The sequence below is a fragment of the Chenopodium album genome, chromosome 16 (genome assembly GCF_948465745.1).
Source record: "Chenopodium album chromosome 16, dcCheAlbu1.1, whole genome shotgun sequence".
Classification (NCBI taxonomy): Eukaryota; Viridiplantae; Streptophyta; class Magnoliopsida; order Caryophyllales; family Amaranthaceae; genus Chenopodium; species Chenopodium album.
Window position 1 is genome coordinate 44,065,780 of NC_137849.1, and position 62,592 is coordinate 44,128,371.

The window sequence follows — 62,592 nt, forward strand, 5'->3', positions numbered from 1 at the left end:
TTGAGGTAAAGCTAAACATCAAATAATTAGGTAAGCAACAACAAAAGCTTAGACAAAGCAACATGATTAAGGTCGCTAATATGATCAATATATAATATAAAAATCTTAAGATTCCAAATTACATCATCAATATCATCATCCCCATTGATTGCCCTAGCCTAAAGCTATAACGGAGATCAATTCTTACATCACAACGTTTTACTCATGTAAACCTCGTCAAAAAGGCTTCCAAGGTAAAATTTACATTCAACAACTTAAATACATCATTCTAGAACTCCATAGAGCCGTCATTTGCACGTGAATATCCTTTTAAACAACAAATTCTTCCATCATGAAATGGACCACCTACCCCTTGTAGTGTCACTTGATGATATATTGATGATACTAATTAAAAAGATTTAAAAGAAAAAATAGAATTAGCCCTCCATTTAATTATATCATAATTAGTCATCCAACCTTGACGGAACTTGATTTGCAATAATAAACCCGCGTAATTTTCACCTTGAACAAATACTAAAAAAAATCTAAAAATAATGAGAGAGCCTTTTTTTTTTTTAGAGTTTTTTCAGTATTGGAGGACATCGGCAGAAGCCATGATAGGTTGGTTGAGATAACCCAAGTTCCAAGGATTATTAGCACCAATTACATTGTTAGTATTATGAGTGAAATTACCATAATACCCATTGATAAAACCAAAATCACCCAAATCATCATGGCTAAAAATGTCCAAAGAATCATCCTCGAAGGCGGTGTTTCCGTTACCGTTAACCCCAGTAGTAAGGGAATTCATGTAATTGAGGATATCATTGAGGGATTGAAGCCTTTGGTTAAGCTCATTCATTTGAGCTTTTAAAACAGAGTTTTCAGCCTCAACATTAACAAACTGTTGAGTTGTGAGATTTGTAGTTTGAAGAATCTGATTATTTTCTCTCTTTAATTGATCAACTTGGACCATCAGATCTTCAATATGCTTCTGTTTTCTCATTCTTGATCTTCTTGCTGATTCTCTGTTTGATGCCATTCTCTTCCTTTTCCTCTCATCCATCATTTGCTGTAAATCTCCTTCAGATCCTGAGTTCTGAATCTGACTGCTCGTCGCCGAATTGTTGCTCGAACTTGCCATTTTTTAATCACAATTAAAAGATGGGATTTTTTTTTTTTTTTTTGGTAATCTATGAATCTATACAATTTAGCAGGACGCAGGACCCAGATGAAGAAATTTTGAAAAAAAAATAAAAATAAAAAAAGGATTTTTTTTTTTTTTTTTTGTTTGATTTTATGAAATTAAAATTAAATATAAAGATTAAAATCAAGCTAATTGAGAGGCTAATTTATGAGAAAACATAGAACCAGTAAAGAAATACAACAGAGAAAGATTGAACTAAGTGGGTCCTGCGCCTTAAAGAGGAATTTATCATAAACCCAGAACGAAGAATTTCACTAAGAACTGGAGACATTAATATCATACATTAAAAACCCAGATTTTTCTATAGCATGAACTGCAAATTAGAGGAAATAAAACAGAGTTTCAGATCTCAAGAACAATAAAGATTGGATCTTTATGCAAATAACAAGAAAAGATTGGATTTTATGAGATGGGTTTTCTCTTTCAAGAGAAAAAGGCTCGGATTTTTGGGACTTTAATTAAGCCAAAAACAGAGCAGAAACAGGGGAACAGAAACTAGGGGCTTTAGGAAGAATCTAGAGAGAGAAAGAAGAGAGAGAAAATGTAGAAAGAAAACCAGAAATCTAGAAGTAGGAGGAAGAAGAAAGGAGGAAGAGGTTTTTGAGATTATTGAGGGGAGAATATATAGAACAGAGGTAGGCTTGAAATTCAGAGAAATGACAAGAAAAATAAAGCTAAAATATAAAGTTTAGATTTTTTTATTTGGGGTTTTTGAAGAAAAAAATAAAAAATAATTAGTGGCATGTGATTTTTTTTAAGGGAAATTTCCACAACCGTTCCCAAATCCAGCTGGTTTGCAAAAGGGAACAGAAAATGTTTAATAGTAAAACAGCAAATAATAATGGTAACTTTTTCATTTTTAGTTAAAATTCTTATGTCAGACATGTGTACTAGTAGTAATATAATGTTGTTTATATTTAAATTTATTTATGTTAAAAAAAAAAAAAAATTACCAGTATTGAATTTTTAAGAGTATATTGTTCTGTAAAAGTAATGAATAAATTAAAGAATTATAGTTGGGACAACAATTTAAAGAATAATGAAAATTTACTTCGTTGAATTATACTCCGTATTGTATATTCACCAAACTCATTATAATAACATAAATAAGTGTATCCGTACATTTGTATTTGGGGTGTTAACATTAATAATTTGAGATCAACTGACATCCCATGTGGTTTCAAATCTTTGCAAAGTATTCATTGTTAAAAAAATTGATTAGTTAATTAAATAAGAGGTTTTATGTGATCTGAAATATTTAAATGCAATATGTAATTTTGAATTCAAGGAAATTGGCAATGCAAGAGTTTATATTATCTTCATGTCGACGACAATGGCCTATGGCCGTATACATAAATCTATTGTTTGTAAAGTTTCCTTTAAATGAAGAAAAGTTTACTACGGAGTATTACATGTATCTTGATTAACTTATAAATTCAGAATATGATAGGTAAACCCTGAGGTAATAGATATTTATATATCTCTATTAATTTCTAACTAAGGAAAATTCACATGTAGGTCGTTATATGATAATCAATCTATACCTTCAAAAAAAAGAAAAAAAAAATTGTTAACAATCAAAATCATATATGATTAATGAAAATCAATATTAATTTATACTTAGTATGAAGTAAATAAATTTTACTTTAGTAAGTAGCTTTAAACTCGATTTAGATCGATAAAATACTTGAATCCACAAATATGATAGAAAGTCTATTAAATAAATTAGGTTAAATGAATAAATATTAAGCTCATATACAATCAAATAATTTTTAGAAGCAGCGGACTCATTTGAGGGTGAATCTAAGAAAAAATCACCAAATGAGTCCAATGAAATTTGGTTCCTAAATCTCAAAGACATGAGATGAAAAGCAATGACACTACTCCATCGTATTAGTCACATCACACATGCATTCAAACAATATACGTCCACATAAATTTACATAAACTCTAAATAAGTAATTGCTAAAAAAAAAAAAAATCTCTGCAAGAACAAATGAATAATAAACCTTTGGCACTAGGTACTTGTAGCCTTTAATGGCTATAAATAATTTTTTCCTCAAAAAATTATTGGTATTGGCGTTTAGCCTTTGACACCCAAAAAAAAAAAGAGAAAAAAAGAAAACGGTCATGAATGTGTGATTTTTAACAGTGTGAAAGATTCAGTGTCAATCACCTGAATTTCACCGCCCCAAATAAAATTGTTTGGTTAATTTTACCGTTACGATTCAGTTGGGTCCGCCTCGCTACTTGTTCTGACACTTTTGACACACTTGCCACTTTTTGATCGCTGGTTGGTGGAGCCTAACCCATGTTTTTTCAGGGACTCCGCTGCTATTTCACCAATTTACAAGGCTATTTTTGTCTTTCCATAAATTAATGACTAACCAATAACCATTAATTGCCAAAAAATAAGCAAATGTCATGTACTTTTTCATACATTTCAACATTAATAGTACTCGTATTAATAATGAGAAAATACAGGTTGATCACCTCGATAAACAAAAATGATTTATCAAATGGCAAATAAATCAACAACTTTTAATAAAGAAAAATAAAATAAGCCCACAATTAATGATATAGTTACTGAAATGACATACTAATTGGAATTTTTTATTACAAAAATATCATGGTGAAAATGAGGGCTTCCTCATTAATAATGCATTTTTCTTTTCCGGAATGGATTGTAGCGGCAATTTCTTATCATAAGCGGTCTAAAGACTATGTTAGTCTGGTGTCGTTTGTTTCCTTCCTTTGGGCTATTTGGATAACGAGGAATCATTGTGTCTTTAGGTAGGCGGTGTGGTCTCCTTTCTTACTCCGTCAGCTCGCCCAGGAGTGGACTACTCGGGCAATTCAAACTCGTGAATTCCAACAACATCTCATGTCTAGAGTTGGCCGCTTTTCTTCTCCTGGTTATGACCGACGTCGGTGTCTCTAAAGGGGGGTGCCTCCGCTCGTCTAGATTATTGCTTGATCTTCGACGGTGCTTGGCTTTCCAAGATAATCGTGCAGGCACAGGCTGGGTTTTTCAAGAGAGTTAGTTATTGGAGGGGGTGCGAAAGCTACTCGGGTCGCGTCCGCTCTACAAGCGGAGTTGCAGGCTTGTTTTTGGGCTCTTCAGGCGGCCGTTCGTCAGGGTTATCTTTCCTTCCTTATTTACACGGATTGCGCTGCCATCATCTCTTTTTTGAAGAAATCAAGTACTGTCGATATTTCCTGTCTTTGGTTGCTTCAGGAGATTACGGAGCTTCTCCCTAGCTTTTCAGCCCGTTGTCCTTGTAAAGTTCCACGAGGATGGGTGACTCCTGCACATTGGTTGGCAGTTCGGGCTCGTGATCGTTGCTTCCTTTGTTGGTCGTTTTAGTTAGGGCTTGTTGTTTGTAGGTTTTTTTGTTAGTGTACTTTGTCAAAAAAAAAAAAATAATAAAAAAACATTTCTGGGATGAGAAATGTTGTCGTATAACTGTGGTTATAAAGTATTTCTGATTTACTTACAAGTTACTCCGTATAAGGCATGCAAACAAAACAAAAAGTTTGATTGTTCCATAGTTGTATGTGTCATATGATGCACAATAAATATCATGTTAAACCGTAAAAAGTGCCCTTATATCAATAATACGGAGTACTAAATAATAATCAACAAGATTTTGGCTTGATCGTTAAGAATGAGGCTTGTGTATGATAGGTTGCAGGCTTGCCGCCTCGCAATAGTCACAACTTCTAGTTTTTCTACCCCATATGGTCATATGTAATGCGAAGTATATATATATTTCCTTTATAGCTCATTTGAACCAAAAAAAAAAAAAACAATAAATCTGCACAATAATATTTGAGCAAGATTGCTCATTCCCCCTACAAAATAAGTTTATAAAGAAAAGAAGCAAGTTCATCTGTTCATGTGCTCCTTTCCAACATTGCCCATGCCCTCAATCTACCAAAATCAATGAGCCATACATCAAAATGTTCATTCCTACTTTTGGCCATGTTGGTTGTCCAAGCTATATACAAAATTGACAAAAATTGATGCACATTTTGAAGCTCCGTAAAGGCCGCAATTACCAACTTCGATTTACTTTTCTGACTTACCATTCCCTCTCAACAAAATAATAATTGCGTCCACTCATTTTTGGTGATATTCTAACATGTTTTGGTCTTTTTAATACGGAGTAAGAAATTATTTATGGTGAGATTTTTCAAACTTCGAAGTCCTCCAATAAAATGCAAGTATGAAAAAAATGAAAGCTACGTACGGAGTGCAAAATGGTGATCAACATAACATAATTCTTAATTTCTTATAAATGTACGTAATAAAATGGATTATCATCAAAATAAAAGTTAAATAATTCAGCTGGAAAATACAATTAGTAACCAACAAAAAGTCAACACTAATTCATAGTCTACTCTCATAGCCATGTTCTTCTTATATCATTTAAACGCGGTACAATAAATTAGATATTACCCATGTTCATTCAATCAAAAAACTAATAAGTTCTTTAATTTGTTTGAAAATTCAAACATGACAACGCAATTTTCTATCTTCATTTTGTATGTATCATATTTGCATAGCCAAATGCATATTACTCCGTATTATTTTATGCTAAAATTTGCCGCTTTGCAGGCCCTATATTATAATGCACCTTATTTTCACATATATATATTCAATAAATAAAATAAAGTTAAAGTAATATATTATATAATGAGTTCATATTAGGTAAAATAAGTTAACTAAAACAAGTATGCAATGTAAATTTATAATATCCCGCTTGTATTTAAAAAAAAAAATAAACAAATAAAAAAAAAATTAAGTATGGTAAAAACTAAAAAATATTCCCATCCCTTATTGATAGTCGCTTATGCTCTAATTTAAGTCATAAAATGATAGTCCCATTTGCTTTTTTCAACTATAAGTAATATAAATTTTTTACCAAAATTTCTTTCAATTTGTAATAATATTTGTGTAAATTTAGCTTCCCTATGTAAATTTTGCATTTCCATATACTTTTACTACTTTCTCTCTCTATTTTTTGCATACTCCATGTAAATTTACCTTTCCAATGTAATTTTATTACTCCGTACTACTTATTTAAGTTATTTAAGTTTCTTAATTCCCGTGAAATTTCACCATAAGGGACTATCAATAAGGAACGGAAATACTCTACTATTCCGTACTCCGTATGCAACAATTTACGTTTAAAGTAATGGAAGCACCGTACACATGAACGTGCATTAGATGCATGCTGCTTGCACGTGGCCTATGTAAGGTGCTCCATCTGATTAATTATTGTATTTGCTGCTGTTTTACCTTTTTTTTTTAATTAAAGAGTTGTCTACTCTGAAATTAGGGTTAGTTGAAGACTTGGAAGTACTCAACATTCCAAGTTAATTTCTACTCATTTTCTTATAAAATTACATATATGTGGCACTTAGAATTAAAAGTAAACATTTAATATTAATTTAGTAAAACAAGATAAAATTAGGTATCAATCACTCTGATTATTAATGTTGTATTTTATTTATTATTTCTAATTTTATCTCATTATATGTATAGTATAATGATGTATAATGTATTGCATTCCACATAGCTTTATATACAATACGGAGTATATAATTTTACATATGGAGTACATTTATCATTGCTATTACGTACCACTTATTATTGGGAGTAAAAAATAACTCAAGTGGTTAGAATTTTTCTCTTGTGTGCGGCCTCTAAGCTAAGGAGTAATCACACAAGCAAGAATTATAGATTAGCCTCTTCTATTAAATATAGGTTCGTCTTGCACATCTGCGGCAAGGATTTTCAACGTGCACCTTTGATTAGAAAAAAACGATCTACTTTATGTTCCTAATTTTCCAAATCGCAAAAAAAGGTTTTAAGCTAATTTAGATTTTATTTTTTTAATTTTCTTTTTCTCCATTACTTTTTATTTTTTGGGGGGCATGTGGAAACTTCAGCTAAAATTAACAGTAAACTAGGCTAGCCTAGCCCTAAATCAAGCACTTTAGCTTGTAATACGTACTGTTAGAGATGCCTTAAATTAGCACTTTAGTCTTTACCAATATGAGAAAGGCTATGTAACACTGTAAAGAGATGCCTAAATCAAGCACTATACTGTAGATCGATCTGCCATGAATTACGGAGTAGCATTCTATTCAATTTTGTCAAACTTTTGCTCAAACGAGCTTAATTATTCTTTATTTTACAAAATTTTATTTAATGTTGTTGAACTTATTTTATTTTATTTTTGAAAAAACCCCCTGAAAGGAGTACTTATATTAATGCATCAGCTAGAGCAATATCAGAAACATCACTAGGTACATCAAACTCCCACACTCTTTGACCCAAATCCCATGGCTGAAAATGAGCTAAGTAGTGAGCTACTTGATTACCGCTACGCTTAACGAAAGACCACACAACTTTATCAAAACTAGAACATAAAAGCATAATATCATCAATGATTAAATGGAATTCACTTCTTCCTTCAGAGATCCCACGCAGAGCTTGAACAACAAGTAGGCTATCACTCTCAACCACAACCCTTCTGCAGTTCCTTTCCTTAGCAATGTTAAGCCCATGCCAGATTGCTTTAGCCTCGGCTATTTTCACATCCCATTGCTCCCTGCACTGCTGAACAGCACACCAAGCAACCTCTCCCCTGCAGTCCCTCGCTACTGCCCCCAGCCCCATGCCTACTTCCCCCAACACGCCCGCATCAACATTGATCTTTATCCAACCTTCCTCCGATTTAGCCCATGTAGTTGCATACTGCTGCCCAGGCTGCACATCACTCTTAGCACCATCATGCTTGACCTCTCGCACCTCCCCGCAGATTTTCATAGCATATGCTACTATGTTTGCAGGAATCGGTTGAACACCTTCAATTACTGTAGAATTGTAGAATGGTTGTATGTCACATGATAGACATGTGACTGTTTTGTCTTATTTGCAGTGGCTCTATTTCATTGGTGACAGTTGTTAGCTTGGTGTATTTTCTCTAGAATGATCTGTATTCCTAGGTTAGAATGTATCTAGGGATTGTAAGGAGCAGTGATAGAAATATCCTTGTAAGGCTGCGCAACCAAGTGAGAAAAACCTGAGAGTAATTGTATACTCACAAAAGTAGTATACGCTTAAACCTGAATAAAAAAAAAGAAAACAACAAGTTTTGCTGATAAAATTATCTCTGATTACTTTCTTTTCATGGTATCAGAGTAGAAAACGCCCAAAATCAAGTAAAATCATCATAACAATCCGAAAGTTTCAATCTTTGAAGTTCAAAGATGCCAGAAACAAATGAATCTAGTGCAAATGAGACTGGAAATGCTTACGCAGATCCCTACTATATGGCCAACTCTGACCATAATAGTTCTAATCAGCAATTGGGAATCATCATTTTTAATGGTGAGAACTACCTAAATTGGACCAGGAGCATAAGAATGGCTTTGGGTTTGAGGAACAAGCTGGGATACATTGATGGTAAGTTGAAGAGGCCAAACCCAGGTCATGCAGATTATGGGAAGTGGTACAGGAACGATAATGCAGTAAGAGGATGGATCTTAGCTTCAATGACTACAAACTTGGTTGAAAGTCTCATTTACTTGGAAACTTCCAAGGAGTTATGGGATGAAGTCAAGGAAAGATATGGCCAGACTAATGCACCTCTGCTCTATCAACTTAAGAAAGAGCTGAGTGATTTGAAGCAAGAGAATCAAGCAGTTGGCAATTTTTATTGCAAGCTCAAGAATTTATGGGATCATATTTCTTCTATTGAAGGAATACCAGAGTGTACATGTGGAGCAATGAGCAAATGCATATGCAACATGATGAAGAAGTTGGCTGATGCAGAGTCACTGAACAAACTCATTCAGTTCTTGATGGCATTGAATGAAGGCTTCGAGAACATAAGAGGAAGCATTCTTGCAATGGAGCCATTACCACCTGTGAACAGAGCCTTTCATCTTGTTCAACAACAAGAAAAACAGAAAGAAATCACTGGAAACATGAGCACAAATACTGAAGTCAGTGCAATGAATGTGAAAAGACAACCAACAAACAATTGGCAGAGAAGAGAATCCAAGGAAGCTAAAATGAAGAAGAAATGTGACCATTGCTTGATGAAAGGTCACACGAAGGAAGAATGCTTCGAGCTCCTAGGGTATCCAGATTGGTTCAAGAACCCACCAAAAGGAAAGAGCAAAAAGGTGGCTGCAAATGTCAACAAACAGAATGCTGAGTCTGCAAGTGAAACCCCTCTCGACAAGAATTTTGAACATGGTGAATGCAGTGGAACAAAACCAGATCCCAGCCTGATATCAACCGTGGTGCAGGAAGTCATGAAGGCAATGAGTGAGAAGCAACATTTGGCTAACTTTGCAGGTAATCTCTTAGCCACTAATGTAGGACATTACTTTCAAGTTTTTGATCCTGGTAGCTGGATAGTTGATTCTGGTGCTTCAGATCACATGGTCGGAAATAGAGGTTTGCTCACTGAAATAAGAAGTTTTGAAATTTCCTATAAAAGTAGGACTTCTCGATGGGCAAATCAAGAATGTGAAGGAGATAGGATCAGTAAAGTTGACAGATAATATTGTGCTGAAAAATGTTCTGTTACTGCCTGATTTCAAGCATAATTTAATGTCAGTTAGCAAGTTAATAGAAGATGGAATATGTATGGTGAATTTTGATAAAAATGGGTGCTTGATACAGGACCCTACCAGTAAGAGAGTGATTGCTGAAGGAAGAAGTGAAGAAGGAATCTATAGGTTGAATTTTGGACAGAATGAAGAGAAGAGTAGATCTAATGGAAAATGTTCTGTGAATAATGTAAGTAGGAAGGAAAATTTGAGCATTTTGCATGCTAGATTGGGACATGTGTCTTTATCAAAAATGAAACATTTAAGCTTTTTTGGTTGTAAGAATTTAAGTGAATATTTTTGTGATACTTGTTGTGTGGCAAAGCATCATAGAATGCCTTTAAAACCAAGCAATACTATTGCTAGCAGAATTTTTGAGTTAATCCATATCGATTTGTGGGGACCTTATAAGGTCAAAAATGTTACAGGTGCAAGCTATTTCTTAACTATAGTCGATGACTATAGTAGAGCAACATGGACACAGTTGTTGTCCAATAAAGAACAGGTGAAAGGAATTCTCAACAATTTCTTGAATTTTGTTGAGAACCAATATGAATGCAAGGTGAAAACCTTGAGAAGTGATAATGGGACTGAAATTTTTCAGTCAGAATGTGGTAAAATTCTAGCAGAAAGAGGAATTTTACATCAGAGAAGTATACCAGGAGTGCCTCAGCAGAACGGAAGAGTGGAAAGAAAACACAGATTCCTCCTCGAAACCGCAAGAGCAATTAGGTTGCATGCAGGGTTACCTAGATATTTCTGGGGTGAATGTATACTATCTGCAACTTATTTGATTAATTTGTTACCAAGTTCAGTCTTAGGGTGGAAGACACCTTTTGAGAGATTGAATAAAAGGAAACCAGAATATGATCACCTAAGAATCATAGGGTGTTTATGTTATGGTTTACCTACTGTGAAAAAGAGTGATAAATTTGGTGAAAAAGGAATAAGATCTGTGTTAATAGGGTATCCATATGGTCAAAAGGGTTATAAACTCTTTGACTTAGAAAAAAGAAAGGTCTATATGTGCAGGGATGTAAAATTTGAGGAAAGAATATTTCCTTTTCTTAATAAAAAAGAACCCGTTTTGCAAAATTTGTATAAACAGGTGTTTCTTCCAGATATCAATTCAGAAGATCAAGAAAGAAATGATGAAGGTGGTGGCGATAACTCTCTTATTGAAGAAAGTTTAGAAACTCTAGAGTTGTTTGATGCTAGTGAATCTGTGCATATGGATTCTGAAACTTCTGAACAAATATTTCACAATAATGAAAGTGCAGTAGTTGAACAAGAAGTTGCAACACAAAGTATGCCTATTCAGGAAGAAAATGCAGAACCTAAGGAGACAAGAAGATCAGAAAGAGAAAGAACCGTCTCTAAGAAGCTCAAGGATTACATCTATAAGATTCCTGGTATGAGAGGTCAATCAGATGAATCTGAAGCATTTACAGTCCATACTGTAAAAGGAATGAAAAATCACTCTCCTGATTATATTGCTTGTATGAGCAAAATAATCAAAGTGACTGAGCCAGACAGATATGAACAAGCTGAAGGGCATCCTGGATGGGAAGCAGCAATGCAAGAGGAGTTCCAGGCAATGGAGAAAAATGGAACCTGGGAAATGGTGACTCTTCCCGAGGGTAAAAGAGCCATTGATTGTAAATGGGTGTATAAGGTGAAGTATGATAGAGAAGGAAATGTTGTTAGATTAAAGGCAAGAATAGTAGCTAGAGGTGACAAGCAGATAAAGGGAAAGGATTATAAAAATACATTTTCCCCAACAGCAAAATTGAGTACAGTAAGGATTTTGATAGCTCTTGCTACTATCAAAGGATGGAAGTTGCAGCACCTGGATGTAAATAATGCCTTTTTGCACGGGTATCTTGAGGAAGAAATATACATGAAGCCTCCAAAAGGATATAAGAAAGCTGATGAAGGAAAGGTTTGCAGATTGGTGAGAAGCATTTATGGTCTGAAACAGGCTTCAAGAGCTTGGAATTGTGCTTTAAAGGGATTTTTGATACAGCTTGGATACATTCAATCCAAGAAAGATTATTCCCTTTTTACGAAAGAAGAGAATGGAAAGCAAGCAATCATTCTAGCTTATGTAGATGATTTGCTAATAACAGGTGATAACTTGGAAGAAATAGAAAGGGTGAAGAAGAATTTGGACAAAGAATTCACCATTAAGGATCTTGGTGAACTGAGATTCTTTGTCGGGATTGAGATTGATAGGAATGAGAATGGAATTATCTTGAACCAGAGAAAATATATTCTCGATATCTTGAAGAATAATGGTATTCAAGACTGTAAAGTTGCTAAATTCCCTTTCCCTAAGGGGATGAAACTATCAACTAACAGTGGTGAAGTTCTTCAAGAACCTGAAATTTACAGAAGAATCATTGGAAAACTGTTGTATCTGAATATCACAAGACCCGACATTTCATACTCAGTGCAACAACTGTCTCAATTTATGCAATGTCCTAGAAAACCTCATCTTCAAGCTGCTATTCATGTCATGAAATATTTGAAAGGAACAATGGACTGGGGATTGTTTTATCCCAGTGAATCTGAATTGAAAATTCAGGGATACTCTGATGCTGATTGGGGAAGCTGTGCTTTCAGCGCTAGATCCTTGACAGGATACTGCATTTTTATTGGGAAACGTCTAGTATCCTAGAAAACTAAGAAGCAAAAGACCATTTCTAAGTCATCCACAGAGGCTGAATATAGGAGTATGTCACATACCACTAGCGAATTGGTATGGGTTGATGATATTCTTCAGAATTTGAAGGTGCAGGTCGAGAAGCCTATTCCGCTACATTGTGACAACAAGTCAGCTGAGCATATAGCTCAAAATCCTATCTTTCATGAGAGGACTAAACACCTCAACATTGATTGTCACTATGTGAGAGATCACATTGAAGAAGGATTCCTCACAACTGTCCATGTTCAGTCAGCCCATCAATTGGCTGACATCTTGACAAAATCCCTCACTCAGCAATAACATAATTTTCTTTCTTTCAAGTTGGGTCTTGTTTCTCACCCCAAGCTCCAACTTGAGGGGGGGATGTAGAATTGTAGAATGGTTGTATGTCACATGATAGACATGTGACTGTTTTGTCTTATTTGCAGTGGCTCTATTTCATTGGTGACAGTTGTTAGCTTGGTGTATTTTCTCTAGAATGATCTGTATTCCTAGGTTAGAATGTATCTAGGGATTGTAAGGAGCAGTGATAGAAATATCCTTGTAAGGCTGCGCAGCCAAGTGAGAAAAACCTGAGAGTAATTGTATACTCACAAAAGTAGTATACGCTTAAACCTGAATCAAAAAAAAAAAAACAGCAAGTTTTGCTGATAAAATTATCTCTGATTACTTTCTTTTCAATTACAAAGGAGTTACGAGCTCCCCAAATTGCCCAACAAATAGACATAATATTCTCAAAATCAACCACATCAACTTCTTTGAGTAAATACTCCCACCAGTCCACCACTGTTCTAAAATTTCGAGACGTAACAAAACTGAAATTGCTCCTCTCCCATACATCACGCGCAAGAGTGCAGTCTTTCAAGGCGTGAAGGACATCCTCAACCTCCTGGTGGCACACATAGCAGGTAGCATCATAGTCAGATATACGAGAACTAATGTCTTTCCTTGTGGGTAGAGCGTTTTGGCACGCTCTCCACATAAATATCTTCACTCTCGGAAGGACATCAAGGTGCCAAATTTTCTTCCAAATCCACTTGGGATTTGAAGTCGTCTCTTCTTCTTTCTTCCACTCATCATTGAATAGAGCCCTGTATGCAGACCGAACAGAATACATTCCATCCTTTTCCAAATCCCAGCAAAGAGAGTCCTCGGGCAAACGATCACTAATAGGAATACTCATAATTCGTCCATGCTCTAAGGGGAGAAAATGAGAAGATATTGCCGTAGCATCCTAGCATTTCTTGACAGGATCAATAAGGTCATTCACCACAAGATTTAGATTATTTGTGCCTCTAGGTGACAAAACCCGAAGGGTCTGCGTGTTAGGAATCCAAGGATCCTCCCACACACGAATTTTTTCCCCATTACCAACTCTCCACCGAAGCCCTCTCCTTACCACCCATCGAGCTTCCCATATCCCCCTCCAAGTGTAACTTGGACAATTACCCAACTCCGCTTCCATAAAAGAAGTAGATGGATAATACTTTCCCTTTAGCACCTGTTCAACAAGGCTACCCGGCTTCATCATTAATCTCCACGCTTGCTTTCCTAGTAGAGCCCAATTGAACAATTTGAAATCTCTAAATCCTAATCCTAATCCTAAATCCTAATCCTCTTTCCTAGTAGAGCCCAATTGAACTTATTTAATTATGGGTAAGACTATATGTAGCCCTTTAGGCTCTGAATAAACATTTAAGATTTTTCCTAATTTGGAATCAATTATTTCATGACAAAATCGCGCACAAATAGTGTAATTAATATATTTTTTTCCTTCATAATTTTTAGCTCATTATATGTTATACTATTATGTAGCGCTAAACACTATGTATAACATTAATTATATATATATATATATATATATATATATATATATATATATATATATATATATATATATATATATATATATATGCATAAAATTTTTACTGAATGTGCATATTTTTTGTGCATAGTGTACCTAAGTTCTTGTTTTTCTAGAAATTGCAAAAAAAAGTATCAGGTCCAAAATCAAATATGCACATTTTGTAAAAAATATATGCACACTTAGTTCAAAGTAAATGCACATTTCATCCTTCTCATTTTTCTCATTATAAGATCCTTCTCATTGGATCTCAACCCTATATATATCTAGGGTCAAATGAGAAGCAATTTCTTAAAATGAGAAGGATTTAATGTGCATAATTTTTCCACTAAACGTACATATTTTTTGAATGAAATGTGCAAAAAATGTGCATATTTTTTGTGCATAATTTGCATAAATTTTAGTTTTCCCAAAAACTTGAAAAAAAGTAGCAAGTCAAAAATAAATTATGCACATTTAGTATAAAATTTATGCATATTTAGTTCAAAACATATGCATATTTAACCCTTCTCATTCTTCTCTTTTTAAGAAACTTCTCATTTATGCACATTTAGTTCAATATATATATATATATATATATATATATATTTTGCACGTACTCGTAGTTGACATCATATTATGCTAATTACTAAAATATGCCTTTATATTATAAATTATATGAGATAATAATAGTTAAGGCAACTCATAGTACGTATATTTCAAATAACTTTTAGTTGGTTTTTTGGATGCAACTTTTAGTTGGTTAAATAATAATAGAGATTATATACTACCTCTGTTACATATTATTTGTAACGATTAGACATTTTTCCTTTCTACTTTATGTCAAATCGTTGCAAATAATATGTAACGGAGGTAGTAATTGTATTGGCAGTTTTGGCACCAAAGACATAAGATTAAATTTTGTATAAATCTTGTCTTTAATTTGTATAAACCAAAAATAAATTATTGACCGACCAATGACCACCCAAAACCAATTAAAAGAACGCACATTAATAATTGATGATAGGCAGAAGAGGAAAGAGTGGTAATGCCTGATTACCTCTGACTCTTGTAAACAATTTGATTCTTGGAATTGAAATCACTTGCTATTGTGGTCCCTTTTGATATAGAACTACTCTCTAGCAGAAATCAGATAAAAAATTTTGTAATGGAAAACAACTTTACAAGACAATTAATTGAATGTGTATGGTACTTTTTGGCAATTTTTTGATGATTGATTATTTAATGGGTTAATGCCTTAATTAACAGTGTTGTTGATGTTATTATGTTAATGAGTGAAACGATATAAATATCAACAAATTCTTGATGCATTGTGATCAACCATACAAAAATGCCAAAATTATAATTATATTGGTTCATGATTTCTAATTACAATAAGTGTACGTTTAAAAAGTTACAATTGAATTCAATTTTAGCATGCCCTTGGCGATTTGTATTTGTGTTAGTGAATCACAAATTCACGACTATAATGAACTTCTAATTAAGTGCTAAATACAACATATTAAGTACTCGTACGTATTTATTCATCATCATCTTAATTACTTTCACTCTTAATCTCTAGTTTTTAATTTACAAAAGATATGTGCATTATTATTGTTTGGGTTTATGTGCTTAGTTCAAGCGCTAGAATGCTTCCAAAATCTCATGCTATACAACACCCTAAATGTCACTTTCTTATCAGCATTTTTCTTATTGCAAATCTATTTATTAGTGTAGTTTGTGATGAAAAAATAACACACGTTCCCTTATTCATCATCTAATATGTACAACAGGATATTATTTAAAATCACGTCCTTTAATTCAATGTGATTTGATGTATCAATGTTAAACAAAATTGCAATTGAAAACCAAATAAAATAACAATTCACTCTTCCACTATCCCCACATAAAGAAAGAAGCCAAATTTTATGAGAATAATACTTGGCAAATCAACAATATTGGGATATGATGAAAATAATCTTTCTAATGAAGGAGATCATACAATTTCAATTAATATGTTAGTATTGATAATTTCCAATTATTCACGTAATCATCAATGTGATAAAGTGATTGAGATGTGAATATCGTTTAAAACCACAGTTCATGAATTTATTGACATGTTTATGTTCATTCATAAAATGACTTCTTCATTTAGATATCCCCTATACGACTATACTTCCTCATTTATCTCTTTATTGCAACATATCCTCTGACCCATTCATATACATATCAAGTTATTAGAGAAAATCTCCTTTTTTTTTTTTTTTTTTTTTTTTTCTTTTTCTTTTTAACATCTCGTACACCCGCCTTTGAATTGAAGCTAGGTTACATAATACATATACTCCCTGTGTCTACTTCTTTATAACTTGTTCTTTTCGATCTAGTCATTTGGGCATCCTTATACTCTAAATGTAATAATGAAAATGGAAGGGAAGGAGGCAAATGACAAATGTCACACACATATTATTAAAACATAAGGTGGACCTGTGCCTCTATAATTAACTTCTTCCTTTTTTATACATTTAAATAAAATAATATATATAAAATTATATAAAGATGAACAACATTTTCACATAAAAGTAAAGAAAAAACCATGGAATTGATTGAGCTTGATTTCACCTAAAATGAACTTGGTTGGATAAATTGTTGTGGTGGGGTGGAAGTTTAACCTATATATTGAAACACTCGAAACATCTCGACTTTTTTTTTTTTTTTTTTTTTTTTTTTTTTTTTTTTTTTTTTTTTTTCTATGTTTTAAAACTTTTAATTTATATTTTCAAAAACAAAAGGCATATCACATGGGGTAGGCAAATAAGGGGTTGTTGATAATTAGGGGTCACTTGACACTTTTATGCTAGCTAGTAACTACGATCGAATAATTATCTTTGAAGAAAAAAAAACAAAGAAGGAAATCAATGAGAATATCCTGTTAACCACTTTTCCATGCACAGAACGTGTAGTAGTGTTATGAAGTGACTATCTATGTGGGCATCTTAATCTTTTTGTATGTCCATGTTTTGTCAGAAATGAGAGATCATGTTTTTATGCAACTTAACATTCTTTCTTCCTTATTCTTGCTTATTATTACCTTCATCCCTAAGGTTCCATGTCAACCTATACGTAATCATTTCTAAAGGGAACAAAGGGGATTGCTATGTGTCTTCATGTTTGGGTCACTAGGACGATCGATCGAGTTCAGTTTATAGCTAAAATATAAAAATTGGATTCAGATACCGACTAATAAGTTTTAGTTACACTTAATTAATTTATACTTTGTATTAGATTTAATAAGTTTAAATATTCGTGTTTGAATGATTGTTAATTAATTAAGATCATGATTCAAGGATGATTCATTTTTCTGACTTAAAATTTAAAACAATAATATATCATGTAAACCTATAAGGTTGGTACCACGTGACATGTTTTTTTGGCTCTTTGTGTCCGTTCTGGTGAGACAAATTAAAATATCTTTCATACTGTGTTTGTCTCACCAATAAGTTAATAAGTCAATGGTACTTATCAAGTGGCGGATCGTAGGCCAAAAAATTGGAAGGACCAAGGTTTAATCATTTAACCTTTTGCTTAAAAATAACAATACTTAACCACTATGTCATACAAGTAACTTTTTAAATATAATTATTAGACATTGTATTACTTATAAGTTATAACCATGCAACAACTCAGAAAAATTTAGGGGGACGGGCCCTGATCCGCCGTAACAAAGGTCCGCCCCTCCTAGAATCATGTTGTCGGCCAGTCCTAGCTAGGCGGTGCTAAGCTAGTTGTAACGAAGCTTGTGTCGTCCCTGTCATATATATTGCAACGGGTCGCTAGGAAAAGAAGCCCGAGTCTAACCCACCACGCCAACCAGGCACAATATTCTGTTGGGTCTTGCTGCTCGCGCTTGGCTCATGCATGCATGTACATGTCGGTCCACCGCACCATACATAATTACTAACCTTAATCTTATAAGTTATAATATTTGGTTGGTAGATAATTGAGCAAAATCTTTCTATAATCTATATTTCTTTGTTCCTAGTAAAAATTCACCTTTATATAACTACTACCACATAATACTACCTACTTAGTACTTACCTATTAATTACCATTAGCAAGGTTTTTAATATGCATTGTTTTAATTTGCTCATGAAAATGACCCCAATTCTCAATAATCAAATATTCAATAATTCAAATATATAGTGCCGAGAATTAGAGGATAACTAATGACCTTTTTGAATTTAAAGAGGAAATTTGTGGGTTTTCTTTTGGTACGTTGAGACATTTGTATATTTAGTGACATCTTACTAGAGAATGGCTTCTATAGCCCTCGCCCTAACACTGTAACTTACAATTGAAGTTATTAAGAAAATTAACGATATGAATGTCAAATAGTTTTATTAATTAGCAGACTTAACACTCATACTTCTTATCACAAAGTTATTTGATGGGATTATAAACCTATTATGATTTGTTGTTACGTGATTAAATGGTCCCGGCTCCTGCCCACCAATCTTGGTCAAGTTAAAGCTACTTTCATCCCTAAGATAAAACAAGAAACTATATCTAGCAATGTACTAGCTACATTACTACTATTAAGGAAATTAAATTCTCATACACTAAGGTGCTGTTCTCTTCACCTTAAAAAAATAATATTAAGTAAAAATAATTTCAGTTTAGTAAAAATAAGTTCAGTTTAGTAAAATTAATTTCAATTCAGTAAAAATAATTTCAGATTAGTAAAAATAAGTTCAGTTCAGTAAAATTCAGTTTTCTTAAAGAAGAATTATAATAGAAAATTAGTAAAAATAATTTCAGTTCAGCAAAAATAATTTTAGTTCAGTAAAATTAATTTAAGTTCAGTAAAAATAATTTCAGTTCAGCAAAAATAATTTCAATTCAGTAAAGTTAATTTAAGTTTAGTAAAAATAATTTAAGTTCAGCAAATATAATTTTGTTTCAGTAAAAATAATTTCAGTTCATCAAAAATAAGGTGAAGTAAACGGGGTCTAATACTAAATTAATCTGCAAAAAAGGATAAGTTACATGATAATAACATTCTAAATTGGCGTCTTACCATAAACTAAACACTTAAATCTTAAGATGTATGGGGTCCAAGATTAAAGCAGCAGATTGACAACTTGAAGACTTTAATTAGTAAAAAGTTGAAGATTGAAAGAAAAAAAGGAAGATTTAAAATACAGTAGCTAAGATACATTCCCCTTTGATATTTTTCATCTCAATCAACAACAGCAAGCAGCCTAGCTAAAATACAAATTTGACTATACAGTTGTATTCACTACGTTCTTTTATACTCTACTCACTTGCATATGAGTACATTTTATACAACTGATATGTTTCTTTTATTAAATTAATATATGTTTAATTATATACTTATGAAAATTATTAAAAATTAATATTTTAATAGTATATATTTAAACAAATATAACAAGTATAGTAATAAAGTATTAATTTTGACTCTATAAATAGTACGAGCGATATTGTATTACAATAACAATCCTATATAAAGTGAAATATTTCAAATAAAGTTAATATATCTACCTGGGGTCCAAATTTATCAGCTCTTCTATATCTTAATGCAATCATCATAGTTAAGAAAATAAGCATGTGTGCTTATACAATTATAAAGTAAGTAAAACTTTAGATTAAAAAAAAGGGGTCTAGAAGCAGACATTAGCTAGATTCCCACAAACTCAACATGCACTTTTTTTTAATTCATTATTTTTTACAAAAATATTGACTTCCCTCTTCTGTGATCTATGGAAAATATCTTAATTTTGAAGAGTATATAGGTAGGTCAATTAGTAAATTAGTTATAAATATTAATATTATTAAGGTAAAAGTACTCTTTTTGAAACAAAAAAATGCGCGGTTTTTGCGGTAATTTGCAATTTATTGGAGTTGTTTGGTCAAGTCCAATATGATACTAAGCTCCAAAATTTTTTTTGGGGTATACGCATGTTAGCCTTATTAGAAATCATTAGAAATTTAGAATGTTAGGTGCATGGTTGGTCCATGCACTATTGCTTGCTTGATTATTTAAGGAGTGATAGTATTATATGTAGATGGGTCAATTTTATACTTCATCGAAGGGTAGACCACACCAATTTTCATAATCTTGTTATATTTAAACTTATATAAAGTCACAAGATGTTTCGAATTTCTATTTCAATTTTCATATTATATCCGATTAATAACATGCTCATTATTTTGATATGCTGCTCATAATCTAAACTTTGGTCTGCCTAGCTAATAAGGATATTATTGATGCTTATAATGTACAACAACTCGATCTAGTAGAGTGATCGAGAAACCCTGAGTAAACGTGTGCAAGCAATAATGTATATGCATTGCTTGTCTTACGAGCATCCAAACGACCTCTTGATATACACGAGTTACATGACATATGAATATATGATCTTAGCTGAGCCTAAGAAACCAGGGTAATCACACATAAGCAAGAAAGCAAAGGAGACAAAGCTGAAAAATGTCAAAAGAAAGATTATGAAATCAACTTTGAACTCCTGGATATATATAACTTTACGTACTACCTAGTATAGATAGCTTGGTCCCGACCTTAATAAAAGACATAGTATAGTAGTAGTTGTAGCAAGAGAAGTATCTTTGTAAATTAAAGCGCCAAGTTTGAAATGCATTGCATGCAATGTAATTGTAATGTGACCACTTTAGCAAATTGATCAAGCCAACGTCAAGGCAGTAAAAAAGGGAAACTTAGTGGTACTGGCGGCTGGATTGTTACCGAGTAGATGAAAACTTCATTTTTGTCTCATTGGTATTTTTATTATAATGAAATATGTTCGGATTAACCATTACAAAGGGGTGCGTTCAAACAGTATATTAAGATTCTTAATTCAAAACTCAATAAAATGATTTAGTTAGTTTATGCACTCATTAATAATTGATAAAAAAAACTTTAAGTGTAATTAATGATGATTGATAGAGTATATAATTTGATTGTCTGGTTTTAGGATTCAAACATTTAAACTTTTTGTTAAGTTGAACCTTTAACATAGTATCAACTATCAAGAGCTAACGTCACAAAAAGTCACATATTCAAATTAAATCTCAACCAGCGCCCTCCTTTCAAGTGGAAAATTTAGCGTGACAGATTATATTACTGTATTACCTCAATTCAATAATGAGCTACAAGTCTACAACCCTCTTAGTAATGAATTACCTGAATAGTTTAAGGGGGTAATTAATGTATTTTTATCAATTGGTTGTGGCAGTTGCATCCTTAAAAAAACTGAAACTTCATACTAGTTGAAGACACTTTTAGTCTCAAAAACGATTGGTGATCAAAGTGGAACTAATTATCCCAAATTATCCAAATTTTTAGGCACATGATCCATCCATAAACACACATTTGGGCCAAGTTTGGTTATAGATGGTGCTTAAGCCGGATCCTGGATAAAAGTTTGGAGATTGGCCAAATTAATTCTTCCTTAATTAACTTTCTATTCCTTATTGCTTATTCAGTTGTGTTCCATTAATGTATGCCATTCCTAGATTAGTATTTCCTAGAACTTTGTTTCTTTTTATATCCTAACGATCACATAATAATATAATATACATAAGTTCGTTAACTATTTCTTCATACATAAATTAATTCTGAAAGCTTATCACAACTAATTACTTCGGATAAGGCACTCAAATCGAAATCGAGGTTCACTTCAAAAGTCTCTATCCCAAATTACCAATCACAATTCATTAAACTTAAACATTAAAGCAACCAAACTAAATTAATGCAACTGGCCCATAATTGGTTGTGTGAGCCCATACATTTAGAAGCCTCAGCCCATAATCGCAAACGTAGGATTTATTGAAGGTCACAATATGATGTTTTGGATTTTTTACAGAGTCATTTTAATTATACACGACACGACAAGACACGAGCTAAAAAATTTTATCACACGTTTGTACCCTGCCTCCCTAATCCCATGGGTTCGTTCTATTGGAGCCTGGGGTTATGTTTAGGCTTGAGATGTATTACTTTGGGCATGACTAGAGCATGGACGCGTGACAAACTTCCCACCCTCAGACTCGAAATTAAGTGGGCTCAAGATTACGCCGTATGTCTGCAACCCCCCCTCTCATTTTCTCCGCCCATGATTCAGCAACAACAAAATTTTCTTTACCATAGAGCCGAATTGATACTCTACTGGCAATGATAAAAGTTGTGTACTTTTCTTTTCTTACATACCACATATGCTTGCTATGATATGCTCCTTCATGCTTTAAAATACTGTAGTAATGGGGTAATTGCCCTACTTCTGTACCAAAAAAAAAAAAAAAAAAAAGGAAAAAAAAAAGCCGAATCTTCGGTGATAGCATAATTTCTTACAAGGCTTTTTAGGGGGGAAAAAAAAAGAAAAGAAAGCAGCAGCAGATCATTAGCATCTTTGTGCTTCTGTTCACTAAAAAGCCTAAGTACAGAGTAATTATGTTTCTTCCATCGACTTCGAGAGGAAGGGAAACAGAACATATATTAATACATAGTTAGACTTACATCTTAATTTACAATGGAGGTTGAAGAGAAGAGGGAAAAACAGGTTACAACAGGAAATCGTAAACACGAATATGTACAATTCACATTACAACAGTCAACAAAAACACAACACATGAGAAACTCTAGACACAGAAGATAAGCCTCAGACAGTCGGAACATGCATCAATAGCACAAACTATTATTGCATATTTCCTTAATAAGATTATAAAAGCAGGTAAAAACTTAAGAAAGAAACCTAGTTAAGGATGAAACTCCTACCGAAAATAAATATTCTTCATAGGTCTCGATCACCATACTACAGAATATAAAGAGCTTAACCGCATAGTTCCATATTTTGGTTGACAGCTTCTAGATGGTAATGCATAATCTCCTGCCACATTGATTCCCTGATCATTTCTTCGTCTAAATCTTCATCAATTTCGAGATCAATAGGGAATTGTGCAGGAGGGTTAGCTCGAGGGTCATACAAAGGAGACATGTATGGGTGTTGGAGAGCCTCAGTCACGCTAATTCTCTTTGTTGGATCAAAGACGAGCATCTTTTGCAGCAAGTCAATGGCTAAAGGATTGGCAGTTGGGTAAAGGCGAGACAAAGAAGCAGTAGGAGAATAGGGGAGTGATTTTATGAACCTTTTGGCCTTAGGATTGTCAATAAATTCAAGATCAGCATCTCTTTGGCTACCAAGGATGTTAACTATCAATTTTAGTTGGTTCAAACACTCGGTACCTGGGAACAATGGTTTACGACCAAGAAGTTCAGCAAAAATGCACCCAACAGACCACACATCAATGGAGGTTCCATACTTGTCACAGCACAACAGCAGTTCGGGAGCTCTGTACCAACGTGTCACCACATACTCGGTCATAAATTGACCTTTGCCACTACTTGTACGAGCCAATCCAAAGTCACAAATTTTTAGATCACAATTTGCATTTATAAGAAGGTTTCCAGGCTTCAAATCACGATGAAGGATGTTAGCCGAGTGGAGATACTTCAGACCTCTCAGCAACTGCATTCAAAGATGTATGCTAAAATTTGTCAAACAGCAAGCACATCTACTTACATCAATCTTAGCATTGAATGATATGACACAAACTGAATACTTTAGGAATAGATTTAATTCATTTTTTTTAATTGCAATTACTTATTTTATACAAGTATTATTTTGTAGCTTTCTGTAAAATCACCCAAGAGAGCACATTGCTAAGGAATAGCATGATAGAAACTTTTCAGCAAATTAAAGCAAGATCTGGAAATCTGGAATCATGCTAGCAGACTTTACACACAAGCAAACAAGTTGGTAAACACAAAGTAGGATGAACAGAATCCATATGAACCAATATATGAAGTACTTGCAAGAAAATATTGCAATATAAATATATGGTCAAACTACAGTGAGCCTATCTTGAGAGTTTCCGGAAAAAATTGCAATGAATTGCTTTGAGCATGAGGAATGTGAACTCAACAAGAACAAAGAGAGCAAAAAGATATAGAGTATAGACTTGTCATCATTAAGCTGTCCAAAAATGGAGCGAAGTTGTTACTTAGAAATTATGGTAGTAGTAACTTACATTGTCAAGCACTGATGTTTGGGAACATTTGCATATGAACATTAGAAAGGATGGCTCTATGTGAACATGGAAAAAGGGATACAGTGATTAAAATACAAGAAACTCTACAAACAAGTAAAAGCATGCTTGGTTTATTAAAAACAAAAGTTCAAAGACTTCAAACATAGATTAGTACATTTAGATTGAAGGAAAGAAAAAGAAATTTGCGGCTTTCATAAAGATAAGCAAAGGTCCAACATAAAAATTATTTATAAAGATTTTATTTAAACTAGATTTCTTGAAGATTACTGCTTCTCAACTTCAGAATGCTTTCCCATATAGACTTCACAAAAGACAGCATTTTCTTTCTCAATTTCATAATGATCATCATTCCTTTCTTTAATAAAAAGGAAAAGAAGGCTAATAAAGAGGATCAATTGGAAAACAGAACAAAACATACATAACAGGAAATAACAAATCCAAATCTATAAGTAAAAATAAGCAATGAAACTTTTAAACTCGAGCATCTTGATAAAACAGAAAGCACCAATGAACTCAAGAGTTCAGAAAATATGCTACAAGACAACCACAGCCAAAAATCTAAATGATAATGCCAACAGACTCATGTTCTAATTATAGACAGTAAAATTCATTAAATCTTCCCATAGAAACACAGACATAGAACAATTGTTGAATGCTACAATAACCGAGAAGTGACACCATAAAATATACCTGAAACAAGAAGTACTGACAATGATCATTTGAGAGAGCCTGGGAGGACTTAATAATCTGATGAAGATCTGTGTCCATAAGTTCATAGACCAAATACACATCCTTGAAATTCTTTGGATGGGCTGGCAACATGACATCCTTTAAAGCAATCACATTATCATGCCTAAGGTGCCGAAGAAGTTTCAATTCGCGCAATGTCCTCAGTGCATCAACACGATTCTCAAAAGCGTTATGGATCTTCTTTATAGCAACTCTCTCATTCGTCTCTTTGTTTATGGACGAGCAAACAATTCCATATGCACCTCGACCAATGGGTTTAATGGGCACATACTTTGTGTCAATCTCAAACAAAGCTTGCCACATAGAATAGTAATGCTTCCCTGGGCATCTAACACCATTTGGAGGCTCAACTTGTGTTGCCATTACCTTCAAAGTCACAACTTATAAAATCAAGTAACATTCGAAAAATTCATCATTCTTTTCTTGCAAAATTATCTTCATTAACAAATTAAAGTATAATAGAATGGTAGATAAACGGTATTATTAAGCATAATCCACACTATTATCATAGATTAACACTAGTTAATTAATCATAAACTCCCTAATCCAAATTATTTTCATATTAACATAAGTTAGTTAAACACGAACATTACACTCCATTTTTTTGTCATAGATTAACAGCTAGTTAATTGAAGCACTATAATTATAATCCAATCTAAATTCATAGATTAAGACAAGTTAACTAGACATGAACATTACAATCCAAACTGTTTTCATGGATCAATACTAGATAACTAAACAGAAAATCATGGCTCACATAACATTGAAACGCATCAATCACATTAAGTACAAAAGAGCATGTGAATAACGTTTCCAATTTAAAATATAAAAAATAAAAAAATAAAAAAAAAAAAAAAAAAAAAAAAAACCGAAGCAATGAAATACATTAGCCAATTTTATGAACAACAAAAAAATTGTAATTAAATTTCAAAAATTGTAATTAAATCTTCATACAATCATATACTATTAAAAAAATTTCTAATATTTGAGCTTAATTAACATAGTAGCGAAAGACAAAACGAATAAAAAAAAAATCATCAATAGGTATTGTAGTTTTTATTTGTGATTACAAACAATTTAAAGAAAAAAAGATGAAATATTCATACCTTTGAATTAAAAACCCCAGAATGAAAATTCAGTTAAATTGGCAGCAAATATAGATAGAAATTAGAATCAAAGCGTCGCTTTTATCATCAATCCCCAGAAAAATTGCATCCTCGAACTTACTCCAAATAGAAACATCTTCAAAATCCCACCTTTTTAATTCGACTTTTTTTATCTTTATTCACCAAATTTCACTAAACCCACAAAAAAATCAAACTTTATTCTTTAAACCCAGCTAAAAAATCAATCAAAAGTTTGGAAATTTAGCAAGAAAAAAAGAGCAAAAAATGTCATCAATTGAGAAAAAAGAAAATTGATGAACAGATCTGAAGCAGGGGAATTGATAATTTGGAGGGAAAATTGGAAATTACAAAGTTGGTAATGATGAAATTGAGGAGAGAGAAAAGATAGAAGATGGGGATTATTGGATCAGATCCTCGATTAGAGAGATTATATTATTGCGTCACGATCAGTTGAACAGAGGAGAGAGAAATAATGGGGGAAGAAGGGGAGATGTTGCAGGAACAAAGAAAGAATGGATAGGTGACAAAATAGAGCCATTATATCTTTTTTTTTAAAAAAAAACAGGATTTTTTATTGTATCTTTTCTTCCCTACTTTTCTAAACTTAGGCCTATTCTAATTTATTGAAATGAACTGAGTTGAACTGAACTGAATTATTAATGAAAAAAGGAAATTAGAAGTTGAATTGATTGAAGTTGAACTGAACTGAATTGAATTGAACTAAAATTAAGATGCAGAGAACACACTCTTAAAGATGGTAAAAACATACATTTAGATCTCACACTCTTGGCATGCATTTGTTCAAAATATTGACCCTTAGACTTTTAGGTTCACTTGGACTTATTTAAATTTAATTAACCATGATTAGACCTAATTAGCTTTAGAATATTTTTTCTTAAGGTGAAATAAAACCCATAACCCCACCTTTGGGGCTTGTTTGGCATCGTTTTTTGTTTTCAGTTTTCTATTTTTCTCAACACAAAAAACCAAAAACAGGATACAAAAAAAAGACGTTTCCACTTTTCTATTGTCAGTTTTCAAATTATCATGATTTTAGTCAGTTTGACTATTTTTTGATTTATTATATGACATGCACCATATAATTTGAAAAAACAAAAAACAAAAAACAAAAAAACACAATGAAAAAAGTAAAAGAATGGGAACGAGACCTTAAACATAAATTTAGTTAACACCTCAAAATCAAAGATTATTGTTAGTAACTTAGCTTTTTACATGCTTGTCATTTGTTTTACGATTTCAGCCAATTTAATTGTAAAAGTTTATGACATCAAACATCAAGTATAAATTTCATTTACGAAATTGCACTACAATTGAAATAATAAAGAAATCTATTTTTGATATGTGTATTACCTAATGCAAATAAAGATTGATTTTCTAGTTGAAAAAGATAATCTAGATATTGGATTTAGAATTAAAAAATCGTATAAAATCAGATATAAAGAACATGATTAGGATTGTTTGTTGAGCTTCCACTCTAAGAACGACAAATATAGCATTGGGATTGATTGTTTAAACTTCAACGCAATTAAGTCAAACTTTGAAATTGCAAATCTTATGAGAAATTCCTTAAAATGGAAGGAAGTAAAGTTTTTTTTTTTTTTTGAACAAAGTAAAGTTTTTATTTTACAGTACAATAATTTATTTATTTGGGAAAGAAAGGCTTTTGTGCTTTTAATCCGATACATCATACATGTGATTTACGCCAAGGGGATGTTGATGTTAGGTTCTTTTGTCGTAATTAATATCTCACTTTTTGAGGGACCTAACCAAGAATTTTAGAATATCCCCTTCATTTTAGGTCTACTATTTTATCTTTACTTGCCAAATATCTAATTATAAGTAATTTTTATGGCCAATAATAATGTAATACTTATGGCTAATATTCTTGCTAAACAATTAAGGAGTTGTTTAGAAATGCATGATAAAATCAATTTTTGATTAACGTTATTTTGCTTTATTTTATTTATCCTATCCATTTTTAGCTTATACGGGGTATATCATTTTTTAGCTTTATTTACAACTTAAAACTTGGGGTCGTTTGGTTCATTAGGGAAGTGTAAATTCCCATGAAATTTCAATTTGTGGGAAATAAATTCCATTATAAAAATCATGGGAATTCAACAAATTTGTTTGGTTAAAAATGGAGGAAGTAAATTTTCATGGGAATTTCAACTTACAAAGGGGGGGTAAAGTAAGTGAATTCCCATGTTTTGTGGGAAGTCAAAATTCCCATGAATTTTAATTGCCCCCATTTTCACTTTTTTGTGTCAACCAAACAAGAGGGTGAAAATGAAATTCATAGAATTTTGACTTCTCACAAAATTTTTAGCCAACCAAACAAGGCTTAGGTGCAATTACCGTAGCAATTCTATATGAAGAGAGGGGGGGGGGGGGGGGGGGAGAACTTGTACACATCTTTTTACACATTGGCGGTGCAAAGTGAGAAAGGTTGCAATTAATTTAGAACAAAAGAATATGATAAGTGTGGAGATAATCTTTAAACAAAGGAAGTATTGTGCACGTTTGGGATTTTTTTTTGCAAATAAAAGCCATATTCTTCTGAACGATTTGCTAAATTGGTGCTAAAAAATAAAGAAATTACTAAAATAATGTTCACTTTATATTTCTCAAACTAGTGTTCACTTAGGATTGGAAAACTCTAAACCTAATTTTTATCGCTTTGTATTTAAAGTCTAAATAAAAAAATCATTGGAGTCTCAATACTATTCTCTAAGGGTTTTAATTAACCATTGTTCCAAACATTGATGTTTCATGTTACATACTTTTTTGACAATTTATATCCATAACAAATATGCTACAAACGGACTGCAGTAATCAATTCACTTATTTGAAGTGGGGGAAGCATGAAATGTCTAGCTTTGGTCATATCATTGTTAGAGACATCCTTAAGCTAGTTGCTTTGTACAGTTATGTTCCTTTATTGATTACTCGCAGTCAACAGATGCTAGAAATTTTTTAAATATTTATATTACTACATATTCATACTCCATAGTGCATATATCCAATTTTACTATTAATAAAATACAAAAGCATTAATGATGAGGCTCAATGCTAAATAAAATTAAGATATCGTAAGCATTATTTAAGATAAAAAATTTGATGTTTGACTTTATAAAGATATATCTTATATGCATAAATGAAAGATTGGCTTGAAGAAATCCTACATACTGTAATCTCTGATGTTCTCCTTGATTAAGATTTGAGTAAGTAATAGAAAAAAACCTCTTTGTGTAATAATAATAATAATAATAATAATAATAATAATAATTATTATTATTTGATGATATACATATTTATTAGGATTTTATTAGAAAAAAGTTAGGTTCGTAATTTCCGAACCTATATGGACACTAAATTGAGAAATATTTTTAGGTGAACACTATTCTAGTAATTTCTTTATTTTTCAACACCACATTGGCAAATCGTTCTATTCTTCTCACATTATTTAAATAATATCAAGTAAAAATAAGTAAAGTTCAGTAAAATAAGTTACGGAGTATAATCATTTTTTTAAAGAGCAAATATAAAAGAAAAGTAGTAAAATTATTTTTTCATAACCAAATATAATTTCAGTTTAGCAAATATAAGGTGAAGAGAATAAGGTCATACACACAGGAATATATTACTCAGCAGGTACTGGTTGTTGGCTTGTTAGGCAAAAGCTAGTGAGCGCCCCCGGGGCGTTAGATAAGAGAATTAAAGTGCAAATATTAGAGTAAAATTAACATTAATACACCGAACGACGCGTGATTTTGTCATGCATTCCTAACTTAATACCATTTCAACCAATATAATTACTCCTTATCTAACGCCCCGGGGCGCTCGTTAGCAAGATCCTTGTTAAAACTATGCTTAGTTTCAATATACTTTGTTCAGTACACATTAACATATTGAAATGTTTGACCATAAATTATTTATTCTACTCATTAAAATGAATCAAATAATAGGACCCGACATGACTATGATATGTTTTATATATTGAGAGTAATTAAATAATTTTCTCACCTTATAAATAATGCCAAAAATTCAAATGAAAAAAACTTATAGAAATTAAACATAGAGCGTATAGTAATTATTAAAAATAGGCTTTGTTAGCTGATTAGCTGTTACAAACTAGCAGAGCAAAAAGCAATAAAAAAGCTTGTAATTTGCATACTTTGGGCCTCTTGATTGTTGGTGGAGACCATCACACAATAACGGAAGTACAACATAAAATCAAAATTACCTACTTGTATATGCTACATTGTCACCTTACATGGCTTATAATTAGGGTCTGTTCTCATTGATTGAAATGAGTTGAATTGAACTGAACTTATTAGAACTGAACTGAACTGAAATGAATATTTTATAAGAGAAGGAAATTAGGAGCTGAACTGAACTGGAGTGAGCTGAAAATAATCGTATGAGAACAGACCCTTATTAATACTCCATAGTATTTAAGTACTGTAGTTAATATCATTCTTTAAGTAAAAACCCTTCAAAAATTCACAACTTTACTTGTAATTTCTTTGAAGAAGACATTTTGTGTACTAATATAATGTGCATTAGCATGATTATTAAAGATTGTACAGTACATAAGTACATAACTACCAAATCATCAAAGACTGTCGGTAAACTAAGCCATCACATTGTTATATTCTAATGAAGTAGGAATGTTCTGAAATAATTTATTTAAACACATAAATAAATCATTACACCCATGTCCCATGTACATATTTTGCAAATCTTAGCTCACACAAAAATACTAATTAATTTGATCACAGTCTAAACAATCGAACAACACACACATAAGCAAACAAGCTAGTGTTTGGGTCGAATGATGGCGGCTTTGATGATGAGCCCGGTTTTCCAGTGACCGCCACGTTCAAAGATATCGAAACACACCTCTTCAGTTTCATCAGCTTTTGCTTCAGTTTCATCAGCTTTTGCTTGAGAACACCCCTCTTCAGTTTCATAAGCTTTTGCTTGAAAACTGCCCAAATTCAGCTCAAACCATTCTCCTTTTGGTTTCATCAACAAGCTGACTTGCCTTACCTTGGGTTCATTACGTGGTGCAATTAATCTCAGCATAAGTGGAAGCTCCCACCCAGATGCTGATTTTGTCAGCTTAACAACGTATACAACCTCATAAGTTACTCCTGGTGAGAGCTCCGACAAAGCCAATTTACCTCGCACATCTAGCCAGCACACAGCGTTCAGCTTCGCGACTTCAATATTATCATCACTGTCGATTAGCCAAAAAAATCACAAATGTATATAGTCATAAATCTCATAAAGCTAGCCTATACATTATTCAGTGTCAGAGTCTTATACGTGGTTTTGACACTTGGACACTTCACTTTTAGTTTAAAATCATGAAATTTTTTCACAAAGTAGCCCGAGTCCAAGTAATTTAACACAGTACAGCTTCTCTAAATAACACAGTTATAATTTGAGCCTTTAACACGAAAGTAAGCAAGAGAGATTAAAGATAACTTACTCGGTATCTTTGAAGCTATTCCAAGACCAATAAGAAGATTGTCCCCAAGTTATAAATAGGAATCGTGCGTATAACATGAAACCACAGCTTCCATCCTTGTTATCTACCCATTTTTTCTGCATATATAACCTTTGTCAGACACAGTGATACCAAAACAAGAAGAAAATTGAAAAGAAGGAATAGTATTCTCGGCTAATTAATTTCATACTTTTTCTTTTACATAGGTTTCTAACCTTTCTTTTGTGCTCGAGGAACAGTTCCTTTGTCTTCAATAATTTCTTCCCCATCACTTATGATTTTAAGTTTTTGACTCATAAGACCGTGCCAGTCTTTAAACTACATATATAGCAAGCTGCATAAGTGGTCACTGTTCGAGAAACAACAACTAATCAACACGATTAAGCAATTTGTTCTCCATTCTTCTTCTTCTGCTTAAACGCCTTAGTTCTATAAGTGGCGTCGGCTACATGAACCAACATGAGAACTTCCCAGGAGATCACCCATCCTAGTACTACTCTCAATCATTGTGGCTCATCTCAAGCGATGTGATAAAAACTTATTTACTAAGTAAAGCAATGTCAAGCACTTTGTTCCCCATTAATAAAGTAAAACGTGTTTACAATTCCCAATGTAACTTTCCCAAAACTCCAAAAGGACACTCATTTTAATATTACTCTCACTTATTTTAAGTTTTTTACTCATAAGACCGTACCAGTCTTTAAACTAAATATATAGCAAGCTGCAGGAGTGGTCACTGTTCGAGAAACAGCTAATAATCAACACGATTAAGCAATTTGTTCTCCATTCTTTTTCTTATACTTGAACGCCTTAATCCCATAAGTTAGGTCAATTACATGAACTAACATGAAGACTTCTTAAAAGTCAACCATCATAGTACTACTCTCAATCATTGTGGCTCATGTCAGGCGATGTGACATAAACTTATTTATTAAGTAAAGCGATGAAAAGCACTTTGTTCTCCATTAATAAAGTAAAACGTGTTTACAATTCCCAAGGTGTAAAATGCTTAGAAACTATCTTTTTTCTATTTAGATTATCTAAAATCCATAAATTTTCTATTATAAATAGGTTATAGTTTAACATCCGAGTATAATTCATCTCACAAACCAAAATTAAATATTTTCACACTTCCTCTAAATTTATACCTCAAAAATTTCCACCACCTTTCTTTCTCAAATCTGCAATACAGTTCTTTGGTTTAGCCACCTCTAGTACACTTTCTTGTTCCATATCTGATTGATTCTTTGTTAGGAAGAGACATCAGACCAATGTCTGACCCGATGTCACTTCTGGCAGAGCCTATAATCACAAAAGTAATAGAGTTAGCATATGCCTTCAGCAAGAACAAGTATGATAAACTCTATGGAGTTGAAGGCGAGATTGAAAAGCTAACGAGCAACTTAAGCTCCATTGCAGCGGTGCTTAAGGACGCTGAGCACTGCTGTTCAGATTCAAAATCCGAGCAGCTAGTTGATTGGCTGACGAAGCTTAGAGATGCAGCTCTGGATGCAGAGGATATACTGGAAACTTATGCTGCCGAGGTTGCTATGAGAGAAAAGCAGAGGTATCCTGCCCTACTTGCCTGGATTTCTTCTCGATCAGAAGCTGCAAATAAGATCAAGAAGATTGTGGCAAGGATCAACATAATATCCCAAGAAAAGAATAACTTCCATTTCAGGCCCAAGGACTATGGTGGAACAGATTGGACACCTCAACCCACTAGGTTTGGCATGGGCGAAATAGATTGTCTAAGGGACACATCAGACATAGTTGGCAGGGAGGAGGAGAAAAATGAGGTTGTTAGGTGGTTGCTCTCGGAAGAAGAATCTGACAACAATCGGTATTCTGTGTTGCCCATCATTGGGATGGGAGGCCTAGGAAAAACAACCCTCGCGCAGCTGGTCTATAATGATGCTAGGGTCTATAAAAAGCAAGATGAGGCATGCCATTTCAAGGTTGCTATGTGGATTAATGTCTCAGTGGATTCAAGTGTGGATAGGATTCTTAGGGAGATGGTTGACATCCTCACAGAGATGACTCATGGTAAAGTTCCTCAGAGCTCAATCAAGAATCAAATCCTGGAAGTCTTGGATGGAAAACATTTCCTGCTTGTATTAGATGATGTGTGGGTTGAGAAATTAGACTGGGAACCACTTCATAATTTCTTCAGGGAATGTCCAAAAGGAAGTAAAGTCTTGGTTACCAGTAGAAATGGCAATGTCGCAAGGATTATGGGCGCAACTCATACACATACCTTGGGACATTTGCCAGAGGAACGCTGTTGGGACCTGTTTGTAAAACGAGCCTTTCCACCAAATGGGGTATATTCGAAAGATTTGGAAGAGATAGGTAGAAAAATCGTTCACCGGTGCAATTGCCTCCCTCTAGCAGTGAAGGCAATGGCAGGCCTTTTGCGTGGAAAAAACGATGTTAGTCAATGGCAGAGAATCCTGCGAAATGGCATCTGGGAATCAGAGCAATACAGCCTTGGAAATGGGGCTCCAAACATTCTGCCTGCTCTGAAATTGAGTTATGATTACCTTCCTTCTCAACTTAAGCAGTGTTTTGCATACTGTTACATATTCCCAAAAGGCCATATGTTTGACAAAAATGATCTGGTCAAACTGTGGATAGCTGAAGGTTACATCCAACTGAGAGGAGAAAACAAGCTGGAGGAAACTGGAAGTGATTATTTCAACGAGTTGCTAGCGAGATCCTTCTTTCAGATCTTAGACATTGACAGTCAGGTACAGTACAAGATGCATGATCTAATTCACGATTTAGCGAAATCTGTCTCCAGTTGCTGTCAGCATGTTGAAGAAAACAAGCCTTGCTCTATTGAACATACCTTGCGCCATGTATCATTTAACTGTAAAGATGTTCAGAAGCCTGCACAAGAGATTCTCAAAGCTGAGAAATTGCGCACTTTACTGCTTCCGATCAGTTACCCCAGAGATTTTGGCCATACCCTTGATAATATGTTCCATGCATTGAAGTACATGCGGGTTTTAGATCTCAGTTCAAGCAGCATAATCGATCTGCCAAAATCAATAGGGAAACTGAAGTTGCTGCGGTATCTTGACTTATCAAGAACTGAGATCAGGTTACTACCCAACACCATTTGCAACCTCTCCAATCTGCAAACACTGAAGCTCCTAGAGTGTCTTTGGCTTCTGGAATTGCCAAAGGACCTTGGGAACCTAAAAAATCTACGATATCTTGAGCTGGATGAGATGTTTTGGTACAAGTGCTCCACATTGCCCCCAAGTATAGGAGGCATAACCAATTTGCATAATTTACACACTTTCCATGTTCGTCAGGAGAGTGGATATGGAATTGAGGAGTTAAAGAGCATGAACAGTCTAGAAGGTACGCTACACATTTCTAAACTCGAAAATTTGACAGATGCAAAGGCTGCAGAGCTCAAACAAAAGGTAGGCATTACTAAGTTGATACTTGAATGGAGCAAGGAGGTTGCCCATTCACAAGATCGTACAGTGCAAGATACAGTCCTTGAAGATCTTGAACCTTATAAAAGCCTGCAAGAGCTTCACATACATCATTACAAAGGAAGCAGACTATCAAGTTGGATGGGGAATGGAATGCTCGAGAACTTATACAAGATCTCCTTAAATCATTGTGCAAGTTGTAGAATCCTCTCTCTTGGTCCATTGCCGCACCTTGGGGAGCTTTTCATTAAAGGAATGCTAGAGTTGGTTGAATGGCCAGAGACACTATACCCTTCCCTCACGAGAGTAACGATTAGTAAGTGTCCACAGTTGCGGGAACTTCCACGCGTCTTCCCAAACCTCAGGGTCATGAAAATCAAGCACTGTGATGCTCTGAAGGCTCTACCAGTGATGCCATTTGTGAATTTTTTGATTCTCAGCAACAATGCCTTGCTAGAAGAATGGAGAGAGATACCTGTCGTTATAAGGAATCATGGAGATCAAGATGAAGATATACAACAATCTTCATTCACGGAACTTCTCGAGTTGAGTATTGTCAATTGTCCAAGGCTGCCGGGCACGCCACAAATCTTTTTTCCTCAGAAACTGCAGATAAGTGGGTGCCCTTTACTAAGGACACTCCCACAGTTCAACCATCGTCTTCAGTGTCTGGAAATAGACAACTGCAATGGTTCAAGCTTAATAGAGGCAATACAGAGTACAGGCTCCTTATACTCGCTGATTATATCTAATATAACTAACCTTGCCTCGTTACCCAAATTGCCACATCTTCCTCAGCTGAAATCTTTGTACATTCACAACTGCCAGGATCTGGTTTGTCTGTCTTGTGAAGATAGTTCACTGCAAAACCTCACTTCCCTGAAGTTTCTGTCTGTTTCAGGATGTCAAAAGCTGGTGATGTTTTCAGAAGAAGGGCTTCCAACATCACTTGAATGCTTGAGTATCGAAAATTGTTTCAAGCTGCAATCCTTTCCTACAAGAAACTATCTAGCAAGCCTCACATCCCTTAAAGACCTATACCTGGAGGACTGCCCCATACTTGAATCATTGCCAGAAGACGGACTTCCCATCTCCCTCCAGCACTTACGCATTCGAGGATGCTCTCTACTCACACAACAATGCAACAAGGAAGTAGGAGGCAAGTATTGGCAAATGATCAGCCATGTTGCAGATTTGGAACTTGATTCTATTATGAATCATGAACCAAAACCATCTCTTGGTCCAAGGAAAGGTTGTTTTACAGGCAAACAGAGATTTTCTGCCAATTAATTACAGAAATTCAAGGGAATGGTGAACTCTAAAGAGACACATTGCATACCTTGTATTCAGTCAATCCGCTTCATTTATGCTCGTTTAGATATAAAATAAGAAGACATACAGATGGTTGTATTGCATATCAGTTAAGAAGTTATTACCGTTTTGATTCTGTTCTAATCTCCTAGTTGTTAATATTCAACAAATTTGACCTCCATAACTTCTGAATCTCTCACATTTTCTCTGCGGCATTTTCACAAACACTTGGTGCACATCATATAATTAAATTCTGGGTATAAACTTGGAGGTTTAATTCTCCTTTTAATAACTAAAACAAATAAATGGAAAGGATACATACCTCGATAATACAGAAAGTGTAGCCTTTTTAAACAATAATTGCGCTCCACTACCCGGCAATTTGAAATCTTAAGACTTAGAGCTAAACTTGCTCTTAGCCCTAAGTCTTAAGACTCTATATGACATTATCATTTTCTAATTTTGCGGTCTTAAGACGAGACTTTATTATTTTTAAGCATTTATGAAGTTTAGTCTTAATAAAATCTGAAGTAGAGTCTTGAAAATTCAATTTAACACTCAATTATTTTTTTTTTTTTTTTAAAAAACTTTAATAATTTAATTTACATGTAAAAAAATGAGTTTGAGTGATTGAAGAGATAAATTTTATCGAGTCTTAACATAATTATAAATTAGAAAAAAAAAATTAAACTTAATCTAAAAAGTTGATGTGGCAATGGATTAAAGTCTTAAAATGAGACTGCGCTAATATGTTCTAAGATATAAACCGCAAGCACCTTTAGCAATTTTAACTTTTTAACCTGTGAAGTTAGCAATTTAGCAAACACATTATGCCAGCTACTTCCTAAATTAACTTGTAGGGAGTAAAATAAAAAGGCAAAAATACCTATAGGTACCTGACAAACAACAAAAATGCAATACGACTACAAAGTACGAACCGTTGTGAAATTATTTGGGTGACTTTTTTTTTTCTTTTTGTCGGAGGAGTTTAATAGGATGAATGAAGTGAAAAGAAGATTATAAGTATGGAATTAATTAATTAAAAGAACAGTTGATATTATTGGCGAATGGCGATTTATAAAGGAAAATAGCAATCATCATTAGCGGTTATACTTATAAACCCACGATCATCGTTAGTGGTTTTACGCTTTAATTTTTTTGGGTTGTGATTATACGATGTTACGTAGACAATATGGTGAGAACAAGTTTTTAAATTGACACACATCGAGAATTAATTACAATTAAGCAACATTTATGGAAATCTTTCGAAGTCCGTTATTATTAGGCGCGGTTCTCTCCATCTTAAAAAATAATAAAAAAAAAAGGTTTAGATTTGTTCAATAGAAATAATCAGTTTAGAAAAATTATGTAGTAGTGACTTTAAAAGAGAAATATACTAGCAGCTTAAACTACAACAACTTTTTGGTGCAACAGGCCACACCATGCGACAGCGGTTACCCGATTTTTTTTTTTTTGCTAGGGGTTACTTGAGTTTGTTTTCACTTTTTAGTCAAGAGTTACTTGAGTTACTCGGTCAGGGATTACTTGAGTTACTCGGTCAAGGTATACTTGAGGGGTTCAGACAGGGGTTACTCGAGGGGTTCACTCGGTTAAAACAAATCATTTTAAAAAAAAAAATATTACTACGTATTATTTATAAATATTCCATATTAATAATGTATAATTATTATATATTTATATTCAAAATAAAAAGATTTCACAAATCGTTGTAAAAAAAATAAAAAATTGGGCAACTATTAACCAAAAAAAATACATTTTTAAAATGATTTGTGGCTTGTCTAGCAACAAGAAAAAAGATTGCTCAGTTTTTTTTTTTTTTTTTTTTTTTTTTTTTTTTTTTTTTTTTTTTTTTTTTTTTAACTACTTTTGATTTAGTTGTGTATTAGAAGCTAATGCAAATACCAAAAAATCAACCTATCACATACTTTTATTATTCCTCAATTAATTTATGATTATAATACTACTTCGTATTAATCAATAATCTATAACTACACATAACTATAGATCATTATGCATGGCACGGATCTATCTAACCTAGTAATACCCTAAGTCTAGGATCAATAGTTTAAGTTTAACAAAAATAACTTAATCTCAGTAAAAGAATTTCAAGTCAACAAAAGTATGATTAGTTCAACAAAATTTCAGATGAAGAAAACATGCAGTTAAAATTAAACTTTCAATATGTAACTTTGTATAGCACCTCACCTTTTGATAATCTCTCCGATTTTTAGGTGCAACACTTTTATAAATTGTCCAGTTTTCAAAATTGCAACAATTCTACAAAAATGATAATCTCTACAATTTTTATACTCCATATTATAGTTCTCTCAAGTCTCAACCATGGCCTCCACTGTTAATTAGCCCTAGGTCTTAAGACTATACATGATATCAACAAATCACTTTTATTTTGTCTTAAAACAAAACTTCACAAAATTTATGCATTTATGAAGTAAAGTCTTAACAAAGTCTTGAATGGAGTCTTCAAAATTCAAAACCCAACTTAAGACCCATCTTAATACTTTATACTATATTTTTTTTCTATATACGTAAATCAAAGCACAATTTTTTTTTTTTTTTGAAAAATATTATTGTTAACAATAATTTAATGTTTTATTGGAAAAAAAGTAAAGTGTAAATTTAATTGCAATTGATTGTTGTATTTATTTTTATTTATAAAATTATTTGTTGTATTTTAATATAAAGTATTCCTTTTTGCTATTTTTTGTTGTATTTATTTTAATCTAAAGTATTCTATTATTTGCTATTATTTTCATCAACAAATTTAAATTATATAAAAATGTAAATTTTACGGCTATGGTATTATGTATATATAATTCATGTAATTTCATTACTCCGTATTATTTATAATTTTGTATCTAGTGGTTTGATATTATTTTTCAGCTATGTAAGATATGTAACTTACTATACCATTGCAAATTATACAATTAAAATATCATATAAAAAAAGAAAAATAACAATAATAATACGTGTTTAAGAAATCTTAAATGAGTTTGAGCAATGAAGATCTAAATTTAGTTGAATCATAGGGAGTCTTAACATAATTATAAAATAAAAAAAATTATTAAAATATTATGTGGCATGGGAAAAAAATCTTAAGACAAGACAAGGCTAATCTTGCTCACCATTTACTTTTAAAATAAACTATTTTCCCATCTTTAAAAAGAATCATAATAATTCTCCAACAAGCGTTGCTTAAATTACATTTTGTGTTTGTTAAAAAAAAAAAAAAAAAAAAATTACATTTTGTGTTAGTTTAATTTTTTTTTAAAAAAAAAATTTACATGTTGTGTTAACAAATTGTACGTTTTAAATTATCAAATCATGCTCCCGTGAAATGATCAACATTCGTATGCTTTGATTTTATAAGAGATCAAAACTACGTTTACACTGTGCAACTTGTACATTGAAGAAGAATTAGTCTTAAACCTCCATATATAATTTACAACTTGAAATACCTAATTATAATTAGATAAAAAAAAATTTGATGGATACTCAGTCAGATGGTAAATAATTTTTTAAATAAATCGAGTTTATCAGTGGACATTACTAGAAATATTAATTGGATTATATTCCAAACACTTTAGCTGTTATACAGTATATATATCGACGACAGGCCATGCTAAAAGATAAGATCGAGGAACTAATTGCGGAGTAAAATGGCAAAAGCTTTTAAGTTGATGGGGAAAAAGAAACGTAAGGAACGATTTGTTGAGCATAAGAGAAAGGTTAGAACATATGCTTTAGTACGTTTATTCAATCTTCTTCGTATTATTATTCCTTGTGTCAATGATGTATGTTACATATATATTGTGTCTAGCTTAGATTATGTTATTATCGATGAGGAGTTTTATGTGATACATACTTACCACTATACATGTAGAAAATATGGTATGACAAGAAGGATGGAAGTTGTTGCTTCACGTTATACTCGCGCTCTCTCTTCATCACTTGGTCTCAGAGTCAATATTGGTCTTGGAATAGCTTCAAAGATACCGAGTGAGTTATTATTTTTGTCGAATGCATTACATGTATGTATTATATATATACTTAAACAACAAATTAAATTAAATCTCTATTAGTACTAATAACGAGTAGCATGCAGTAACTAATTTATGGGATGAAATAAAACACTAGTGATGATGATATTGAGGTTGCGAAGCTGGAGACTGTGTGCTGGCTAGACGTGCGAGGAGTCTTGGGGATGTCGGAGCTCTCACCAGGAGTAACGTATGAGATCGTGTACGTAGTGAAGTTGACAAAATCATCATCCGGGTGGGAGCATTCAATAAACCTGAGATTAATAGTCCCAGGTGGAGAAACAAAGATAAGACAAGTTAGCTTGTTGATGGATCCCATAGGAGAATGGTTCGAACTGAATTTGGGCAGTTTCCAAGCAAAAGAGGGTGAAACCGGACATCTGAATTTCGATATCTTTGAGCATGGTGGTCACTGGAAGAATGGGCTCATCGTCAAATCTGCTATCATCAGGCCAAAACACTAGCTACTATACGGATCGAGTACAATATTCTCATGTTATTTATCTCTTCACTCCTTTAATTTGTCTAAGGATTCTAAACTCTCAACTAGTGTGTAATTATAATGTACGTGTATAATCAATAATGTCATCTATTATTCCAGAATTTCTAGGGAGTGTTTCAAAAAGAGCGGAGGAAATATGCATGTATGTATTTGTTCAGTTTGATAATTTACTAATTTGTATTTGCGAGTAATTTAATAAAAGATTGTGAATTATATAGGTGTTGGTGCAAAAATGCTATTGATGATCAGTCAATGATACCCTTGCAAAAGGTAAGAGTACCTTACATTAGGGGTATGCTTTTAATTAATAAAAATTAACGACCTTTAGGCTTCATATGCTCGTTTTGCTCCATTAATTATTATATTCTGAAGTTTGGGTCCAGAGTCCAGACCCTTAATATCTGCAAAAGTAAATATTGGTCTAATATATTGCGCCCTAATTTGTAAGGTCTATTGCTGAATCTTCCAAACTATAGCGCCAGGAGTTGTACACTTTATATTATTATTATTATTATTATTATTTTTCATATGCTCGTATATGCATTGCATTTGTTTATTCCACATGAGTTGTCTCATTTTATATTATATCACAGATTGGCTAGATTTATTGAAATCTAAATTTAAAATCTAAAGAAAAACAAGAGAAAAAGTTACAAGAAATTACAATATTTCCAGCCTATATGGCCAAAAATCATTAAAGGGGACATTTGTTTGATGAGAAGGTAATGGGTGCGGACGGACGCACGAACTGTTTGGTGCGGGATGCTTAGCTGATATATTTTACTTGTTGGCTGATATGTTTCATGTGTTGGCTTATATGTTTCATTTGTTGGCTGATATGGTTTTTGTGTTTGCTAGTATATTCCTTTTGTTGGATGATATGGTTTTTTTTCCCCTTTTGTTGGTTGATATAAGACATCATTTGGCTTATATGTTTCTTTAGTTGGCTGATATATTTATTTTGTTGGCCGATATGTATATTTTATATGTTGGCTTATATGTTTCATTTTGTTGGCTTATATGTTAATTTTGTTAGCTTACCTGTTGCTTTTGTTTGCTAATTTCATCCTTTTGTTGGCTTATATGCTTCATTTGTTGGCTAATATGTTACTTCTGTTAACTTATTTATACCTTTTGTTGGCTGATATGCTTCTTTTGTTGGATGATATGTTCCGTCTCTTGGCTGATAAGTACCTTTTGTTAGCTGATATTTTACTCTTGTTGGCTGATATATTACTCTTGTTGGCTTATAGGTTTCTTGTGTTGACTGATACGTTTTTATTAGTATCTCATATGTCCCTAATATTGACTGATATCATACATTAATTAGCTGATATATACATTTTAATGGCTTATATGAGTTATTTGATGGCTAATATGATACGACTTTACACTATATTTATTTCTTTCCCTCTCCTTTTTCTCCCTCTTCCTCTCTCCTCTTTATTTTCTTCCTTTCTCTTTGTTTCTCATGCCACAACCTTTGTTTCTCATTCCACCACCCAAGACCCAACAAACCACGACCCTAACCTCAAGCCACACCCAACCAACCACCACCCTAACCACACGCCGCCACCCAACCAACCAGTACCCTAACCTGTTGTTGTCCTGCTACGAGCCACCACCCCTCCCCTGCTACGAGCCACCACACCGTTGCTTCAAATCTAGGGTTTCAATCGCTGATCGTCATCGTCGTCGTCATCCACCATTGCCATCATCGTCATCTACTAACGCACGAACTGGCCAATAGTTTGTGTCGTTTGATAATGTAGTTCATCTATCCTACAATAACTTCATACCCTCACTCCTACATTCTTTAATACATCATGGAGTGATTTTTTCTTCTCACGCTTGTCGATGCATGATTTCAATTGCAACACTTCTCTTTTCACGCTAGCTTGTCGATGCATTACTTCAATTGTTAATATCTTTAATTACCAATATGTAAAAATTATAAACATTTGATACTAAAATAGTATAAATCGAGACAAATCTAACAAGATCTTACATGACTGTATTTTTGCTTAAGTATAAATCATTAAAGCTAATTAAATTGAACACATGTATACTACAAAAAGTCAAACCTGTTGCAACTATAATTTTTTTTAAAAACGAAGAAAATACGAAGTAATAATTTTCCGACAAATCACCCTACCTACTACCTCCGTTTTATATTATTTGCAATGATTAGACATTTTTCTCTCTACTTTATGTCACATTGTTGCAAATAATATGAAACGGATGTAATATATATATATTTTTTAAATGTAAGATAAAGGACCCTACTGAATCGACACCTCTCACTGGTTTAGTCAGTTTAATTTTGCAGGTCAACGCTTGAGAGTAGAGGAAAGAGGTAAGGGAATTCCCCTACTATCAAACATTTTATAGTTAGTGCGATTCAAACTTGTGACACCAAACAAAGCTTGGTAATCACCCTAATATACCCTATATAATTTTCCTATATAACTTTGTGCAAAAGTTAGTACTACGTATATCACTTTATTTAAAAATTTAAAAAAATAATAATAATAAAAATAATAAATAAATAAATAAAAAGTAGTATGTTAGAATGGCGCAACTGGGGATAAAAATGACGCAAAAAGATGCTCATCCAAAGCTCCAAGTTGACTTTGAACTTGTAAACTTGATGAGTAATCTTGCTAATCTATACAAGTAACTCCACATAACTATATGTGTATATAAATGTGTAAGGATCTTGCTAACGAGCATCCTGAGGCGTTACATAAGAAATATTTATATTGGCTGAAATAGTATTAAGTTAAGAATGCATGACAAAATCATGCGTCGTTCAGTGTAATTAATATTAATTTTACTATAATTTTTCCACTTCTAATTCTCTATCTAACGTCCCCTCGTTAGTTTTTGCCAATGTATAATTTAGAAGTTTTGATACAATGAACATGCATGGGCGTCTACATTATGAGAAATACAACTTCTTACATTTAAAAAATAAATAGACCATTTCAAATAGAACTTATTTTCGGAATCAATGTAGTAAAATATTAAAGGCAAGTTACCACTAAACAAGATGATTTTTTTTAATTTTTTTTTTGGTGAAAAACCATTAAATCATTAAACAATAAGAGAACATGATACATCAAATACATGTACTTGTACTCCCTAAGTCCCTATATAGTTATATAGAAGACTCATATCTCAAAGTCAATTTTCGAAAAACGAGTATACAAACTGATAGATTATAAAACATATTCCTGAGCCTCAACCATAAGCTTAAGCTTTTGGTTGAGTTGGTCCACTAACATGGTATCAGAGCCAGCGTGACACAAAGGTCACGGGTTCGAATCTCATCCGCCCCTCCTTCAAAGTGGAATTAATTCGCACCAGGTATGGGTGAGCCTATGTTGCATCCACATTTCAAGCTCAAAGGGCATTTCATGTGAGGGGGGGTGATAGAGTATAAAACATATTCATGGGCCTCAACCATAATCTTAAGCTTTTGATTGAGTTGGTCCACTAACACGAAATAAAAAGGGACTAGTGGGCTAGTGGCATGTCTAGTTTTTTTTTTTTTTTTTTTTTTTTTTTTTTTTTTTTTTTTTTTTAAACATAATCCGTATATTGTCCTTTTCCACTTCCATCAATTTTGCAATCAATTTGCAGAATAAGTAATAATTAACAAGTACGGAGTACTACAACAAGAAGTAATACAGATTATGTAATAGAATTATACGTACAAGTAAAGTTTGTAATCGTTATATCAGCAGGGCCGAGTAAAAAAAAAAAAAAACAATTGGGTTTTTGACTTTTAGTTAACTTTTATTGGTGTTGAGCAAAAGATAATGATAATTAAACAATTGTTGTATTCCCTTAAAAAAAAAAAAAAAAAAACCGATTGTTGTATTAGCGTGTTCAATTAGAATTTATTTTATACACCCAAATGTATCGTACATTCGGGGTTATGTGCTCATTTAATCAACAAATAACATTTTTACTCATTTGTTGATTGAATGAACAAATAACTCTGAATGTACCCGGGTATAAATAATAGGCTCTCGTGTTTGTTGACATCAAATGTATCCAAGACTCCAAGAGGATTAAGTGTTATATTACGTGTGTTAATTTTTCTTTTAACAGTCCCAACTAAAAACTTTATCAAGTGTGTAAATCTTACTTAGTTCTTACATTATATTACACAAGCTAAGAGGTACAATACCATATAAGAAATTAGAATGGGGACAAAAAATAATTAAAGCACGCCATCAATCTAGAATCGCCAAAAAAAAAAAAAAAAAAAAAAAAAAAAAAAAAAAAAAAAAAACCATGTGTATTAGGAGTTGTGAAATATATAAAAAATTTACTAAAACCATGAGAAAGAAAGAAGAACAAAAAAAACCATAAATGAGCAAATTTAGAAGGAGTTTATGTGGAAAAAATGGAGCAGTTAATTATGATAGGTAATTTTTTTATATATATAAATAATTTTTGATTTTTAATTGTAAATAAGAGAGATAATTTTGTAAATTAAGAAGGGAATTTTAGAAAAAATTATCACCCAAAAAGCCATTTCTCTTTATATAGTACTCCGTACTATAGGTACTATAGATATGTTAAAAAAAAAAAAAAAAAAAAAAAAAAAAAAACTATCCACCCCACTATTATATTACTCCGTAATATGTACGTACAGATCGAAGTATGTTCTATTTCATTTACTCATTCAATAAAAAAAAATAAAAAAACCTATCCACCCCACTTTTATATTACTCCCTTAAAAAAAAAAAAAAATTACTCCGTAGTATGTACGTATATTCTATTACATTTACTCATTCAATAAAATACTCCGTAACAATTACTCCATCCGTCCCTTATTGATAGTCACTTTTGACCAAATTTTAATCCCAAAATGTTCACCCTATTTGCATTTTTCAATAGCAATTAATATTAATTTTTACAAAATTCCCTCTAATTTGCAACAATATTTGTGCAAATTTAAGTTTTTCATGTAAATTTTATTTTTCCATATACTTTTATTACTTTCTTTCCATACATTTTTACATAACCAATGCAAATTCAATCTTTCCAATGTACTTTTACAACTTCCTATGTATATTCATTAAATACCGTGAAAATTGTCCATAAGGAACTATCAAATTATCAATAAGAAATGTATGGAGTAGTATATAACCAAAAAAAATAGATCATAAAAGAATTAAAAACCTTGTGACATAATAAGTGTCAAAACTAATTAGAAAAGAAGAGTCTTTTATCACTAGTTTAGGTCCCGTGTCATGCACGGTAATTTTTGGTGTGGTATTGTTAAAGTGTTATTTTTCTTATCAATTAAACAAAAAATTTTAAAGTTATGTACCTACAATGCGAATAAATTTTCTTTGTATACACTATTAAAATCACTTATTTCAACCAAAACTGTACAACCTAAAATAATATTATTACATATCATTTCGAGAACATATTATTTCTTATTCAACTTTTCTCCTAATATGAACTCTAATTAATACTTTATTTTGGTAATATTTTATATAATAATTAATAGTTATCAATCAATAAATTATATAGTTATTGATTGATGTTCTTAAGCAAATATTGGTCATCAATGTAATTTACTTAACAAAAATAAGTACAATAATAAAAATCTTATGTTGATAATCTACTACGTATATAAGATTTTTCCTAAAGAAGTTATTGTATTTTATTCTTCGGATTTCACCAAATGTCACCGAGCACTTTAATAATTCACCAAATGCCATCAAGGTTTTCAAAATTTACCAAACGCCACCGAGTTTTTAAATACTTCACCGAGTGCCATTAATGACTAAAGGCCATGACACATGTCACGATATTATTGGTTTATTTTAATCATTTATTTAAATTAATAAAAATAACATTTTTTTCTCAATTTTCGTGACGGAAATTGTTCAGGTAAAGTTTTGGGGGTTATTTTGACCCTGAATGGATTCAAATTAAGCTCGAAATTGGCAAAAAAAAAAACATAAATGCCCCATTTTGCGTGTAGAAAAATATCTCTATTAACGAGTCATTTTTTTCAACCACGAAAATTGATCGGGTAAGGTTTTGGAGGTTATTTTGACTCTTTTATGTGTTCAAATTAAGCTCAGAATTGGCAAAAAAAAAGCGTAAATGCCTCGTTTTGTGTGTTAAGAAATATCTTTATTAGTCGTTTTATTTTTAATTGTGTAAATTGTCAAGGTAAGGTTTTGGCGGTCATTTAGGTCCTTTATAGAACCAAAATAAGCTCGGAATTAGCAAAAAAATAATGTAAATGCCCTACTTTACTCAAATAAGCTAATTTTGCTCAAATAAGCTAAATACCAAAGTACCAAACACAGCCTATGTTATTTAGAAAACACATTACAAGTTACAACAGATTCCGGTTCTTATAATTGTATTTCCGGGCTCACCCAAGTCGCGATAAAGTACGTAGATAAATGGATTACTCCCTTCGTCCCAAATTACTCGCAACGGTTTGACTTTTTGCACTATTCACACATCTCCCTTTGACCATCTTATTTAGCTATTATATGAAAGTTAATGTAATCATTTAAGATATTGTTGGGTCTAATTTAATGTATAATTTTTTAATATAAACTTTTTATAACTTATATAAATATATAATAAAATATATTAACGGTCAAACATATGCATCAACAAGCTGTCCAGTCAAAATGTTGTAAGTAAACAAGGAGAGAGGGAGTATTATAACACTTTTTTTACAAGATGCATTGATGGTCAATTACATTGATTCAAGTTGAACAACTTGAGCTCCAGTTGGATATAAAGAAAAGGAGTTGACATCGTCATTATAATTCTTTATGTTTTCAACATTCAATTTCATGCCACTTACCTTATGACGGATATAATATTCGTCTTAATTCTGTTCCAAAATATCTATATAAGTGAACACAGTCCAGCTTTTTCCAGTACAACTCATCATACAAGCTAAACACAATTTGTGGGTCTTTTTTCTAGTCTGCTGTTTCTGAGTGAACTGTTTCTTTACCTTAATATCCTCTCATCCACGGATCAGATAGTTTTTTCTGCACCGTTAATTACAATTTCTGTGTTTTATTATTCTCATTTTCTGTTTCTTCTCAAGGCTTGAGATTTAAAAAAAAAAAAAACTGTAATATTTCTTTTTAAAAAAAAAATTAAAGCCCTCATACTTCGACCCAAAATTAAAATTAAAAAAAAAAAAAAAAAAAAACCCCGCTAGACACTTAAAACTTCCTCCCTTACATACACTTCCTAACAAAGGAAAAATCGTGTGAATGGCTGACCCGGTGACACTCCTAGCACTCCCCATAGTTGAAAAAATCACAAAGGAGACGTACAAATTTGGCAAGCGAAAGTATAATGATGTTTATGGAGTGAAATATGAGATTGAAAAGCTGCAAAGCAACTTAACATCCATAGCAGCTGTGCTTGCGGATGCTGAGAGCTGCTCTAAAAAACCAAAGCAGCTAATAGATTGGCTCACCAAGCTTAGAGGTGCAGCTCTCGACGTGGAGAATGTACTGGAAATATATGCTACTGAGGCTGCTTTGAGAGAGATGAAGAACCACCCTGCCCCAATTGCTTGGCTAAGCTCTCGATTAAATGCAGCAGATGACATTAAGAAGATCGTGAGAAGAATGGATGACATTGACAAAGAAAAGGGAAATATTCATATAAAAAAAACATGAGTGGGGGGAAGGGAGCGCAGAGCCAGCCACTTGGTTGGGAATGCGTGAAAGAGATAACAGACGGGAAAGCGGGGTTGTTGGCAGGGATAAGGAGAAGGAAGAGATCGTTACATGGTTGATTTCTGAAAATTCATCTCATGATAATGGTCGTGTCCCCGTTTATCCCATTACTGGAATGGGAGGCCTTGGGAAAACAACTCTTGCTCAGAAACTCAAGTCAAGCTACTTCAAGAATGCAGCGTGGGTAAATGTCTCTGTCGATTTCAGTGTGGATAGGATTCTTAAGGAGATAATTGAAAGACTCACGGAAATGGAACACGGAAGTGTTTCTCAAGAATCCATTAAGTCTAAAATCCTCAAAGTCCTCGACGGAAAGCCTTTCTTGCTTGTACTGGATGATGTATGGATTTCTGAGAAAACAGACTGGGAAGGCCTTCATACTTTCCTCAGGTCGTGTCCAAGAGGAAGCAAAGTTTTGGTTACGAGCAGAAGTCACGATGTTAGAGCACTTACGGGTGCAACCCGTTCATGTTCTTTGGAAGTGTTGCCTGAAGACCTTTGCTGGGACTTATTTACCAAAGAGCTCTGTCTAGGTGACGAAATTTTAGGAGAAGAAAAGATAAAGATCGGTAAAGATATCATCAAAAAATGCAACCAACTTCCACTGGCAGTGAAGGCAATGGCTGCCATAATGCGCAATCATAAGTCGCTTGAGAAGTGGAGGAGAATATTAAAAAACATCTGGGCTGAAGATGATTCCAATAAAATATTTGGACGTTCAAACATTCTACCAGCCCTGGTGTTAAGTTATGATCATCTCCCTTCTTCTACCCTAAAGCAGTGTTTTGCATACTGTTCTATATTCCCAAAGAACCATTTGTTTGACAAACATGAACTTGTCAAATTGTGGATAGCTGAAGGTTACATTCTGCATCCGTCCACTCAATCAACAGACACACTGGAGGATATTGGAGGTGATTATTTTGACGAGCTGCAAAGTAGATCCTTCTTTCAGCTTTTTGTAGACAATGAGAGGTACAGGATGCACGATCTTATACTTGAATTAGCACAGCATGCCTCAGATAATTCCTCAAAGCAAATGGAAGAAGAGACAACTATTAACGTACTGAATAGTTACCTTCATGTATCATTTCTCTGTGAAGATGTTCAGAAACCTGCTCTTGAGATTCTCAAAGCTGAGAAACTACGTACTCTACTGCTGCCCTCCAGCTATACCAGTGATTTTGGTCAATCCCTTAATAAAATGTTTCAAACTCTGAAGTACATGCGGGTTCTAGATCTCAGTTCAACCAAATTAGTTCATCTGCCAAAATCAATTAAGAAGTTGAAATTGCTGCATTTCCTTGACCTGTCAAGAACTGAGCTTAAATTTCTTCCAAAAAGTATCTGCAAGCTCCTCAATCTGCAAATACTAAAACTCCTTGGTTGTCTTTGGCTTCAGGAATTGCCCAAGGATCTTGGGAACCTGAAAGATCTCCGATATCTGGAACTGGATGAGATGTTTTGGTACAAATGCTCCAAATTGCCTCCAAGATTAGGAGGCTTGACTAATTTGCACAATCTCCACTGTTTCCATGTTCATCGTGATAGTGGATACGGAATCCAAGAGTTGAAGAGAATGAAAAATCTTCAAGGTATGCTACACATTTCTAAACTTGAAAATGCAGAAAATTCAAAGGAAGCAAAACTGAGTCAAAAGCAAGGCATGACTAAATTAATACTTGAATGGAGCAAGGAAGATGCCAGCAGTCCACAAGATCGATCAGCACAAGAGCGTGTCGTTGAGGATCTTGAACCTAATTCTGGTCTCCAAGAACTTCTGTAGAGAAATAGAAAAATGTTCTCTTTCCTTTCTATGTCGGTAGAAGGCTAATATATTACAACCTAAAAGTACAACACATGGGCCTTTAATTACAAGACAAAATATAATATACAAGCCCAAAGCACTAAATAAACTAAGGGTAATAAAAACTATTTACAAGGATATAATGATCCCAATACCCTCCCTCAAGTTGGAGCATGCAAATCAAAAATGCCCAACTTGTTAAGAAGAAAATCAAATTGTTGCTTACCCAAAGCTTTAGTAAAAATATCCGCTAATTGCAATTTCGTAGAAACATGAGAGGTGCTAATAGTGCCATCCATAATAGCATCCCGTAAGAAGTGACAATCTACTTCAATATGCTTTGTTCTATCATGAAAAACGGGATTTTTGGCAAGATAAAGAGCAGACTGACTATCGCAATACAAGGCCATGGCACGAGGGTGCCGAACTCCGAGACTATCCAATAAACCTTTGAGCCACTTAAGCTCACATGTCGCTGCTGCCATAGAACGGTACTCGGCCTCAGCCGAGGATCGAGAAACAGTCACTTGTTTCTTAGTCTTCCATGAAATAGGGGAACGGCCAAGAAAAACCAACCAACCAGAAACCGATCGTCGAGTAAGTGGACAACTTGCCCAATCTGAGTCACACCAACCAGATAAGCAAAGATCACTATCCGAACGAAGAAGAATCCCTTGACCAGGAGTCCCCTTCAAGTATCGGACCACACGTAAAGCTGCTTCCCAATGATCTTGACGTGGTTCATTCAAAAATTGAGACAAAATATGTACAGAAAAAGCCAAATCTGGGCGAGTGAAAGCAAGATAAATAAGTCTACCCACCAAACGCCTATATTTCTCAACATCCACCAACAATGGACTCACACTACGACCTAATTGATGGTTCTGTTCCATTGGAAAACTTGCTGGTTTAGCCCCTAACATCCCAGCCTCAGAAATGATATCAAGAGTGTATTTTCGCTGACAAAGAAAAATACCCTCCTGATTACGAGCCACCTCAATACCCAAAAAATACTTAAGCACTCCTAGATCTTTCATATGGAAGCAAGAGCTCAAATAATTCTTAAAATCTGAAAGAGCAGCGGAATTATTTCCAGAAATTATCAAATCATCCACATAAACAAGAACATTAATTTGAACCTTACCCCGATGAAGAGTAAACAAGGAATAGTCAGAATAAGACTGACGAAAACCATATTTCTTCAAAGATGTTGCCAATTTGGAGAACCAACACCTAGGTGCCTGCTTCAACCCATACAATGATTTCCGTAGTCTACACACTTGGTTTGAATTTCCACCTGAAAATCCTGGAGGTAATTTCATATACACCTCTTCTGAGAGGTCCCCATGCAAAAAAGCATTATGTACATCCATCTGATGTAACTCCCAATTCTTTGCTGCAGCTACGGCGAGAAAAGTACGAATAGTAACCATTTTGGCCACAGGAGCGAAAGTATCAGTGTAATCAATACCCTCTACCTGATGGTTACCAAACACTACCAAGCGCGACTTAAGTCGCTCAATTCTACCGTCAGAGTGATATTTCACCTTGTAGACCCATCTACTACCTAGAGCACGCTTCCCGGGAGGAAGGGTCTCCATACTCCATGTCCCATTATCTTCTAGAGCTTGAATTTCTTTTTGCATAGAAACACGCCAATCTGGGTCTTTCATAGCTTCCTTGAAAGAACGAGGCTCACAACCTGTTGTCACAGCTGCAAGAAAATTTTTGTGCCCCAAAGAAAATCGGTCACAATTTACAAAATGTGCTATAGGATAAGGCATACCTGAGGAATGACATGAAGACGATGAACTTGCGGACGAGGATGGACTCACTTTTCTCACAGTTTTAACAACATAATCACGTAGCTTCACCGACCGATTCTTAGTCCTTAAACCACGACCTAAATCACCCTCCTTAGGCGCCTCTTTCAACACCTCCTCTACTGACTTTGTAATCCCCTTTTCACTATTTATAGGCTGCCAGCCCCCTGTATTGCCTACCATCTCCGTGGCAGCAATATTGCCACCCAAACCATTAGTTACCTCTCCACTAATATCACCCACATTTTCAATACTAAGTGCACCCCCCTCATCAATATTTTGATCATGATAATCATTAATATGCCCATTATTATCAACATGAACTTGCTCATCAATATGTGGCCCACGTGCATTTGCATTATCATGACTTAAATCATCAAAAGCAATAGGTTCATATGCAAAGTCATCATTAACAGTTCCAATCAAAGGACTAATAACATGATCATGTTCTTGTTTACTTAACACAGTGGCATAAGGAAATTCATGCTCATAAAACTTAACATCACGAGAAACAAAATAATCACCCGTATCAATATCAAATAATTTCCATCCTTTCTTACCATGAGGGTATCCCACAAAAACACATCGCCTACTCCGACTACTAAACTTATCACCCTTTGATTTGTGATTATGAGCATAACATAATGACCCAAAAACACGTAATTCGGCATAAGAGGGTGGAGTACCAAACAAGATTTCATAAGGAGTTTTATAGTCAAGCAAACTAGATGGAGTACGATTTATTAGATACCCTGCTGCCAAAATACATTCCCCCCAAAATTCGATAGGTAAATGACCTTGAAAACGCAAAGCACGTCCCACATTTAAAATATGACGGTGTTTTCGTTCAACTCTACCATTTTGTTGAGGGGTATCTACACAAGATGTTTGAAATAAGATTCCATGTTCGGCAAAATAACCCTTCATACAATTAAATTCTGTACCATTATCACTCCGAACAAATTTCACTTTGGCATTAAATTGTCTACTAATCATGGCAAAAAAAGATGTAAACATTTGATAAACCTCGGTTTTATTGATCAACAAAATAACCCAAACAGCTCTAGAATAATCATCGACAAGAGTCAAAAAATATTTAGCACCACAAGATGAAGGGGTACGATATGGCCCCCAAAGGTCACAATGTATCATTTCAAAACAATGATTTGCCCTACTATCACTAATAGGAAAAGGGTTTCTAGTTTGTTTAGCTTGATGACAAACATTACATGCCTTATCACATACATAACCAGAACTAGCAATAAAGGGAAGAGACCGAACTACTTTATCGGAGGGATGTCCCAATCTTTGATGCCACAACTCCGAAGATATCTTCCCATCCACACTTAAAGCTCGAATATTTGGAACATCACGAAAGTAGTAGAGTCCATCCCGTCGTTCACCGACTCCAATCAGGGTCCTGGTAATGCGGTCCTGTATAATGCACAAATTTTTAGCAAATTGTACAACACAATTTATATCATCAGCAAGATGGGTCACAGAAATTAAGTTGCAATTCAATTTTGGAACATATAATACATTATCAAGGGTCAAACCATGACCCAAATGCACTTTGCCACATTTTGATGAACTTGCCTTCTTACCATCAGGGAGTCCAATTGGACACTCCGTCATCTCTGTCACATTGGTCAATAGATTAAGATTACCCGTTACATGATTAGAGGCCCCCGTATCAATTATCCAAGTATTAGAGGACTCACCAATTAATCGATCATCAGTTGATTTATTTGCATTACCAAGCATGTCAAGGAAAGTTTGCCATTGAGAAGTTGTCATCCCTGGAAATGCTGGAGCACCTGATGTATTCGAAGACGACGATGATGCTGCCCCAACAGCATACACCTCTGCAGCACCACGTCCTTGACCAATAGACAAACCAGAAGAGTGTTGTCCAGTGCCATCACCTCCACTATCCCCTCTGTCACTAACCACTGCACGTCCCACACCTTTACCACCACGAGGACGATCACCCCACCACTCGGGATACCCATTCTTGACAAAACATTTAGCAACTAGGTGCCCATTTTTATGACAATATGAGCACAATAAATCAGATTTTTCTTTATAAGTAGAGCGATTCATACCTCGAGATTGAGGGTGTGATTTTACAGCAAGAGTCATCACATCATCACGTTCGGCCTTTACCCGAGAAGAAGATTTTAGTCTTTCTTCCTGCAACATTGCTTGATAAGCACGATCAAGGGATGGAAGTGGGTCTTGTGCCAAGAGGTTGGACCTCACTGTACCAAATAACTCTTCATTGATTCCATACAAGAAATCATGGAAACGATCCTCATTCAAACGAGCCAGAAACTGCCCACCCAAGTCACAAGTACACTTACCGCATTTGCACGTCGGAGGGGGATTGTATGTAGCCAACTCATCCCAAAGAGGCTGTAGCATACCAAAGTAATCAGCCACAGACATTGTATTAGATTGCTTGCACTCTGCCAAGGCTGCCTTAAGTTGTTGCTTCCTTGGTCCATTGCCAACATCAAAACGACGCTTCAAAACATCCCACAAGGGCTTACCCTCCTCAAAGTAAGGAATCGTTTTCTTCACCGAAGGATCAATTGTGTTTAAGATCCATTGTACTAGCGTAGCTTGTACACATCGCCAATCAACAAGATGCTTTGTATTTGTTGGTTTCTCGATCGACCCGTCAAGAAACTCAAACTTCCGCCTAGACATTAGAGAAAGCCGAATTGATCTCGACCATTCCTCATAGTTATTCCCACGAAAAACAATAGGAGTAATGATGTTTCCTGGACCATCATTTGATCCAAGATAATAAGGAGAAGTAGTGCTAATTCGCTCAGCATCTTTGTTCTTGTCTCCTTCTGCCATAGAGAAGAGAAAAAAAAAAAAAAAAAATTTGCCCTAGCCGCAATGGCCTGATACCATGTAGAGAAATAGAAAAATGTTCTCTTTCCTTTCTATGTCGGTAGAAGGCTAATATATTACAACCTAAAAGTACAACACATGGGCCTTTAATTACAAGACAAAATATAATATACAAGCCCAAAGCACTAAATAAACTAAGGGTAATAAAAACTATTTACAAGGATATAATGATCCCAATAACTTCAGATACTGCACTTCAAAGGAAGCAGATTACCAAGTTGGATGAGCAATGGAGTGCTCCAAAACTTGAACAAGATTTCCTTGAAGAATTGTGCAAATTGCAAAACACTATCTTTTGGTCCGTTACCTCACCTTCAACAGCTTATCATCAAAGGAATGTTAGAGTTGGAAGAATGGCCAGAAACTACACCATATCTTTCATTACGAAGGCTGACAATTAGCAACTGCCCAAAGTTGCGGAAACTCTCATGCAAAAGCTTCATAACCCTCCAGGTTATGAAAATCATGCAATGTCATGCTCTCAAGGCTCTCCCAGTGACACCGTATTTGATGTTTTTGACTCTTATCGACAATGATTTGCTAGAGGATTGGAGTGAAATACTCATGCGGATCGTTGTTGACAGTAGTCATGAGGGTGCTGATAAGCTTACACAACTAGATTCATTAGAGAATCAATTGGAAAACAACAATACCTTGCAAATGCCCAAGTTACTGATTGTTACAAAGAAGATAGGAGGCCTAGAAGCCGATGGCAGTTTCATAGCAGGTTCATATATTCTACTCCTGGAATTGAAATTAGTGAATTGTCCAAGGCTACAGAAATTGCCAGAAAGCTTTGCCCCTCAGAAGTTGAAGATAAGCGGGTGTCCTTTACTAACAACACTACCGGTTCCACAGAAAAGCCAACGACTTCAGAATCTGGAGCTAGATAAATGCAATGGTACGAGATTGATAGAAGCAATACAAAGTTCAAACTCATTGGCTGCGCTGACAATTTCCAATATTTCTAACATGGCCTCAATACCCAAATTGCCTCATCTTCCAACCCTGCGCACTTTGCACATCCACAACTGCCAAAATCTTGAGTCCTTGTCGCATGAAGATGGTTCGCTGAAAAACTTCATCTCCTTGTGGTTTCTGTCAGTTTCAGGATGTGAAAACCTGGTGACATTTCCTGAACAAGGGCTTCCGGCATCAATTGACTGCTTGATCATCAAGAACTGTTCAGAGTTGCAATCTTTTCATGCCACAAGTCGAAACTATCTAGAAAGCCTCACACTCCTCAAGGACCTATACCTCGAGGATTGCCCCAAACTTGAATTCTTGCCAGAAGACGGCCTTCCTGCCTCTCTCCAGCACTTGCGCATTCGAGGCTGCCCCCTACTCGCAGAACAATGCAACGAGGATGCAGGAGGAAGGTATTGCCAAATGGTTGGTCAAGTTGTTGATTTTGAGCTTGATTCTGTCAGCACTAAAGATTCAACAGCTTCAGCTTGCTTTACATGCAAATAGAGCTTTGCTGGAACCTTGAGCAAGCCAAAATTTCAAATTTAATAAACGCACTGTGCACCTCATACTTCTGTTGTTTAAAGAGAAATAAATATATAAAAAAAAATAATAAAACATAATCACCAAGATTAGGTGTAACTGTACAGGTGTGTCATTTCTTTTCATATGAAGGTTTGAGAACTAGGGATTAAAAATATTGTTTGGCTTGACAAAGAAAGTCAATGTGATCATTTATCATTATGATGTAATATATTTAAGGGTTGTGTAACAGTGTGAAATTGTAATTGACCACGGACAATCAATTAATTTCAAATTGTATATATATGATGGAGCTAAGTTATATATGCTTTATTTTTGAAAACTGAAGACCACATGGCTAAAGTTGAAGTATATGGTTAATTTTTAACTTCTTTTCAACAGCTGATGTCTTCAATTATGTGATAATCTGATATATTTGAGACACGCGATGACATAGGAGTAAAGGACTACTAAATCTCGACAACCCTTATTTCATCCATCATTCAAGGTTTAATATTTGCACAGAGAAATTGTCACCCGCTTTGAGCTTCCTTAAAACAACTTCTTTACAGTTTCTCCATTTCGAAAACATAATCATGACATGAACTGCTAGTAAAAGAGAAACGAATTAGGATTTTACTACATTTCCATTTGTTAGAGTTGAACTAGTACGGAGTACTGTAGTAGATTAGTAATGGGTCCAGAATTCCAGATAACCAATGTAGTATGGCATACATAATTCAATTCCATTTGGATCATGTCAATGTAAAATCTTGCAATGGCAGGTAAACTTCTTAGACAAAAACTCTGTAATACTTTGACAGGAACTCCAAGTTCTTAATTTTCAACAAGTTTGACCTCAATAAGTTCAGAATCTCTCACATTTTCTGAGCGGCAATTTCACAAACACTTGGTGTACATCTTAAAAATTTAGGACTCCTCTCCTCTTTTTCACCTATAAATATTTGAATCTTCATCTCATCTAAATTAGTTTCTAAGATTTGAATCTTCATCTCACCTATAATTTTCTGGGTAAGATTATTTGAATCTTCATTTCACTAAAAACTAATTTCTGGGTATAAATATTTGAAGCTTCTATCTCTCATTGTAATACGTAGTACAAGAAATAAATAGATAGAAGTAGAACATACATCGGTAAATGGTCTAATGGAGCAATAAGAATACTAATCTAAACGAGCTTTCGAGTGAGAGGGCGTGATGGAGTATGTAACACCCGTTTAATGGCTCGATGGGATACACTAGATACTAGACAGTGCCAGATTTGTTTGGACTGGCTCATTTCTGTAAAGAATTAAAGCATTAATGTTTTGGCGGAAATTGATTCACATTAATAATAAAAAAAAAAAAAAAAAAATTGAAGCAAATGAAAGATACAAGTATTGGATTTGACCACATTTTATTGCCATCTAATTCAAGCTCATCGATTAGATTTGAGTTTGAGATACCAATTATCCAATTACATATTTGTTTCTGCAAAAGAATTTCGGATCTGAGTTGTAGGGGAGCTCGTTCGTCTGGTCCAACCGAGTCCTGCAAAACAATGGAAGTCAACTGCCTCGGGGGGTGTTCCCGAGAAAGCCCCTCCGACGGTCAAGTCAGTAAAACTGTGTTTAGAGAGAGAGAATTCTCAGAGAGAGAGTATATGTGGAAGAAATTAATTACCCGGTTAATCTGTCAAGATTAGTATTTATAAGAGAGGATTGGCTAATTTGATTAGGGTTAGGATTAGGGTTTCTGGCCGTTCTGGGCCGTGTCAGGTCCTGTTGGGCTGTATTAGGGTTTCTCGGGATGCGTGCTGTGCATAATGATTGAATTTTCCTGTTTAGGGTTCGACTAAGGGTAATTTGGTAATTTCTGTATTAAATGACCGTGGGCCCACAGGGGGTCCAAACATTAGCCCCGCGACAAAGTCGTAAAGAGCACCCTGCGGTTTGGGAATTTGTCGGAAAAAATCGACGAAATTAACTGTGTTCGAGGCACGTCTTCGTAAAAGTATAATAATAATAATTTTTTTTTTTTTCGACAATCGAGCCACCTGTTGGGCGCTGATGCTGCCTGGCAGGCATCGAGCACACCTGCTGGGCGCTGATGCTGCCTGGCAGGCAGCTAGCTGCTGCTGGGCGCTGATGCTGCCTGGCAGGCAGCTTGCTGCTGCTGGGCGCTGATGCTGCCTGGCACGCAGCTAGCTACTGCTGGGCGCTGATTTTTTTTTTCAACTTGCGTATTTTTTCGAGCTCTACGTGGTGCCGAAGTTCCGTAGGAGCTTCGGCCCACCGGAATTGCGAAAAAAGACCTCTAGCATGGTGAAAATGCCATTTTTCTGATTACGGTCTCATTTTTATGCCTACTTTGGAACGGTATGGACTTGGACCATCTTACGAGCCCCTATGGTGGGCGATGATATAACTGATGCTTATCGAGAGCCCCTTGAGTGGGCGCTGATAAGTATACATACTCTTCTACATGGGCAACAAGTGTGTGTGGCACAATTCCCTTGCATGCGTAACAAGTGTCTGTGACACCATTCTCTTGCATGAATAGCAAGTGTCCTTTGGCTCATTTTTCGAGGCAAGAATTTCAAGTTATATAGCCATATAAACACCATATTTCTCACTCACAATTTCATTCACAATTTCATTCTCAAAAGGAATTCTAGTGAGAGAAAGTAGTGAGAGAAAGTAGTAAGCAAAGTAGTGAGAGAAAGTTAGTGAGAGAAAGCGTTTGCAACGCTGTTTGGTGGAAGGAAAGCTTGTGTGCTCTCGTTCGGAGGTAGTCGAGGCGGTGATCGTGATTTAGCATCAACCGGAGCTTCATTTAATTGCAAGACACTACACTTTAAGGTACGCCCTTGTTCTTTTACGCTTTCTTTCTTTAATGGCATCATCGTCAAGTTCTTCTAGCATTAGACAACCATGGTGGGTTGAACAAGGTGAACCCGCCGTGGAAGTAGCACAAGATTGTTCTGCTACCTCTAGTATCCCCTATGCCGATGTTTTGCCAGATTTCCCTGGCGGGTCTCCGTACTCGTCTTATGAGGAGGACTATGGTCCGGGTGAGGTGACTGTGGCCTTCTCAGAGGGGGATGGTTTATTTAGGAGGCACCTTGAGAATGGTGTAGTTAGAGTGACGGAGGCTGCTGAAGACCAGGGCAACGAAGAGCACAATTACCAGGGCAACGTGCAACCACTTGGGAAAGGTTTAGAGGCCTATGGGTTGAGGGCGGTGTTTCAAGAAAGAATCCGCCTAGGCCAAATCTCACGGTCAATGATTGAGCAGTATGGTGTGACCGGCCAATACGTGGGATATGCTCCTGAAGATGGGGACACTCCCGCGACTCCACCTCCGATGTGTACCGCCGTATATTGGTGTTTACTGAGGCAAGGAATGCGCTTTCCCCTTCACCCTTTTGTCAGGCTTTTGTTACGGGAGTACAACTTAGCCATTTGCAATTTGACGCCTAACTCTTGGCTAAAAGTGTACTCTTTTTTGGTGGTTTGTGCCATGATAAAGCATACTCCAACTTTAACGCTTTGGAGAAACTTGTTCAGATTGACTCCCTCCAAAGATTCAAATTTTGGTCCCGGCTGGTGGGCCTTTCGCATCCGCACAGGCTACAAAGTGGTGCTCGACCAACAGTCAAATGTTAAAAATTGGCGGGGCCAGTTTATGTTTGTTTATTGTCGTACTTGGGACATCCCATTGGTCCCGAATTTAGGGGAACCCAACTTGAGTTTAAATTTTGACGTTCCACCCATGAACCGGAAGGAAGCTGTAGTTGCCCTTTTGTTGGAAACTAAGGGTCTCGTGGTCAATGGCGATGCTGTTCAATTACCCATGAATTGGATACCCAACCGAGCCTTTCTAGAAGATGAAAGGAAACTTTGTACAATTGGCCTTGGCTTCCGCTCAGAGGGTATGCTAGAGGGGGGTCTTCCGCACATGTTTTAATTATATACACCTCTGTGTTGTTGTTTTAACTTTTTCCTACTCTTGTGCAGGACTCATGGATTCAGAAGCATTGAAGACCCAGAAAGCCCTTGCCCTGCAAGCTGCCGCGGTGAGGAAGCTACTAAAGAAAGGAACCAGGAATATACCTCCCCCACCCTTGGTAAGCTATCTTTGTCGACTTTGATGCATTTGATGGTTTGAATCTCATTGACCTGTCATTTTTGTAGAGAGAAAGGGGGAAAGTTGCTTCAGCTCCGGTGGTGATACCAGGGCACAGCTCTAGTACGGCCCCTGAAGATTACCAAGCACAGCCTTCAGTAATGCTTGAAGGCAATGACCAGATGGTGCCATCCCCTCAGCAGATGGCGCCCTCCCCTCAGCGTCCGCCAAGCCCTAAAAGGAAAAGGCGCAATGACGGGAGTGGCTCATCTAGTAGGGCCCTGTTTTGGGACCTCGACAGCTCCGGAAGAGAGGCTCGCGCTGAATCGGCACTAGGTCACCTTTACTCGACTGTTGATGCCGACCACTTCAAAGGCTTGGATCACGAGGAAGAGTTCAAGATTATGCAGCAATCATGGGCTGAGGTTTGTGCCCGTCCTTTTCCTTACTGTTAGTTTTACTGTTTTGCCGTGATTAACATGCCTTTATTTCATCATTTTCAGTATTCGGTACGGGCCGCCGCGTTTGCACAGCGAGGGCTTATGGTCACAGGCCTAGCTAAGGAAAACCATGCACTCATGCAGGAGGTTGATTCGCTTAAGGAGCAAGTTGCCAGCCTACGGTTGCAGCTTGAAGAGGTGACGAGCCTTAAGGCCAAGGCTATCACGAAGAAGCTCCAGCTCAGAAAAGAAAAGAATCAGCTCAAGGAACAGCTGAAGACGGCTCTAGGGGAGTTGGAATCTGCCAAGGAAAAGTTGGCCAATGTTGAAGAGCAGTTGAGGGCGACTGGTGCCACCCAAGAAGAGATAGCAAAGGCTTGGCTCCAAACAACTGACGGTCGGGCCCACCTTGAAGAAGAGTGCGTCGAAGCTAACGAGTTAGGGCAAGAGACAGGAGTCCGTCGTCTTCAGGCTGCCTTTGAACTCGTTCACCCCAACCTTCAATTTGAGCCTCTCTACGGCAAATACCAAGAAATCCTCCAAAGCGAGCTTGATGAGATGATGAAGAACTTCTCGTTTTGTGATGAGGGCCAAGGTAGTCAAGCCCAAGAGCTTCAACCAACTGCTGATCAACCTCCCGTGGGCGGCAATCGATATCATGTGCTGAAACAGGGTGGTTCTAAGGATGATTCCGAGGATGATGCTTCTAGCTCTCATTCTCATCATGACTAGTTTCCTTTTTATTGCTTTTTCTTTCTCCTGTATCCATTTATTTATTTCTAAGTAGTTTTGTATTTAAAGAAACATCAATGAAGAAACAGATTGTTCTGGCTCACTTATGTTTACTTGTATTTATTATGCTTGATGCCCTTTGGGGCGGCCGAGCCCCTTGAGTGGGCGATGATGTGTTTGGTGCCCCCTTGGATGGGAGATATATGTTCGGTG

At 34.7% G+C, this 62,592-nt stretch overlaps 5 protein-coding genes and 2 pseudogenes across 5 annotated transcripts; 3 read left to right on the plus strand and 4 right to left on the minus strand.

Annotated features, from left to right (window-relative positions):
• Nucleotides 1-66: 66 nt before the first annotated feature.
• LOC145586618 (bZIP transcription factor 44 pseudogene) lies at nucleotides 67-1,817 on the minus strand (annotated as a pseudogene).
• Nucleotides 1,818-7,460: 5,643 nt separating this feature from the next.
• LOC145584377 (uncharacterized) lies at nucleotides 7,461-8,027 on the minus strand. Its single transcript, XM_081641234.1, has one exon. It carries the CDS (start codon nucleotides 8,025-8,027, stop codon nucleotides 7,461-7,463), a length of 567 nt encoding a protein of 188 aa, XP_081497360.1.
• A 14,938-nt stretch (nucleotides 8,028-22,965) lies between these two features.
• Nucleotides 22,966-26,918, minus strand: LOC145586619 (mitogen-activated protein kinase homolog NTF3-like). The gene is made up of 3 exons (XM_081643502.1): nucleotides 26,370-26,918; nucleotides 25,204-25,629; nucleotides 22,966-23,930 (listed from the first exon to the last, which is right to left on the minus strand). Exons 2-3 carry the CDS (start codon nucleotides 25,624-25,626, stop codon nucleotides 23,235-23,237), a joined length of 1,119 nt encoding a protein of 372 aa, XP_081499628.1. The 5' UTR covers nucleotides 25,627-25,629; nucleotides 26,370-26,918; the 3' UTR covers nucleotides 22,966-23,234.
• Nucleotides 26,919-30,990: 4,072 nt separating this feature from the next.
• Nucleotides 30,991-32,401, minus strand: LOC145585495 (lectin-like). The gene is made up of 3 exons (XM_081642198.1): nucleotides 32,145-32,401; nucleotides 31,912-32,027; nucleotides 30,991-31,656 (listed from the first exon to the last, which is right to left on the minus strand). Exons 1-3 carry the CDS (start codon nucleotides 32,196-32,198, stop codon nucleotides 31,233-31,235), a joined length of 594 nt encoding a protein of 197 aa, XP_081498324.1. The 5' UTR covers nucleotides 32,199-32,401; the 3' UTR covers nucleotides 30,991-31,232.
• A 664-nt stretch (nucleotides 32,402-33,065) lies between these two features.
• Nucleotides 33,066-36,826, plus strand: LOC145585496 (putative disease resistance protein RGA4). The gene has a single exon (XM_081642199.1). The coding sequence runs from the start codon at nucleotides 33,201-33,203 to the stop codon at nucleotides 36,669-36,671; it is 3,471 nt and encodes a 1,156-aa protein (XP_081498325.1). The 5' UTR covers nucleotides 33,066-33,200; the 3' UTR covers nucleotides 36,672-36,826.
• A 3,585-nt stretch (nucleotides 36,827-40,411) lies between these two features.
• On the plus strand, nucleotides 40,412-41,235 carry LOC145585497 (lectin-like). Its single transcript, XM_081642200.1, has 3 exons — nucleotides 40,412-40,459; nucleotides 40,615-40,730; nucleotides 40,869-41,235. Exons 1-3 carry the CDS (start codon nucleotides 40,412-40,414, stop codon nucleotides 41,233-41,235), a joined length of 531 nt encoding a protein of 176 aa, XP_081498326.1.
• Nucleotides 41,236-48,562: 7,327 nt separating this feature from the next.
• Nucleotides 48,563-57,064, plus strand: LOC145584378 (putative disease resistance protein RGA3; annotated as a pseudogene).
• Nucleotides 57,065-62,592: the final 5,528 nt, after the last annotated feature.

Excerpts from the sequence above, each read along its gene's own strand:
- LOC145585497 (XM_081642200.1), top strand. The coding sequence starts at position 40,412 with ATGGGGAAAAAGAAACGTAAGGAACGATTTGTTGAGCATAAGAGAAAG. Across the intron at positions 40,460-40,614 it reads TTGTTGAGCATAAGAGAAAG|AAAATATGGTATGACAAGAA; the intron begins GTTAGAACATAT and ends CTATACATGTAG. Across the intron at positions 40,731-40,868 it reads AATAGCTTCAAAGATACCGA|TGATGATGATATTGAGGTTG; the intron begins GTGAGTTATTAT and ends ATAAAACACTAG.
- LOC145585495 (XM_081642198.1), bottom strand. The coding sequence starts at position 32,198 with ATGGGGAAGAAATTATTGAAGACAAAGGAACTGTTCCTCGAGCACAAA. Across the intron at positions 32,028-32,144 it reads TCCTCGAGCACAAAAGAAAG|AAAAAATGGGTAGATAACAA; the intron begins GTTAGAAACCTA and ends TTATATATGCAG. Across the intron at positions 31,657-31,911 it reads AATAGCTTCAAAGATACCGA|TGATGATAATATTGAAGTCG; the intron begins GTAAGTTATCTT and ends GCTAATCGACAG.
- LOC145586619 (XM_081643502.1), bottom strand. The coding sequence starts at position 25,626 with ATGGCAACACAAGTTGAGCCTCCAAATGGTGTTAGATGCCCAGGGAAG. Across the intron at positions 23,931-25,203 it reads GTCAGTACTTCTTGTTTCAG|TTGCTGAGAGGTCTGAAGTA; the intron begins GTATATTTTATG and ends CTTTGAATGCAG.
- LOC145585496 (XM_081642199.1), top strand. The coding sequence starts at position 33,201 with ATGTCTGACCCGATGTCACTTCTGGCAGAGCCTATAATCACAAAAGTA.
- LOC145584377 (XM_081641234.1), bottom strand. The coding sequence starts at position 8,027 with ATGAAAATCTGCGGGGAGGTGCGAGAGGTCAAGCATGATGGTGCTAAG.